The sequence below is a fragment of the Vicia villosa genome, linkage group LG6 (genome assembly GCF_029867415.1).
Source record: "Vicia villosa cultivar HV-30 ecotype Madison, WI linkage group LG6, Vvil1.0, whole genome shotgun sequence".
Classification (NCBI taxonomy): Eukaryota; Viridiplantae; Streptophyta; class Magnoliopsida; order Fabales; family Fabaceae; genus Vicia; species Vicia villosa.
Window position 1 is genome coordinate 51478670 of NC_081185.1, and position 72089 is coordinate 51550758.

At 38.3% G+C, this 72089-nt stretch overlaps 2 protein-coding genes across 2 annotated transcripts; one reads left to right on the forward strand and one right to left on the reverse strand.

Annotated features, from left to right (window-relative positions):
• Positions 1–32630: 32630 nt before the first annotated feature.
• On the forward strand, positions 32631–40147 carry LOC131609155 (probable plastid-lipid-associated protein 11, chloroplastic). Its single transcript, XM_058880814.1, has 3 exons — positions 32631–33217; positions 33291–33356; positions 39738–40147. Exons 1-3 carry the CDS (start codon positions 32724–32726, stop codon positions 39835–39837), a joined length of 660 nt encoding a protein of 219 aa, XP_058736797.1. The 5' UTR covers positions 32631–32723; the 3' UTR covers positions 39838–40147.
• A 16187-nt stretch (positions 40148–56334) lies between these two features.
• On the reverse strand, positions 56335–58794 carry LOC131613657 (uncharacterized). Its single transcript, XM_058885306.1, has 4 exons — positions 58323–58794; positions 57319–57893; positions 56848–57150; positions 56335–56655 (listed from the first exon to the last, which is right to left on the reverse strand). The coding sequence occupies exons 1-4, from the start codon at positions 58792–58794 to the stop codon at positions 56335–56337; spliced, it is 1671 nt and encodes a 556-aa protein (XP_058741289.1).
• Positions 58795–72089: the final 13295 nt, after the last annotated feature.

Here is a 72089-nt window from a genome sequence, read left to right on the forward strand (position 1 = left end):
GCAGTTATATAAACTACTTCGAAATTCAAATCCTCCCGCCTGAATCCTCTTTCGACGCGTGGCAACGTAATCAGAATCGAGAATGCCACGAAAATACGCTAAGCTTCAGTACTTTACATATTTTGTAAAAACGTTTAAGTCGCAAAAGATGATTCTTTTCGAATTTAGCTTCAGTGCTAATTGTCTCCGTTCCAACTTAAACCAACATTCTCGAACATGGCCATCAGTAGCCATTTTTGATCTCAAAGATGGTCATCAGTAACCATCTTCCTTCGAATTTCAAACCTTCGAAGGATATTCTACCCAAACGAAATCTTCAGCTAACACTAGGACGGCATCTCATCAACTGCACACATGCTTTCCCTTCAGAATGAACACGTGTTCATCATCTGGAATAGCTGGTGACAGCTGTTTTGCTTTAACAGAAATTCTGAATCAACTTAGACATATGAAACGTTAGCAATAACAGAATCAGAATATCTAAATGATCAATATATTCAGAACATCTGATAAGAAAATAAATAAGCATTTCAAATCTAATCCATATATCAGATCTTCTCATCCTTTCTTTCTGGGCATAAAGCCATACTGATATTCTTCAGAATGAACTTAAATCTATCTTCAGCAAGGGGTTTTGTGAAGATTTCAGCCCATTGATGTTCTGTATCCACAAAGTTGAAAGAAAGAAGACCCTTCTGAACATAGTCCCTAATGAAGTGATGTTTAATCTTAATATGTTTAGCTTTGGAATGTAAGATAGAATTCTTAGATAAACAAATAGAAGAAGTATTATCACTGAATATATGAATGTTACTCTCATATATCTGATAATCTTCTAGCTGACTTTTCATCCAGAGCATCTGTGTACTACATCCAGCAGTAGCAACATATTCTGCTTCTGTTGTAGAGAGGGCAATTGTGGCTTGTTTCTTGTTGTACCAAGAGATCAGATGACTTCCCAGAAACTGACAGCTTCCAGAAGTAATTTTCCCTTCAACTCTATCTCCAGCGTAATTAGCATCACAATATCCTACTAAGTTGTATTCTTCAGATATTCTGTAGACTAAACCAACATTAGTAGTACCTTTCAGATACCTCAGAATTCTCTTAACAGCAGTTAAGTGAGATTCTCTAGGATCTGATTGGAATCTAGCACACAGGCATACACTGAATAAAATATCAGGTCTAGAAGCAGTAAGATATAGAAGAGATCCAATCATACCTCTATAGAGTTTCTAATCTACATTCTTACTTACCTCATCCTTACCTAGTACACACGTTGGATGCATAGGAGTCTTTGCTTTTTTGCTTTCTGAAAGATTAAACTTCTTCTGAAGTTCTTTCACATACTTGGTCTGATGAACATAAGTTCCTTCAGAAGTTTGATTGATTTGGATCCCAAGGAAATACTTGAGTTCTCCCATCATGCTCATTTCGAACTCTGCCTGCATTGACTTAGCAAACTCCTTTCCAAGTGTAGCATTAGATGTTCCAAATATAATATCATCAACATATATTTGACAAATTAAAATATCCTTTTTAAAGGTTTTACAGAAGAGAGTTGTATCCACTTGTCCTCTAGTGAAACCATTATCCAGAAGGAAAGAACTTAATCTTTCATACCAAGCTCTGGGAACTTGCTTCAGGCCATATAATGATTTCTTTAGTTTGAAAACATGTCCTGGAGACTTAGAGTCTTCAAAACCAGGAGGTTGGTGGACATATACTTCTTCATCTATATAACCATTTAAGAAGGCACTCTTAACATCCATATGATACAGAGTGATGTTGTTCTGAGTGGAAAATGAAATTAATAAGCAAATATATTCTAACTTGGACACTGGTTCAAAGGTTTCTGTATAGTCAATACCTTCTTGCTGACTATAGCCCTGAGCAACCAGTCTGACTTTGTTTCTTACAACTTCTCCTTTTTCACTAAGCTTGTTTCTGAAGACCTACTTAGTTCCAATGATGTTAAATTCTTTTGGTCTTGGAACCATATCCCAAATATCATTCCTTGTAAACTGATTTAATTCTTCTTGTATTGCAATTATCTAGTCAGCATCTTCAAGAGGTTGATCAACAGAAGTTGGCTCGATCAGAGATACTAGACCAAATTGACATTCTACATTGTTCTTAAGGAATGCTCTTGTTCTGAAAGGATCATCTTTCTTTCCAATGATAACATCTTCTGGATGAGCAGAGTTGAGTCTAGAAGATCTTCTAGGTGTTGGCTCTTCAGATATTCTGAGATTCTCCAAAGAGCCTGCAACTTGATCTTCTGAAACTTTGTTTCTGGGTTCTTCATGATCCGAGTTAGAGATTTCTATATCTGCAAAATTCTCAAACAGCTTTGGCTTTTCAAGACCAAGCTTATCATCAAATCTGATATTGATTGATTCTTCAACTACAAGAGTTTCAGTATTGTATACTCTGTAGCCTTTTGAGCCTTCAGAATATCCAAGTAGAAAACACTTATGAGCTTTAGAATCAAACTTATGCAGATGATATTTAGTATTCAGAATATAGCATACACATCCAAATGGATGGAAGTATGAAATGTTGGGCTTTCTGTTCTTCCATAATTCATAAGGAGTCTTATTAAGAATACGTCTTATGTAGATTCTATTCTGAATATAATATGCAGTGTTAATTGCTTCTGCCAAGAAATGCTTAGCCATATTGGTTTCATTGATCATAGTTCTGGCCATTTCTTGTAGAGTCCTGTTCTTTCGTTCTACAACTCCATTTTGTTGTGGAGTTCTAGGACAAGAGAAATCATGGGCAATACCATTTTCTTTGAAATAAATTTCAAAGAATCTGTTCTCAAATTCACCACCATGATCACTTCTGACCTTTATGATTTTGCATTCCTTCTCAGATTGAATCTGAGTGCAGAAGTCAAAGAACACAGTATGTGACTCATCCTTGTGTTTCAAGAACTTTACCCATGTCCATCTGCTATAGTCGTCTACGATGACTATGTTAGAACAAGATTTGTTCTGATCAATATTCTTAGTTTTGATGATAACAATGTATATGAATTTTGTATAAGACAATGTGGTACTCTAATCCCTTACATTTTCCATTTCAGGAATTATATAAGGAGTACGCACAAATCAGCGCTAGAAGCACTGACTCAGAAGGTTTAAGTATGCAACATCAGAACATGCTCTCGCAAGACATCAGAAGATGGTCTAGCAGAATCAGAACATGGTCTATGAAGCATCAGAAGAACATGAGATCAGAAGCAAAAGCACTGAAGTTCTTATGGTATCACGCTAAAGCACTTTTAAGTCAGAAGACAAGAAGATGCTCTGCACTAAGCTGTTTGACTCTGATTATTCAAACGATGTATCTACAAAGATCAGATCAGAAGCAAGTACAAGATGACAGACTACTCTGACTGACAAAAGGAACGTTAGAACCTACAAAAGGCAAAGTTAGTAGAAGCAGTAAAAGCAAGGCTCGAGGTAGTTGACAAAAGAGTGAAACATTAAATGCAAAGCTGTGCGGAACACGCAACGCATTAAATGCTCCCAATGTTCATCTTCCCAAACGCCTATAAATAGAAGTTCTGATGAGAAGCTGAACACACAACTCTTGCGCAAAAATACAGAAACGCTGTCAAATTCAAAAGCTCTCAAACTTCATCTTCAACCTCAATTCACTTGTAATATCTTAGTGAGATTTAAGCTTAGAACTTAAGAGAAATATCACAGTTGTGATTATAGCTTTTTAAGAAGCATTTGAATACTCTTGTAAACATTTTGTTACATTGATTTGTAAAAGGTTCCTAGAGTGATCAAGTTGTGATCAGTAGACTCTAGAAGACTTAGAAGTTTCTAAGTGGTGTATTTCCTAGAGTGATCAAGGTGTGATCAGAATACTCTAGAAGACTTAGAGGGTATCTAAGTGGAAAACCATTGTAATCAAGATTGATTAGTGGATTAAATCCTCAGTTGAGGTAAATCACTCTAAGGGGGTGGACTGGAGTAGTTTCGTTAACAACGAACCAGGATAAAAATAACTGTGTTATTTGTTTTTATCTTAACAGTTTTTAAAGTGACACTTATTCAAACCCCCCCTTTCTAAGTGTTTTTCTATCCTTCAATTGGCATCAGAGCACCGGTTCTAGGTGCAAGCACTTAACCGTGTTAGAAAAAGATTCAGGGTGAGAAAAACACTAAGTCAATATGGTTGATGCTATTACTCCTACTACTACATCTACTTCAAATGATCAACACAACAATGGAAATGGAAATAGATATTCTAGACCACCAATATTTGATGGTGAAAACTTTGAATACTGGAAAGATAGATTGGAAAGTTACTTTCTTGGTCTAGATGGTGACTTATGGGACTTGCTTGTGGATGGTTACAAACATCCAGTAAATGCTAGTGGAGCAAAGATGTCAAGACAAGAAATGAGTGATGATCAAAAGAAACAATTCAAAAATCATCATAAGTCAAGGACTATTCTGCTGAATGCTATTTCTCATTCTGAATATGAGAAGATATCAAACAGGGAAACAACCCATGACATCTTTGAATCATTAAAGATGACTCACGAAGGAAATGCCCAAGTCAAAAAGACAAAAGCTCTTGCATTAATCCAGAAGTATGAAGCCTTCAAGATGGATGATGATGAAAACATTGAAACAATATTCTCAAGATTTCAAACTCTAACTGCTGGATTAAGAGTGTTTGACAAGGGATATACAAAGGCTGATCACGTCAAGAAGATCATCAGAAGCTTGCCCAGAAGATGGGGCCCAATGGTGACTGCATTCAAGATATCAAAGAATCTGAATGAAGTCTCTTTGGAAGAGTTGATCAGCGCCTTGAGGAGTCATGAAATAGAGCTGGATGCTAATGAACCTCAAAAGAAAGGTAAGTCTATTGCTTTAAAATCTTTGAATAAAAAATGCACTAACGCTTTTCAGGCTGAAGAAGAAGATTTTGAAGAATCAGAATCAGAAGAAGAAGAAGATGAACTGTTCATGATCTCCAAAAGGGTAAACCAACTCTGGAAGAGTAAGCAAAGGAAGTTCAAGAACTTCAGAAGTTCAAAAAAGCTTGAAAGAGGAGAATCTTCTGGAATCAGAAGATCTGACAAAAAGAAGGTCACGTGCTTTGAGTGCAAGGAGCCAGGTCACTACAAGAGTGAGTGTCCAAAGCTTCAGAGGGAGAAACCTAAGAAGAAGTTCCAGAAGAAGAAAGGTCTTATGGAAACTTGGGATGATTCAGATTCATCAGAATCAGAATCAGACTCTGAAGACGAGCAAGCCAATATAGCACTGATGGCTACTGTGGATGCTGAATCAGAATCTACATCAGAATCATACTCTGACTCTGAAGAGGTATTTTCTGATCTATCTAGAGATGAGCTAGCTTCTAGTTTAGCTGAAATTCTTGAAATCAAGGCTAAACTTAGTATCAAGTACAAAAAGCTGAGAAAGCTCTTTGTATCTGAAACTAAGAAGCTTGAATTAGAAAATTCTGAACTCAAAGAAAAAGTTTTAAAACTATCCAAATATGCTGAGTCATCTTCTGGTTCAGAAAAATCTATTCCAAGCTTGAACAATATTCTTAAAGAATATGACTTGAGTTTCAGGAAATTCTTATCTAGAGGTATTGGTAGAAGTCAACTTGCCTCTATGATATATGCTGTAAGTGGAAACAAGAGAGTTGGCATAGGTTATGAGGGTGAAACCCCATGCAAACTTGAACCTGTAGATGATTTGAAAATCACATACAAGCCATTGTATGATCTGTTCAAGTATGGTCACTCCCATGATATTAGGCTCACCTCACATGCTAAAAGCTTTCACATCACACACACAAAGAAGCATGTGACACAAAATAGAAAATATCATGTTGCCCAACCTAAGGAATATCATGCTGTACCTCCTATTGTTTATCATGCTAAACCCAAGTTCAATCAGAACTTGAGGAAAACTAACAAGAAAGGACCCAAGAAAATGTGGGTACCTAAGCAGAAGATAATTTCTGTTGCAGATATCCTTGGCAGCAAAAAAGATAAAGCAAAACATGTCATGGTACCTGGACTCTGGGTGCTCGCGACACATGATAGGAAAAAGGTCTATGTTCCAAGACCTGGTGCTTAAGTCCGCTGGAGAAGTCAAGTTTGGAGGAGATCAGAAGGGCAAAATCATTGGCTCAGGAACCATAAGTATTGGTAACTCTCCTTCCATAACTAATGTACTTCTCGTAGATGGATTAGCTCATAACTTATTGTCCATAAGTCAATTAAGTGACAATGGTTATGACATAATGTTCAATCAAAAGTCTTGCAAGGCTGTAAGTCAGAAGGATGGCTCAATCCTATTTACAGGCAAGAGAAAGAACAACATTTACAAGATTTATCTTCAAGATCTTAAGAATCAGAAGGTAACTTGTCTTATGTCTGTTAGCGAAGAGCAATGGGTCTGGCACAGAAGATTAGATCATGCTAGTTTGTGAAAGATTTCTCAGATTAACAAACTAAATCTGGTTAGAGGACTCCCAAATCTGAAATATAAATCAGATGCTCTTTGCGAAGCATGTCAGAAAGGGAAGTTTTCCAAACCTACATTCAAATTTAAGAATGTTGTCTCTTCCTCTAGGCCGCTAGAACTTATGCACATTGATCTGTTTGGCCCAGTCAAAATAGTATCTGTCAGAGGGAAGAAATATGAATTGGTCATCGTAGATGATTATAGCCGTTGGACATGGGTAAAGTTCTTGAAACACAAGGATGAGTCTCATACAGTGTTCTTTGACTTTTGCACTCAGATTCAATCTGAGAAAGAATGTAAAATCATAAAGGTCAGAAGTGATCATGGTGGCGAATTTGAAAACAGATTCTTTGAGATTTATTTCAAATAAAATGGTATTGCCCATGATTTCTCTTGCCCTAGAACTCCACATCAAAATGGAGTTGTAGAGCGAAAGAATAGGACTCTACAAGAAATGGCCAGAACCATGACCAATGAAACCAATATGGCTAAGCATTTCTGGGCAGAAGCAATAAACACTACATGTTATATTCATAATAGAATCTCTATCAGACCTATTCTTAACAAGACTCCTTATGAATTGTGGAAGAACAGAAAGCCCAACATTTCATATTTCCATCCATTTGGATGTGTATGTTATATTCGGAACACTAAAGATCATCTGAGTAAGTTTGATTCTAAGGCACAAAAGTGTTTCCTTCTTGGATATTCTGAACGCTCAAAAGGCTACAAAGTATACAATACTGAAACATTGATTGTTGAAGAATCAATCAATATCAGATTTGATGATAAGCTTGGTCTTGAAAAGCCAAAGCAGTTTGAGAATTTTGCAGATATTGAATTCTCTAACTCAGAAGTTGAAGAACCCATAAGTAAAGTGTCAGAAGATCAAGTTGCTGTTTCACTAGAGAATCTCAGAATTTCTGAAGAACCAACGATCAGAAGATCTTCTAGACTCAACTCTACTCACTCAGAAGATGTTATCCTTCGAAAGAAGGATGATCCTATCAGAGCAAGAGCATTCCTTAAGAACAATGCAGAATGTCAATTTGGTCTTGTATCTCTTACTGAGCCAACTTCTGTTGATCAAGATCTAGAGGATGATGACTGGATAATTGCAATGCAAGAAGAATTAAATCAGTTTACAAGGAATGATGTCTGGGATCTTGTTCCAAGACCAAAAGGGTTTAACATCATTAGAACCAAGTGGGTCTTCAGAAACAAGCTAAGCGAAAAAAGAGAAGTTGTAAGAAACAAAGCCATACTGGTGGCTCAGGGCTATAGTCAGCAAGAAGGCATAGACTATACAGAAACCTTTGCACCAGTGGCTAGGTTAGAATCTATTCGCTTATTGATTTCTTTTGCCAGTCAACATAACATCACTCTATATCAGATGGATGTTAAGAGTGCCTTCTTAAATGGTTATATAGATGAGGAAGTTTATGTCCACCAACCTCCTAGTTTTGAAGACTCTAAGTCTCCAGATGATGTTTTTAAACTAAAGAAGTCAGTATACGGACTGAAGCAAGCTCCTAGATCTTTGTATGAAAGATTAAGTTCTTTCCTTCTGGATAATGGTTTCACTAGAGGAAAAGTGGATACTACTCTCTTTTGTAAAACCTTTAAAAAGGATATTTTAATTTGCCAAATTTATGTTGATGACATTATCTTTGGAACATCTAATGCTACACTTGGAAAGGAGTTTGCTCGGTCTATGCAGGCTGAGTTTGAAATGAGCATGATGGGAGAACTCAAGTATTTCCTTGGGATCCAGATCAATCAAACTTCTGATAGAACGTATGTTCATCAAACCAAGTATGTCAAAGAACTTCTGAAGAAGTTTAATCTTTCAGAAAGCAAAGAAGCAAAAACTCCTATGCATCCAACGCGTGTCCTAGGTAAGGATGAGGTAAGTAAGAAGGTAGATCAGAAGCTCTACAGAGGTATGATTGGATCTCTTCTATATCTTACTGCTTCTAGACCTGATATTTTATTCAGTGTTTGTCTAGGTGCAAGATTCCAATCAGATCCTAGAGAATCTCACTTAACAACTGTTAAGAGAATTCTGAGGTATCTGAAAGGTACTACTAATGTTGGTTTAGTCTACATAAGGTCTGAAGAATACAACTTAGTAGGATATTGTGATGCTGATTACGCTGGAGATAGAGTTGAAAGGAAGAGTACTTTTGGAAGTCGTCAATTTCTTGGAAGTCACCTGATCTCCTGGTACAGCAAGAAGCAAGCTACTATTTCCCTCGCCACAACAGAAGCAGAATATGTTGCTGCTGCTGGGTGTAGTACACAGATGCTCTGGATGAAGAGTTAGCTAGAAGATTATCAGATATATGAGAGTAACATTCCTATCTTTTGTGATAATACTTCTGCTATTTGTTTATCTAAGAATCCAATCTTACATTCCAAAGCTAAACATATTGAGATTAAACATCATTTCATTAGAGAGTATGTTCAGAAGGGTGTTCTATCTTTAAACTTTGTTGATACAGACCATCAATGGGCTGATATCTTTACAAAACCCCTTGCTGAAGATAGGTTTAAGTTCATTCTGAAGAATATCAGTATAGATTTATGCCTAGAATGAAAGGATTAGAAGTTCTGATATATGGATTAGATTTGAAATGATCTATTTTGTTTTTCTTATAAGAAGTTCTGATGTTGATCAGTTAGATATTCTGATTCTGTTATTACTAACGTTTCATATGTCTAAGTTGATTCAGAATCTCTTTTAAAGCAAAACAGCTGTCACCAGCTTTTCCAGAAGTTGAACACTTGTTCACTTTATTTGGACAAGCACGCGTGCAGTTGAGGAGACGCTGCCCTAGGTAACTGTGCAAATCATTTCAAATATTACGTTATCTCTCCTAACGTCACTTTTCATTAAATGCATTTGATTTTGGAATCCTGTTCTTTCAGAAACATATTGCATTTCATTTCAAATCCGTGCCTATATAATCTCATCCCCATATCATTTCATCTCTTTACATTCTCTCTCTTTGTTCGTTTCTATTTTTGTGTTCATCTCTCTTGCCTTTGCATAAACCTTAGTTTCTAAAACCGAATCTCAGTGTGAATCCATGGCTTTATCCTCGAATGTTCAACGTAAGGTATCATCGCAACAACAAGTTCAACAAAAGAGATCTGCATTCATTCCTTTGAAGACTTGTTCGATTCCTGTTAATGAACTGGAGGTTCTCTGCGAAACCATGGTGGACTTTGAAATTCTTATGGCACATGATTTCAAAGCCAAAACTGCAATGTTGGTACAAGAATGGTCTAACTACTTTGAGAGGTTGATTGGACCAGTTTATCCTTTGTTGGACAAAGATTTCTGGACGCATGCTACAGTTACTCCAACTGCCATAATCTCTTTCGTGCTAGGGCATGAAGTGGTTATAACTGAGAAACTGATAAGGAAGTTGTATGGTCTTGAGGAAATAGATGGTATTACTTATGCTCTTCCTGGAAGAATTGATTGGGTTAAAGTTGATAAAGAACTGTTTACTTCTGGTATTGCATCTCCATTCAACACTGCCTGAAGCCGTCCCACAGAATATGGGCTGAGATCATTCTGGGATCTCTCTATCATAGGAAGAAATCAAGCGCTGCTACTTATGTCAATCAGGATCAGAAGTACATCATATTCTGTATTGAAAAAGGAATGAGAGTCAATTTATCACACATTCTTTTTCAACATCTGAAGACTAACATTGAAGAATCAAGAGATGAAGAACGTCAGAAGAATCCCAACCTCAAAAGGAATACTATTCCTCTTGGGAGATGATTTCAGATATTTTGATTGAAAGTGGATTGATAGAAGCTCTGAGAGCAGCTGGCTCACCTAAGTTCTTAACTGTTATCCAAGGAGTCATTCTTAATGCTCATTCTCTATAAAGGATGCAGCTGATTGAAGAAGTGACTACTCATCCAACAATGTTTCCAGATGTTCTGACGAGGAGAACTCCTGTTGTGAGTTTCTCTCACATGTTTAAAGGGGAGATAGACAAATCTGTCAAACGCTATCTGAAATCATGCGTTAAAGCTTAAACTTATGTTGATCCTACGTGGATTCAAGGAAGAACTCTTCCATCTCTGGATGAGTTAAGAAAGAAAGAAAAGAAGAAGAAAGAAAAGAAACTGAAGAGAAAGGCCACAGAAGCAGGACCTGATGCTAAGCCATCAAAGAAGCAGAAGAACCCTTTTGATTCTCTCAAAGTACATTCTGATGAATGCCTTGAAAAGCGTATTCATAAAGCTTTTCTTGCAGATTCTTCTGTCCGTCCCCCTCAGAAAAAGCCTTCTCCTTCTGTCATTCCATCTGAAGGATAGAAAAACACTTAGAAAGGGGGGGGGGGGGGGTTTGAATAAGTGTAGCTTTAAAACTTGTAAGATAAAAACAATTTGCACAATGATTTTTATCCTGGTTCGTTGTTAACTAAACTACTCCAGTCCACCCCCTTGGAGTGATTTACCTCACCTGAGGATTTAATCCACTAATCACACAAGATTACAATGGTTTTCCACTTAGATAACCTCTAAGTCTTCTAGAGTATACTGATCACAACCTGATCACTCTAGGAACAAACTGCTTAGATACCTTCTAAGACTTTCTAGAGTTTTCTGATCACAACCTGATCACTCTAGTTATTACAAATTAATGTAAACAAATTCTTATAAGAGTTACAATGCTTCTTACTAAGCTATTATCACAACTGTGATTTTTCTCTTAAGTTTTAGCTTAATCTCCCGAAAATATTACAACAGCAATGTAGTGAGGTTGAAGATGAAGTTTGAGAGCTTTTGAATTTGACAGCGTTTCTGTATGTATGCGCAAAGTGTTATATTCAGCTTCTCTTTAGAACTTCTATTTATAGGCGTTTGAGAAGATGACCGTTGGGAGCATTTAATGCTTTGCGTGATTCGTACAACATTGCATTTAATGTTTCACTCTTTTGTCAACTACCTCGAGCCTTGCTTTCGCTGTGTCTACTGACGTTGCCTTTAATAGCTTCTAACGTTCCTTTTGTCAGTCAGCATAGCCTGCCATCTTGTACTTGCTTTTGATCTGATGTTTGTGTAAACAACGTTTGATTATCATCAGAGTCAAACAGCTTGGTGCATAGCATCTTCTTGTCTTCTGACCTTGAAGTGCTTCTTAGCGTGATACCATGAGAACTTCAGTGCTTCTGCTTCTGATCTCAAGTTCTTCTGATGCTTCCATAGACCATGTTCTGATTCTGCTTGACCATCTTTGATGTCTTGCAAGACCATGTTCTGATTTTGCATGCTGAACCTTATGAGTCAGTGCTTCTTGCGCTGATTTTGTGCATACTCTTTATATGATTCCTGAAATGGAAATTGCATAGAATTAGAGTACCACATTATTTCATACAAAATTCATATACATTGTTATCATCAAAACTAAGAATATTAATCAGAACAAATATTGTTATAACACCATCTTCTTCCATAACCTTAAACAGAAATCAGCCACTCCCTTCTACACCTATTGTGAACCCTCAACCACTAAATGCTATCCCCCAAACTCCTTCTGAAAATTATCTTTCATCCACCTCCACACCAGAATCTTCATCTTCTCTAACCTCTTCCATCACCCCTGCTTTACTATCTAGAGAATCTAAACCTTACTGCCTTCTGTACCCTGACTACCGTTTCACCTTCAATCCTCCTGAACCATCGATTGGTGTTAGCTATTACATGCTAATGGATAAAGTAAGAATCAGGTTGGATACTCTGAAAGCTGCTTATGACTCCAATTTGGATCATGCTGCTTCTAGAGCTTTGTGGAGAATCTTTGAGAAGGACATTCAGAATGACATTCTGAACATCCAGAAGAGATGCTTGGCTGATGCTCCTGAATCTTCTGGTTACTGTTTGGATCAAGATGATGGTAAGTACTATCATCCCATCAGAAGCTAGATACCTCTTGAGGAGAAGAAGTTTGTTGATGAGCTTGAAGATGAACCATGCCTTGCTATGGTTGTGTGGAAGCCAAGCTATAGTGTTCTGACTGGAGACTTTCAGTCAATATTCAACTGGTTAAGGGAGAATCCCTCTGCTAAGGCACTGGATATGGTATATCCAGAAGTTGAATACCCTTCAGAACCCTCTGCTCCTACACCTCCAAGGAACTTAGCTGAAATCCTTAAGGCTCTTGAGACTTCAGAAGCTGAACTTCCTGCTCCTGATTTTGCTGATGCTGAGAATCAAGTTGCTGAGACTTATTCTGCTGAGAATCAAGATGATGTTCTCAGATTGATACTACTGCTGAGAATCAAGATGATTTTCTTATGATTGATACTACTGTTGAGAATCCTACTCCTCTTCTGGATAATAGCAATGACGCTTCTTCTGCTGGTCCTTTTGTTTTGATGAACACTATGAAGGTTCTTCAACAGAATCAAGCTGATCTTGCTTCTCTTCTGGATAAGCATGAGGATACTCACAATGAGTTCAGATCGTTTATGAAGACGCATACTGAAAGCACTGCTGAGATTCACAACCTTCTGGCCAAGATAGTTTCTAAGCTAGGCTCGTCGTAGTCAGTTGGTCTTAGTTGTTTTCTTGTTTTTTGCATCTGGTTCTTGCATCTGCCTTCTATCCCTTTGTACTTCTGATTAATTCTCCATGAATGAAATCATTATCTTCTTCACTTTATGTTGTTTTATCATCTGAATCTTTTTAAATGCTTTTTGATGTTATGACAAAAAGGGGGAGAAACATGATAATTGATTTGGTTTATTATATCAGTTGCTGGGATTAAGTCTCAACATTCCTAACATTATTTGCAAGTTCTACGTCTTTGAGAATTTTTGCAGGATTGAAGATATTCTGAAAAAGCTCAACATGAGAAGCAAATACATGGGGAAATGCAATTCTATAAAGAAGCATGTCTTGGAAAGTTGAAGCAAGCTTAGTGCTGTGAAGCTTCAAGATCAGAAGCAAGAAGAATGTTCTGATATTCTCGTGGCAGAATATGCTCTATACATTCTCTTCTCTCATATGCTCTGATACTTATTCTTTCTAAGAATCTATCAAAGTTTGCTTTGATATTTTTTTTAATAATATATCAAAGTGTGCTCTGATACATGTTCTGAATCATTCATGCTCTGATTTTTTTTGTCTAGTTTGTTCTGAAACATTTTAGGATGTAAAGATGCTTTGATAATGCTCTGATACATTCAAGAATGTTCTGATACAATCAAGCATGCTATGAATCAAGAAGAAATTCAAAGCTCTGAAGCTGTCCTATGGAAGCTAGAAGCAGAAGCTCTGAATGTTCTGAAGTTCTAGGCAAAGTGAACGTCTCTACCGAAATGGAAAATATTCAGGGAAGTCTTTTATTTATAAATTCTTCTAGTATTTATTTCAGGGGGAGATTGTTAATCTCAAGGGGAGACATATTCACACATTCTGATTATATGCTTATGCTATAACTGTGTAATTGTCTTTGGTCTAGTATAACTCGAGCCTTGCTTTCGCTGTGTCTACTGACGTTGCCTTTAATAGCTTCTAACGTTCCTTTTGTCAGTCAGCGTAGCCTGCCATCTTGTACTTGCTTCTGATCTGATGTTTGTGTAAACAACGTTTGAATATCATCAGAGTCAAACAGCTTGGTGCATAGCATCTTCTTGTCTTCTGACCTTGAAGTGCTTCTTAGCGTGATACCATGAGAACTTCAGTGCTTCTGCTTCTGATCTCAAGCTCTTCTGATGCTTCCATAGACCATGTTCTGATTCAGCTTGACCATCTTCTGATGTCTTGCCAGACCATGTTCTGATTTTGCATGCTGAACCTTCTGAGTCAGTGCTTCTTGCGCTGATTTTGTGCATACTCTTTATATGATTCCTGAAATGGAAATTGCATAGAATTAGAGTACCACATTATTTCATACAAAATTCATATACATTGTTATCATCAAAACTAAGAATATTGATCAGAACAAATCTTGTTCTAACAATCTCCCCCTTTTTGACGATGACAAAAACATATATAAATGATATGAATTTGCAATCAGAATATCAGACGGCTAAAGACAATTACACAGTTATAGCATAAGCATATAAACATAGTGTGTGAATATGTCTCCCCCTGAGATTAACAATCTCCCCCTGAGATAAATAATCTCCCACTGAAATAAATATTGGAAGAAATTTATAAATAAAGGACTTCCTCGAGTATTTTCCATTTCAGTTGAGACGATCACATATGCTTAGATCTTCAGAACATTCATAGCTTCTGCTTCTTGCTTCCATAGGACAGCTTCAGAGCTTTGAATTTCTTCTTGAATCATTGCATGCTAGATTATATCAGAACATTGCTGAATGTACCAGAGCATCATCAGAGCATCTCTTCATCCTGAAATGTTACAGAACAAACTAAACGACAAAAGTCAGAACATGAATGAATCAGAACATAAAATATGTATCAAAACATATAATATGTATCAGAGCATAAACAATAATGTTTCAGAGCATATTAAGAGCAAAAACATGCATCAGAACATATAAGGAATAAGAATGTGTTAGAGCATATTCTATTATCAGAATATCGTAACATTCTTCCTTCTTGCTTCTGATCTTGAAGCTTCACAGCACTCATCTTGCTTCAATTTCCATGAGCTTGTTTCTATATAGAATTGCTTTTCCTCATGTCTTTGCTTCTCATGTTGAGCTTTTCAGAATGTCTTCAATCCTGCAAAACACTCAAAGACATAGAACTTGCAAATTCTGTTAGAAATGTGGAGACTTACTCCCAGCAACTGATAATATAAATCAGATCATTTATCACATTTTCTCCCCCTTTTTTGTCATAACATCAAAAAACATAAAAGATTCAGATGAAAAACAAACAATATGAGAGAAAAGAAGATAATTTTCATTAATTTCCAAAAGAAGATTATCAGAAGATACAATGAAGATGCATAGAAAACGGATGCAAGAACAAAGGAAACAACTAAGACACAAAAGACTACGACGAGCCTAGCTTAGACATAATCTTGGCCAGCATGTCATGAATCCCATCATTGCTCTCAGCCTGCTTCACCATGAATGAGCGAAACTCATCGTTGATATCATCTTGCTTGTCCATGCGAGAAGCCAAATCAGCTTGATTCTTCTGAATAACCTCTAGAGTCTTCACCAGAAGAGAGGGTTCGCCAGAAGAAGCTTCACAACTTCTGTTCAGAGGGACAGCAATCTCAACTGCAACATCCATTGTGAGATCATCATCATGATTTTCCTCAGCAGGAATATTCCTAGCAGGATGAATCTCAGCAACAGCTTCTTCCCTAGAAGCATCTTCTTCATACTCAGGAGCAGGAAGATCAGAATCTCCATTCTCAAGTGCTTGAAGAATGGCAGCAAGATTCCTTGGTGGAGTAGGATCTTCAACTTCTGGAGGATAAACAACTTCTGGAATGACCATATTGGGGGACTTCTCAGAAGGATTCTCCCTTAGAAAGTCAAACAGCCACTTGAAGTCTCCAGTCAGAACTGGATACTTAGGTCTCCAAACCACAATATCCCTACAAGGATTGCCTTCCAGCTCATCTACATACATCCTCTCTTCAAGAACCCTCCTGTTTCTGATGGGATGATAGTATACACCATCATCAACTTCTAGACAATATCCAGCATAACCAGGTGCAGCAGCCACTAGTCTCTTCTGGACTTTCATAGCTTCAACCTGAAAATCCTGTCGAAAGCTTCTCCAAAGATTTCGAGTAGAAACATCATCAAGGTCATTATAGAAGGCATCTCTCAAGAGGTCCAGCCTGCAGACAAACTCATGTTTGAACAGCTCAAGGAAGATGTGAGGTTCAGGTTTAGGAGGGTTGAAGGTGAATTTGTAGTCAGGGTAAAGAAGGCAGTATGGGTTGGATTTTCTGGAAGGTAAGGGATGGGATAGAGAAGGTGTAGATGTTGTGGTTGATGATGATGGAATATCTGTGGGGAGGTTTGATGAGGATGGGATATCAGAAGGTGTTGGGGGACAGACATTTAGTGAAATAGGGTTCAAAACAGGTGTAGAAAGAGATGGTTGGGGAGGATTTGGAATGGTGAAGGTGTTGTGAGGTTTAGAAGGAGGAGGTTGGATACTGTTTGAGATGGGGAGAGAAGTTTGAGGTTCAGAAGGAGGAGGTGAGTAAATTTGCCTGGGGAAATTGGTAGTTCTTTCAGCACGGAAATAATCCCTGATGCGCTGCTCTTGATATTCCTTGGAATTTACTTTGACAGGATCAAAGGTGACCCTCTGCTTCTTGGCTTGCTTGGCTTCTTCTTCTTGAGCCTTTCTCTTCAGCCTTGCTTCTTTCTTCTTCTGATCCTTCTTCTGTAAGTCATCCAGAGAAGGAAGAACTCTTCCATGAATCCATGCAGGATCAACAGAAGATTGAGCTCTTACAAAAGCTTCCAAATAACGCTTGACAGCCTTGTTAAGTTCTTCTTTGAACAAGGTAGCAAAGCCTTCAACCGGAATTCTTCTGGTCAGAATATCCGGAAAGATTACTGGAACAGAAATTACTTTCGCAATGAGTTCCATTCTTTGTAGGTCAAAACCATTAATAACATGCCCTTGAATGACACCAAAGAACTTGGACGTTCCAATAGTCCTTAGGGAATCCAGCAAGTCACTTTCAATCAGAATGTCAGAAATCATTCTGGCAAAGGGAACAACATTTCTTGGTAGGTGAGGAAACTTCTCGCGTTCTTCATCTCTTGACTCTTCAATATAAGTCTTCAAATTCTGAAAAAGAATATTGGAGATGTTGACTTCAATGCCTCTTCCAATGCAGAAGAGAGTATATTTATGATCAGGATTAATGTATGTTGAGGAAAACGATCTCCTTCTATGATGGAGAGATCCGAGAATAATCTCAGCCCAAACATGGTAGAACGGCTTCAACACACCAGTTTGATGAGATGAAATACCAGTAGTATTAGATATTTGTCTCTCAACCTGTGCCCAACAAACTCTGCCAGGAAGAGGACCAGTACTTCCTTCTTCATCATCCAGATTGTACAGCTTCCTAATCAACTTTTCAGTTATCATAACTTCATGCCCTAACACGAAGGAGATGATTGCAGTTGGAGTAACCATTGTATGAGCCCAGAAGTCTTTCACTAAAGCAGGATAAATTGGTCCAACCAATCTATCAAAGTAGTTTGACCAGCTTGTGCCATTGTAGTAGCATTGGTGTTGAAACCATGTAATCTCAGATTTTTAAAATCTACCGAAGACTCACATAGAACTTCCATTTCTGATGAAGGAATGGAACAGGTCTTCAATGGAGCGTAACCATGCTTGCTAAAAACAAGATGAGTAGAAGACATTTCTGCTAGGCTTGAGGAACTTGAAGAAGGATTCATGGTGAAAAACTGGGTTTCGATTACGAACTAGGGTTTATGCAATGAAAAGAAAGAGAGGGATGAATGAAGAGAGAGAAAGTAAAAAGATGAAATGAAAGTGAAGATGGGTATATAAAAGGATGGATTTTAAAAAAAATGCAATATGTTTTAAACAAAATGATTACAGAAAAACATGACATCAATTTGCATTTAATGAGATATGACGTTAGGAGAGATAAAGTGAGAAATTGACATGATTAGCAAAGTTACCTAGGGCGGCGTCTCCTCAACTGTACGCATGCTTGTCCAAAAATAGTGAACACGTGTTCATTTTTCTGGAAAACTTGATGACAACTGTTTTACTTTAAAAGAGATTCTGAATCAACTTAGATAATGAAACGTTAGTAATAACAGAATCAGAACTTCTAATTGATCACTATCAGAACTTCTTATAAAAACATAATCCCAATGCATTTCAGAACTTAACCATACGTAAGAACTTCTCATCTCCTCATTTTGGGCATAAATCCATACTGATATTCTTCAGAATGAACTTAAACCTATCTTCAGCAAGGGGTTTTGTAAAGATATCAGCCCATTGATGGTTTGTATCCACAAAGTTTAAAGAAAGAACACCCTTCTGAACATAGTCCCTAATGAAATGATGTTTAATCTCAATATGTTTAGCTTTGGAATGTAAAATAGGATTCTTAGATAAACATATGGCAGAAGTATTATCACAGAAGATAGGAATGTTACTCTCATATATTTGATAATCTTCTAGCTGACTCTTCATCCAGAGCATTTGTGTGCTACAACCAGCAGCAACAACATATTCTGCTTCTATAGTTGATAGGGCAATGTTAGCTTGCTTCTTGCTGTACCAGGAGATTAGGTGACTTCCAAGAAATTGACAACTTCCAGAAGTATTCTTCCTTTCAATTCTATCTCCAGCATAGTCAGCATCACAAAATCCTACTAAGTTGTATTCTTTAGATCTTCTGTAGACTAAACCAACATTAGTAGTACCTTTCAGATACCTCAGAATTCTCTTAACTGCAGTTAAGTGAGATTCTCTAGGATCAGATTGGAATCTAGCGCACAAACAAACACTGAATAAAATGTCAGGTCTAGAAGCAGTTAAATATAGAAGAGATCCAATCATACCTTTGTACAACTTCTGATCTACCTTCTTACTTACCTCATCCTTACCTAGAACACACGTTGGATGCATAGGAGTTTTGGCTTCTTTGCTTTCAGAAAGATTAAACTTCTTCAGAAGTTCTTTCACATACTTCGTTTGATGAACATATGTTCCATCAGAAGTTTGATTGATTTGAATTCCAAGGAAATACTTGAGTTCTCCCATCATACTCATTTCAAACCATTGTAATCTGTTGCGATTAGTGGATTAAATCCTCAGGTGAGGTAAATCACTCCGTGGGGGTGGACTGGAGTAGTTTAGTTAACAACGAACCAGGATAAAAATAACTGTGCATATTGTTTTTATCGTTCAAGTTTTTAGACTACACTTATTCAAACCCCCCCTTTCTAAGTGTTTTTCTATCCTTCAATTGGCATCAGAGCGCCGGTTCTAAGGTGCAAGCACTTAACCGTGTTTAGAAAAGATTCAGGAAGAGAAAAACGCTTCAGTAAAAGATGGCTGGTGAAATTCCAACAAATCCAACTCCATCTACATCTGGCTCTGCTGAGCAATACAATGGTAACAATGGTTATACTAGACCACCAATATTCGATGGTGAAAACTTTGAATATTGGAAAGATAAACTGGAAAGTTACTTTCTTGGTCTGGATGCTGATCTATGGGATCTTCTGTTGGATGGTTACAAACATCCTGTTAAAGCTACTGGTGTAAGGCTCACGAGAAGCGAAATGAATGATGATCAAAAGAAAGATTTCAAGAATCATCACAAATGCAGGACTATTTTGCTGAATGCTATCTCTCATGCTGAGTATGAGAAGATATCTAACAGGGAAACGGCCCATGACATATATGAGTCCTTGAGGATGACTCATGAAGGAAATGCTCAAGTCAAGGAGACCAAAGCTCTTGCATTAATCCAGAAGTATGAAGCCTTCAAGATGGAGGATGATGAAGACATTGAAAAGATGTTTTCAAGATTTCAAACTCTGACTGCTGGATTGAGAGTTCTCGACAAAGGCTACACCAAGGCTGATCATGTAAAGAAGATCATCAGAAGCTTGCCCAGAAGATGGGGCCCAATGGTGACTGCATTCAAGATTGCGAAGAATCTGAATGAAGTTTCTTTGGAAGAGCTTATCAGTGCCTTGAGAAGCCATGAAATTGAGCTGGACGCAAACGAGCCTCAGAAGAAAGGTAAGTCTATTGCATTAAAATCTAACATTAAAAAATGCACTAACGCTTTTCAGGTTAGAGAAGAAGATCCTGAAGAATCAGAATCAGAAGAAGAAGATGAACTGTCCATGATCTCCAGAAGGGTAAACCAACTCTGGAAGAGCAATCAAAGGAAGTTCAGAAGCTTCAGAAGTTCAAAGAGATTTGAACGTGGAGAATCTTCTGGTGACAGAAGATCTGACAAGAAGAAGGCTGTCTGCTATGAGTGCAATGAGCCTGGACATTACAAGAATGAGTGTCCGAAACTTCAGAAGGAGAATCCCAAGAAGAAGTTTCATAAGAAGAAAGGTCTTATGGCAACATGGGATGATTCTGAATCAGAATCAGGATCAGATTCTGAAGGAGAGCAGGCAAACTTTGCGCTGATGGCGACAGAAGATGATGGATCAGAATCTACATCAGAATCAGATTCTGAAGAGGTATTTTCTGAACTATCTAGAGAAGAGTTAGTTTCCAGTCTAACAGAGCTTCTTGAATTAAAAGCTCATCTTAGTATCAAATACAAAAAGCTGAAAAAGCAATTTGAATTTGAAACTAAGAAGCTTGAGTTGGAAAATTCTGAATTAAAAGAAAAAGTTTTAAAATTATCCAATAATGTTGGATCTCCTTCTGATTCAGAAAAATCCACTCCCAGTCTGAATCATATTCTGAAAGAATATGATTTAAGTTTCAGGAAGTTCTTATCTAGAAGTATTGGCAGAAGTCAGCTAGCTTCTATGATATATGCTGTGTCTGGAAACAAGAGAGTTGGCATTGGTTATGAGGGTGAAATCCCATACAAGCTTGAATCTGTGGATGATATGAAAATATCATACAAGCCTCTGTATAACCAATTTAAATTTGGCCACTGCCATGATATTAAGCACACATCACATGCACAAAGTTTTCACATAACACACACCAAGAAGCATGTGACACAACCTAAGAAATATCATGGAACTCAGAATAAGAAATATCATGCTGTTCCTCCTGTTAAATATTTTGCTAAACCCAAGTTCAATCAGAACTTGAGGAGAACTAACAAGAAAGGACCCAAGAAATTGTGGGTACCTAAGGAAAAGATTATTCCTATTGCAGATATCCTTGGCGGCAAAGAGGACAGAAAGCAAAATGTCATGGTACCTGGACTCTGGGTGCTCGCGACACATGATGGGAAGAAGGTCTACATTCCAAGACCTGGTGCTTAAACCAGGTGGAGAAGTCAAGTTTGGAGGAGATCAGAAGGGCAAAATCATTGGCTCTGGAACCATAAGTCTTGGTAACTCTCCTTCCATAACTAATGTACTTCTTGTTGAAGGATTAACGCATAACTTATTGTCCATAAGTCAATTAAGTGACAATGGTTATGATATAATCTTCAATCAAAAGTCTTGCAAGGCTGTAAGTCAGAAGGATGGCTCAATCCTATTTACAGGCAAGAGGAAGAACAACATTTATAAGATTGATCTTTCTGATCTTGAGAAGCAGAAGGTGACTTGTCTTATGTCTGTTTCTGAAGAGCAATGGGTCTGGCACAGAAGATTAGGTCATGCAAGTTTGAGAAAGATTTCTTAGATTAACAAACTAAATCTGGTCAGAGGACTCCCAAATCTGAAATACAAATCAGATGCTCTTTGTGAAGCATGTCAGAAGGGCAAGTTCTCCAGACCTGCATTCAAGTCTAAGAATGTTGTTTCTACCTCAAGGCCGTTAGAACTCTTGCACATTGATCTGTTTGGCCCAGTCAAAACAGCATCTGTCAGAGGGAAGAAATATGGATTAGTCATCGTTGATGATTATAGCCGCTGGACATGGGTAAAGTTCTTGAAACACAAGGCTGAGTCTCATTCAGTGTTCTTTGATTTCTGCACTCAGATTCAATCTGAGAAAGAGTGTAAAATCATAAAGGTCAGAAGTGATCATGGTGGCGAATTTGAGAACAGATTCTTTGAGGAGTTCTTCAAAGAAAATGGTATTGCCCATGATTTCTCTTGCCCTAGAACTCCACAACAAAATGGAGTTGTAGAGCGAAAGAATAGGACTCTACAAGAAATGGCCAGAACCATGATCAATGAAACCAATATGGCTAAGCATTTCTGGGCAGAAGCAATAAACACTGCATGTTATATTCAGAATAGAATCTCTATAAGACCTATTCTAAATAAGACTCCTTATGAATTGTGGAAGAACAGAAAGCCCAAAATTTCATATTTCCATCCTTTTGGATGTGTATGTTTTATTCTAAACACTAAAGATCAACTTGGTAAGTTTGATTCTAAGGCACAAATGTGTTTCCTTGGATATTCTGAACGCTCAAAAGGCTACAGGGTATACAATACTGAAACATTGGTTGTAGAAGAATCAATCAATATCAGGTTTGATGATAAGCTTGGTCTTGAAAAACCAAAGCAGTTTGAGAATTTTGCAGATTTTGATATTGATATATCAGAAGTTGAAGAACCAAGAAGCAAAGCTGCAGAAGCTGGCAGTCTCAGAAGCAATGAATCAGAAGATCAAGTTGCTGCATCTTTAGAGAATCTGAGGATTTCTGAAGAACCAACTATCAGAAGATCACCTAGACTTGCTTCAGCTCATTCAGAAGATGTGATCCTTGGGAAGAAAGATGATCCCTTCAGAACAAGGGCATTCCTTAAGAACAATGCAGAATGTCAATTAGGTCTTGTTTCTTTGATCGAGCCAACTTCTGTTGATCAAGCTCTAGAAGATCCAGACTGGATAATTGCCATGCAAGAAGAACTAAATCAGTTTACAAGGAATGATGTATGGGACTTGGTTCCTAGACCAAAAGGATTTAACATCATCGGTACTAAGTGGGTTTTCAGAAACAAGCTAAGTGAGAAAGGTGAAGTGGTAAGAAACAAAGCCAGACTGGTTGCTCAAGGTTATAGTCAGCAAGAAGGGATTGATTATACAGAAACCTTTGCACCAGTGGCCAGGTTAGAATCTATTCGTCTATTAATTTCTTTTGCCACTCAACACAACATCACTCTTTATCAGATGGATGTTAAGAGTGCCTTCTTAAATGGTTACATAGATGAAGAAGTTTATGTCCATCAACCTCCTGGTTTTGAAGACTCCATGTCTCCAAATCATGTTTTTAAATTAAAGAAATCATTATACGGATTGAAACAAGCTTCTAGAGCTTGGTATGAACGTTTGAGTTCTTTCCTTCTGGAAAATGGTTTCACTAGAGGAAAAGTAGACACTACTCTCTTTTGTAAAACATTTAAAAAGGATATTTTAATTTGTCAAATATATGTTGATGATATTATCTTTGGAACATCTAATGCTACACTTGGAAAGGAGTTTGCTAAGTCTATGCAGGCTGAATTTGAAATGAGCATGATGGGAGAACTCAAGTATTTCCTTGGGATTCAAATCAACCAAACTTCCGATGGAACCTATGTTCATCAAACGAAGTATGTGAAAGAACTTCTGAAGAAGTTTAATCTTTCTGAAAGCAAAGAAGCCAAAACTCCTATGCATCCAACATGTGTACTGGGTAAGGATGAGGTAAGTAAGAAGGTAGATCAGAAGTTGTACAGAGGTATGATTGGATCTCTTCTATATCTAACTGCTTCTAGACCTGACATTCTCTTTAGTGTTTGCTTGTGTGCTCGATTCCAATCAGGTCCGAGAGAATCTCATTTAACTGCGGTTAAGAGAATTCTAAGGTATCTGAAAGGTACTACTAATGTTGGTTTAGTTTACAGAAGATCAAAAGATTACAACTTAGTAGGATTCTGTGATGCTGACTATGCTGGAGATAGAATAGAAAGGAAGAGCACTTCTGGAAGTTGTCAATTTCTTGGAAGTCATCTGATCTCATGGTACAGCAAGAAGCAAGCCACTATTGCCCTCTCAACAACAGAAGCAGAATATGTTGCTGCTGCTGGTTGTAGCACACAAATGCTCTGGATGAGAAGTCAGCTGGAAGATTATCAGATATATGAGAGTAACATTCCTATTTTCTGTGATAATACTTCTGCTATATGTTTATCTAAGAATCCTATTTTACATTCAAAAGCTAAACATATTGAGATTAAACATCATTTCATAAGGGACTATGTTCAGAAGGGTGTTATATCCTTAAACTTTGTGGATACAGACCATCAATGGGCTGATATCTTTACAAAACCCCTTGCTGAAGATAGGTTTAAGTTCATTCTGAAGAATATCAGTATGGATTTATGCCCAGAATGAGAAGATGAGAAGATCTTATGTATGAGTATCTTCTGAAATGAAATTGGATTTTTGTTTATAAGAAGTTCTGATTGAAATCAATTAGAAATTGTGATTCAGTTATTACTAACGTTTCATTGTCTAAGTTGATTCAGAATCTCTTTAAAAGCAAAATAGCTGTAACTGGCTATCCAGATGGTAAACACGTGTTCACTATTTCTGGACAAGCGTGCGTGCGGTTGAGGGGACGTCTCCTTAGGTAACTGTGCAAATCACGTCTTTTGTCATTATTATCTCTCCTCACGTCACGTAACATTAAATGCTATTCATCATTTACTCTCTTTCAGTTTTCTTTTTATATTCTTCAAACGTTTCTTTTCCCTCTTATATTTCTCTCACTTTGCATTCAGTTTTTTTTTCGTTCTCTCTCTTTGCATTCATATCATAAACCCTAGCAGTTTCCAATATCTGCAACTTCATCATGAATCCATCGTCAAGCTCTGGAAATCAAGATAATGAGCGAAAACAAAAGAGAAAGGCAACTGCTGAACAAGAAACCAAACCAAAAAGAGTAAGGATCACCTATGACCCTCTCAAAGTGAACCCGTTTGAAGCTATGATGTCTGGAAACTACTCTAGACGTGTGTATCAACCCCTCGACGGTACCCCTCAATCACCTCCCTCTTCACAGACCTCCACCACCTCTTCCTCCTCATTCATCCTCTCGGAACCACCTTCTTCACCATCTGATATCTCCTCTCCTTCAACCCATCCATCAGATATTTCTTCATCTCTCTCACACCCTTTTCCCACCAGAACACCTAACCCCTACAGTGTTGTTTTTCCCGACTCCAGGTTCACTGTCAACCCTCCAACCCCTACCACTCAATCATTTTTGGAGCTTTTACATTCTGATGTAAATGGCTGGTTGGAGATTCTGGGTGCTGCTCACCTTAACCATCTGGATGAGTATGCTACAAGCAACCTTTGGGATACCTTTCGTCAGGATTTTCTGGTTAGGGCTACAGACACTCAGAGAAGGATCATGTCTGAAGCTCCTGGTGTTCGTGGTCTTCGGTTGGAAGTTGGTGAAAGCAGCTATCACCATCTCATCACGAACAGAAGAGTTCTTGAGGAGAAGATACCTGCAGATGAGTTGGAAGAAGAAAATCTCTGCAGAGACATCGTGGTGTGGAGACCATGGTTTCCTGTGCTGACTGGAGATTTTCAGTGGCTGTTTAACTGGTTCAGAATGAACCCTTCTGAAAAAGCACCTCACATGGTCTTTCCAGTAGTGGTTTATCCTGCTGAAGTTGCTGGTCCTACTCCTCCAACAAACCTAGCAGCTATTCTTCAAGCGTTGGAAGTTGGAACTTCTGAGCTGCCTGAACCAGAATATGCTAAGGCTACTTCTGAGTCAGACTCAGATGAGGAGATGGAAGATGCACAAGCTGAAGACCTTCCAGAAGATCACCCTGCTGAGATTGCTGTCCCTTTTGGCAGAAATTCTGGTGCCTCTTCTTCTGGTGAAACCTCAGCTCTGATGGAGACCTTGGAAGCTCTTCATCAGAATCAAGCTATGCTGGCTTCTCGTTTGGACGCGCAAGAAGCAGCCAATGCTGAGTTTTGCTCCTTCATGGCAAGGCAAGCTACAAGCACTGACGGGATTCATGATGTTCTGGCGCGGATTTTGCGTAGGCTAGGATCTTAGTCCTTTGATCTTTGTAGTTTTCTTTCCTTGTTGCATCTGTTTTCCTGCATTCCTCCTTTTGTAATCTTTCTCGTTGAAATCAATGAAAAGTTATCTTTTTTCTTTCCTTTTGTCTCTTGCTTTACATCTGAATCTTTTATGCTTTTTGATGTTATGACAAAAAGGGGGAGAAAATATATGATAAATGATCTGATTAATATTATCAGTTACCGAGTAAAAAGACCCCACATTTACTAACAGAAGCTGCAAGCTTCATATGTTTCTAAGTTGTGTTGTTGCAGGAATCGAAGATTCAAGATCAACATGAGAAGCAACGAGATGAGCAATGAGATGATGAAGCAACTCTTTAGAGAATCAAGCTCGTGGATTCTTGAAGCAAGCTGAGTGCTAGGAAGCTTCAGAATCAGAAGCAAGAAGCAAGAATGATCAAAAAATTCTGATAGTAGAATATGATCCAAATCATTGTCTATTTGCTCTAATACATTGTCTATTGGATCTGATATATTCTATATGGCTTATATGGCTCTGATACATATTTTGTGTTCTGATACACATTTTATGTTCTAACTCATTCATGCTGACTTTTGTCATTTAGTTTTGTTCTGTAACATTTCAGGATGTAGAGATGCTCTGATGATGCTCTGGTACATTCAACAATGTTCTGATACAATCTAGCATGAAGTGATGTAAGAAGAAATTCAAAACTCTGAAGCTATCCGAGGGAAGCAGAAATCAGAAGCTGTGAATGTTCTAAAAGATCCAGAAAACTCAAGTTCTGAAGCAGTCCTAAATGGAAGCATGAATCAGAAGCTGTGAATGTTCTGAAGATCAAAGAAATTCAAGTTCTGAAGCTGTCCTAAATGGAAGCAGGAATCAGAAGCTGTGAATGTTCTGAAGATCAAAGAAATTCAAGTTCTGAAGCTGTCCTAAATGGAAGCAGGAATCAGAAGCTGTGAGTGTTCTAGGGATCTAAAGAAATTCAAGTTCTGAAGCTGTCCAATGGAAGCAGAAGTCAGAAGCTATGAATTATCAGAAGCAAGAAGCTTATGTGATCGTCTCTATCGAAATAATCAGGGAAGTCTTTTATTATTAAAGTTCTTCGAGTATTTATTTCAGGGGGAGATTATTCATCTCAGGAGGAGATTGTTAATCTCAGGGGGAGACATATTCAAATGCTTATGCTATAGCTGTGTAATTTGTCTTTAGCCGTCTGCTCTTTCTGATCGCAAATTCATATCATTTATATATGTTTTTTTGTCATCATCAAAAAGGGGGAGATTGTTAGAACAAGATTTGTTCTGATCAATATTCTTAGTTTTGATGATAACAAGGATATGAATTTTGTGTGAGATAATGTGGTACTCTAATACATTGCAATTTCCCTTTCAGGAAATATATAAAGAGTATGCACAAATCAGCGCTCAGAAGCTTTGTCTCAGAAGGTTCAGCATGCAACATCAGAACATGGTCTGGCAAGACATCAGAAGATGGTCAAGGCAGAATCAGAACATGGGTCTATGGAAGCATCATAAGAACTTGAGGTCAGAAGCAGAAGCACTGAAGTTCTCATGGTATCACGCTCAGAAGCACTTCAAGGTCAGAAGACAAGAAGATGCTACGCACCAAGCTGTTTGACTCTGATGATATTCAAATATTATATTCAAACATCAGATCAGAAGAAAGTACAGGTGGCAGGCTACGTTGACTGACAAAAGGAACGTTGGAAGCTATTAAAGGCAACGTCAGTAGACACAGCGTGAACAAGGCTCGAGGTAGTTGACAAAAGCGTGAAACATTAAATGCAAAGCTGTACGGAACACGCAAAGCATTAAATGCGCTCAACGGTCATCTTCTCCAACGCCTATAAATATGAAGTTTTGATGAGAAGCAAGGTTAACGATTTGCTAACAATTAACTTGCTGAAACGCTGATCAAACTCAAAGCTCAGAAACTTCATCTTCATCAAAGCTCACTACATTGCTGTTGTAATATATTAGTGAGATTAAGCTTAAACGTTAAGAGAAATATCACTGTTGTGATTATAGCTTTTCAGAAGCAATTGTAATACTCTTAGAATTGATTACATTAATTTGTAAGTAACTAGAGTGATCAAGTGTTGATCAGGATACTCTAGGAAGTCTTAACTTGTGTCTAAGCATTTGTTCCTGGAGTGATCAGGTTGTGATCAGGATACTCTGGAAGACTTAGTCGCGGACTAAGTGGAAAACCATTGTAATCTGTTGCGATTAGTGGATTAAATCCTCAGGTGAGGTAAATCACTCCGTGGGGGTAGACTGGAGTAGTTTAGTTAACAACGAACCAGGATAAAAATAACTGTGCATATTGTTTTTATCGTTCAAGTTTTTAGACTACACTTATTCAAACCCCCCCCTTTCTAAGTGTTTTTCTATCCTTCAGAAGTTTCTAAGTGATGTATTTCCTAGAGTGATCAAGGTGTGATCAGAATACTCTAGAAGACTTAGAAAGATCAATCTTATAAATTTTGTTCTTTCTCTTGCCTGTAAATAAGATTGAGCCATCCTTCTGACTATTAGCTTTACAAGACTTTTGATTGAAGATAATGTCATAACCATTGTCACTTAATTGACTTATGGACAATAAGTTATGAGCTAATCCATCTACTAAAAGAACATTAGTTATAGAGGGAGAGTTACCAATGCATATGGTTCCAGAACCAATGATTTTGCCCTTCTGGTTCCCTCCAAACTTAACTTCTCCAGCAGATTTAAGCTCCAGGTCTTGAAACATAGACCTTCTTCCCGTCATGTGTCGTGAGCACCCAGAGTCCAGGTACCATGACATTTTTTTCCTTTGTCATTTGAGCCTTGAAGGAGATCTGCAACAGGAATTATCTTTTCCTTAGGTACCCACATTCTTTTGGGTCATTTTGTGTTAGTCCTTCTCAAGTTCTGATTGAACTGAGATTTAGCATGAGGTTTAACATAAGATTTTCTATATTGTGTAGCAACCTGTTTCTTGGTATGTGTGTTATGTGGAAACTCTTAGCATGTGATGTGTGCATAATATCATGAGAATGGCCATACTTGAATTGATTATACAAAGGTTTGTATGTGATAATCATCTCATCAACAAGTTCAAGTTTATATGAGGTTTCACCCTCATAGCCTATACCAATTCTCTTGTTTCCACTTACACCATATATCATAGAGGCTAGCTGACTTCTGCCTATACCTCTAGATAGAAACTTTCTGAAACTCAAGTCATATTCCTTAAGAATATTGTTCACACTTGGAATAGACTTTTCTGAACTTCAAGATGATTCAACATCTTTAGATAGTTTTAAAACTTTTTCTTTCCGTTCAGAATTTTCTATTTCAAGTTTCTTAGTTTCAGATGCAAAATAGCTTTTTCAGCTTTTTGTATTTGATACTATGTTTAGCCTTGATTTCCAGAAGTTCAATTAAGTTGGAAACTAACTCATCTCTAGAAAGTTCAGAAAATACCTCTTTAGAATCTGAGTCTGATGTAGATTCTGATTCATCATCAACAGTGGCCATCAGTGCTATGTTTGCCTGCTCATCTTCAGAGTCTGACTCTTGATCAGAAGAATCTGAGTCATCCCAAGTAGCCATCAAGCCTTTCTTCTTTTCAAATCTTTTCTTGGGCTTTTCCCTCTGAAGCTTTGGACATTCATTCTTGTAGTGTCCAAGCTCTTTACATTCACAGCATGTCACCTTCTTCTTGTCAGATCTTCTGTGTCCAGAAGATTCTCCTTTTTCAGGCCTTTTGAAGTTCTTGAAGTTCTTGAACTTTCTCTGCTTGCTTTTCTAGAGTTGATTTACTCTTCTGGATATTAGAGACAATTCATCTTCTTCTTCTGATTCTGACTCTTTAGAATCTTCTTCTTCATCCTGAAAAGCGTTAGTGCATTTTTTATTACTAGATTTTAATGCAATGGACTTACCTTTCTTCTGAGGTTCATTTGCATCCAGCTCAATCTCACGACTCCTTAGGGCACTGATCAGCTCCTCAAGAGATACCTCATTCAGATTCTTGGCAATCTTGAATGCAGTCACCATGGGTCCCCATCTTCTGGGTAAGCTTCTGATGATCTTCTTTACATGATCAGCTTTGGTGTAGCCTTTATCTAGCACTCTCAATCCAGCAGTCAGAGTCTAGAATCTTGAAAACATTGCTTCAGTGTTTTCATCTTCCTCCATCTTGAATGCTTCATACTTCTGGATTAGAGCTAAGGCCTTTGTCTCCTTTACTTGAGCATTACCCTCATGATTCATCTTTAAGGATTCAAAGATATCATGAGCTGTTTCTCTGTTTGTTATCTTCTCATACTCAGCATGAGAGATAACATTTAGCAATATGGTTCTAGACTTGTGATGATTCTTGAAGTCTTTCTTTTGAGCATCACTCATGGCTTGTCTAGAAATCTTGACACTTTGAGCATTCACAGGATGTGTGTAACCATCCAGCACTAGATCCCATAAGTCACTATCTTGACAAAGAAAGTAACTTTCGAGTCTATCTTTCCAATACTAAAAGTTTTCACCATCAAAAACTGGTGGTCTATTATAGCCATTGAAACTATTGCTTCCATTACCATTGTTGTTTTGTTAAGGAGTAGGAGTAGATGAAGTTGTTTCAACCATTTTAACTTTGTGTTTTTCTCCCTGAATCTTTTGTCTAACACGGTTAAGTGCTTGCACCTAGAACCGGCGCTCTGATGCCAATTGAAGGATAGAAAAACACTTAGAAAGGGGGGGATTGAATAAGTGTATCTCAAAAACTTGGAAGATAAAAACAATCAACACAATGATTTTTATCCTGGTTCATTGTTAACCAAACTACTCCAGTCAACCCCTTTAGAGTGATTTACCTCAACTGAGGATTTAATCCACTAATCCAACTGATTACAATGGTTTTCCATTTAGATAACCTCTAAGTCTTCTAGAGTCTATAGATCACAACTTGATCACTATAGGAATCCTTTTACAATTAATGTAAAAATAAAGTTTACAAGAGTTTGAATGCTTCTAATAAAGCTGTAATCATAACTGTGATATTTCTCTTAAGTTCTAAGCTTAACACTCACTAAATATTACAAAGAGTTTGTGAGGTTGAAGATGAAGTTCGTAAGCTTTTGAATTTGACAGCGTTTCTGTATATTTTTCTCAAGTATTGTATTCAGCTTCTGGACAAAACTTCTATTTATAGGCGCTGAGAGGAAATGACCGTTGGGATGCATTTAATGCTTTGCGTGAATAGTACAACGCTGCATTTAATGTTTCACACTTTTGTCAACTACCTCGAGCCTTGCTTTTGCTGCTTTTACTAACTTTGCCTTTTGTAGCTTCTAACGTTCCTTTTGTCAGTCAGAGATTAGACGTTATAGCCTTTCATCTTGTACTTTCTTCTGGACTCAGATTTGTAGATAACAACGTTTGAATATCAGAGCCATCAGCTTTGGTGCAGAGCATCTTTTGTCTTCTGACTTTGAAGATCTTGAGCGTGATACCATCAGAACTTCAGAGCTTGTTCTTCTGAATTCCATTTTTCTGATGCTTTCCAGTTCATGTTCTGATTCTGCATGACCATCTTCTAATGTCTTGCCAGATCATGTTCTGATGAAGCCATCCAGAACTTTCTGAGTCAGTTGCTTCTGAGCGCTGATTTGTGCATACTCTTTATATATTTCCTGAGATGGAAAATGCAAAAGGATTAGAGTACCACATTGTCTTATACAAAATTCATACATAATGTTATCATCAAAACTAAGAATATTGATCAAAACATTTCTTGTTCTAACATTAATCCAAGCATGAAAGTGTGACCTAGGGTAATAAAACTAATATCTAACCGGGTCTAAATTAAAAATAATTTGAGTAGTAAAACCAAAATAAGTTAGGTAATAAAAGTAAAAAAGCCACGTTAGATATTAAAGATCCATCAACATTGCCACGTAGTCCAAGTTAACGTTTTTTTCCATAAAATTTAACGCAAATAACTATTTTGTGTAATAGAATAATTTTTAAGGGACCTATATGTAACTTTTTTTAGTTAAGGGATCAAAGTAAAACACTAATATTAAGTTAAGAGACCAAATGATCCATTAAGCTATTAATGAGTAAACTTGGAAAATTATAATATTTTAAAATTTTTTAGGTGCTATTGATTTTTTTTTAGAGACCACATCATGTGATTCAACTGGTTTAATCTTTATATAGTTTTGTTATAGTGGCATGTTTATTTAATTGATTTTTTTTATTTTATCTAGTTTCAACACGTGGTTCGACCAATAATCTAATAGTTGGATCAATAAACCAATGATCTAATACATTTATTGGTTTAATGTCCAAACCGATTTTTAAAGTAGTTAAGAGACGTGCACCGCACGTGGTTCCCACAATGTATTTTTCGAAGTTCCCAACCGTCAATTCTCTCTAAGCTCACTCACTCCACACACTCAAAAGTTCAAAATTCACACAAACTTTTAACACCATGGAACTCAATCACCACCACCACACATTCCCATGGCCACCACCTCCACCACCTCCCTTTTCCTTCACACCCCATTCAACCCTCAAAACTCCAACAAAACATTCCCCAAACACCGCTACTCTCACCCAAACTCCAACTCCTCCTCCGTCACAGCCCAATCAAAACCCGCCAAAGAACACCTCCTCTCCCTCATCTCCGACCAGGACCGCGGCCTCAAGACCCAAAACAACCCCACCAAACGAGCCTCCATAATCACCGCAATCGACGAATTGGCCGCCCTCGGCGCCGGCTCTGTAACCACCGGCGACTCCCTCTCTAGCACGTGGCGGTTACTCTGGACGACGGAGAAGGAGCAGCTCTTCATCATTGAGAAGGCTTACTTGTTCGGAACCAAAACTGGCGATGTGTTGCAAGTCATAGATGTTGAGAAATTGACTCTCAATAATGTAATAACGTTTCCTCCTGATGGAGTTTTCTTTGTAAGATCAAATATTGAAGTTGCTTCGTCACAAAGAGTGAACTTCAGGTGAATGAATAATTGAAACTAAACAATTTAATTACTGTAATTAAACTGATTATTAATTTTGATTTTTGTTCAGATTTACTAGTGCAGTGTTGCGGGGGCAGAACTGGGAAATACCTTTGCCACCATTTGGACAGGGTTGGTAAGTACTTTGAATTTATAATGCATCACAATCACATTCCATTTTGTATAAATACTTTTGATAGGTAGATAGAGTCGTCCCGAGTTTTTGGAGGTTATGTATAGGTTAGACACGGTAAATTTCTGGAAGCTCTGAATAGGTTAGACACGGTTCGGCCATGACAAAACAATTAGAAGCTCTATTAACTATGTTTTAGAAGAGATAAAGATTTTATGAGGTCCTATCGAAACACAGTTTAACCGTGACAAATTTTAGTTCTTGTACTGTAGTTCGTCTTGCACGTATTCAAAGACATGCCTGGCGGTAGAATATTTAGAACTCCCTCTGATCATTATTATAAGAAAAAGTTTGTTTTTTAGATACATGGAATAATGTATCAGATTTTTATATAGTCCAAATATATTGATTATTCAATGTATCTAAGTGAATCTAAAAAGTGAATAAGGATTAGAGGGAGTATTACAGTTTAGAAAAAATCTCTATGGTATTAGTGGTTTAAACTTTAAATGATCTCTCGCACAATTGTGTTATTTGTTGGAGAAGTGAAACAATTATGATTCTTAGTATTTTTTTGATTTTTTCTTACTATATACATGTATCTCTGGATTCAAACAATTTAGTTTATAGGAGTCAAGCTCATTGTGAGGAGGTTTCTTATGTATCTATAAATATCTATGTACTAGTGATTTGTAAACATGCCGAGAAGCCAAGAATTCCAAAAAAAAATAAGTTTCTAAAGAAAGTTGAGTACACAACCTTGTAAATTCACTCCATAGCTGATTGGCTATAGAAAAATCAATGATCTGGTCCAGTTCGAGTCTTTGATCAGTAACATTGTTAAATTTGTTAAACTAAGCCCAAATGATTGTTTGAGGACATATAAAAGTTTGCAAAAGTGACAATTTAGCTCCTGAAACAGAGCAACAAATCCAAGAATGACTCCAATATAAGCTTCTTCATTGAGATTACTCTAGGAGGAAAGATTGTAGGGTGGCTTGATTTTAAGTCATAATGAGATTTCTCAATAGGCCAAATGCAAGGTAGGAACACCATTCAACCATAGGATGCTTTTCTCAGTAATCTTTGTTTGAATTTGGAGAGCCCCCTCCCGAAATACTACCCCCGCCTCCATTGGTAGTGCATCCCCGACCAGTGACCACTATTCGTCTCATCCCTTCATCAGATAAATATCAGTTATGTAACTTTGTTATTTCCAACAGCAGAGAATCCTATAACTCGACAGTCGAAAGCTTGATAGAATCCTCTAACCTCGTGAGCTTCGTCCATTAAATCCTCTCCTTTCGTCATCTCCAGTGGTGTGATTGAATGTTCAATAGAATCTAGCAGGTAGGAACAATTGATAGCACTTGGAGGAAATGATAATTTGAAATAAGATTATATGTATTGAAAAAAATAGTAGAAGAGCCTCAGCTCTCATAAAAAGGAAACCAGAGCTATGTTCCTCAGAGAACATGGTTCTCTATATCTCTAGCTACTGACAGTAAAGATCCAATAATGGTAGCCATTGTTGAAAAATCAAACTCTAGACTGAAAAATATCTCTCAAAATGTTGAGAATGATTCTTATTCAAAGAAATTATAACAAACTGCTACCACGTTTTACAAGCTTAGCAACGTGGAAGTGGCTAAAATAAAAGAACAACTCAATAACTGATGCAAGACTATCTCTCCTAAATATTAGGATTATTGACTCAGCAAAATGAAACAACAAACTTGACTAAAACTACTGACCACTAATTATGCTCCACTTACTTATCATTTCCTCCCCTAAACTGACATTGCTAATAACAATCAGTTTACATCTGCTGTTGGTCGGACTCCAAGTAACCCACGAAGCCTTTCAAATACTTCTAGTTTTAGTGGCTTGGTTATGATGTCTGCTAATTGGTCATCTGTTCTGCAGTGCTTCAGCTCCAGCATACCATCTTTAGTTAGATCACACAAAAAGTGAAATCTCACATCGATATGTTTGCTTCTTCGGTGCATTACAGGATTTTTGGATAACTTAATTGTGGAACTATTATCACAAAATACTGTAATACACTTACAATGAGAATGACCAAATGCCTTGACATGCACAAGCAGCAGCTGCAATAAACTCTGATTCAGTTGTAGACAATGATACAACAGGTTGCTTTCTTGAACTCCAACATACAACTCCATTAGACAGCAAAAACGCATACCCGGATGTACTTCTTCTGTCGTCTATATCACCTGCGTAATCACTGTCGGTGTAGGCCAGCAACTCATCCTTGACTCCTCTCTTGTAGAACACCCCCATTTCTATGGTTCCTTTTAAATAATGAAGCACCCTTTTTGCGGCTAACATGTGTGCTTCCTTAGGCTTAGCCATGTACCTACTTATGAGACATACGACATACATCATATCCGGCCGGGTACAGGTTAAGTACATGAGACTTCCAACCATTTGTTTAAACAATGTTGCATCCACATCTGCACCTCCGCTGTTCTTTGTTAACTTAGTACCTGGAACAATAGGATTCTTCACTGAATTGCAATTTTTCATTCCAAACCTATCAAGGACTTCATGAGCATACTTCCTTTGGCACATATGAATACCTTCGGAACTTTGTTGTATTTCAACACCTAGAAAGTATTTTAATTTTCCAAGGTTTGTCATGTCAAACTCTAATTTCATAGAGCTTTTGAACTTCTCACAAAGGCCAATATCATTCCCTGTAAATATTAAGTCATCAACATAGATACTAACAACAAGAATTTTACCTCCTTCAATCTTGACAAATAAAGTAGGCTCATTGTTGCATCTTTCAAACCCTTCTTTAATAAAGTATCCTTCAATCCTGCTATACCAGGCCCTAGGTGCCTGTTTTAATCCGTATAAAGCCTTCTTAAGCTTGTAGACTTTGTCTTCCTTTCCTTCTTTCACATATCCCAGTGGTTGTTCTACAAATACAGCCTTATTTAGTTTACCGTGCAAGAATGCACTCTTCACATCCAACTGAAACAATGTCCATCCTTTTTGTGCCGCCAAAGCCAAAACAATGCGAATGGTATCCCATCGTGCCACCGGAGCAAATACTTCATCATAGTCTACTCCATATATCTGGGCGTAGCCTTTCACCACCAAGCGTGCTTTGCATTTATCAATCTCCCCACTTTCATTCAATTTGGTTTATACACCCATTTGACACCAAGTCTTTTTGCTCCATGTGGCAAGCTCACTAACTCCCAAGTATCATTTTTCTCTATGGCTTCAATCTCTAAATCCATTGCATTGCTCCATTTATCACTCTTTGCAGCCTCTTCATAATAGATTGGTTCTTCTTGTGACATAAAGAAAACCAAGTCTTGCACATTTTCCTCCTCCTTAGACAATCCTTCTCCACTAACATAATCTTGCATCCATATTGGTGCTCTCCTAACTCTTTCTCCATCTGAACACAAATTATTTCCTTCATGTGAGCTTGGTTCACTTCCTTCATTTGAGTCACTTGAGGCAGATGCTTCTTCTTGTTGTTCTTCATCACCTTCAATTTCACCAATGTCACTAGATTCATGATCAATATCTCCCAAATCAACCTTTACCTCTTCATTACTCCTCCCCCAATTCCAGCTCTCATTTTCTTCAAATACCACATCTCTACTTGTCACCACAACCTTAGCAATGGGATCAAAAAGACGGTAAGCCTTAGACTCATTACTTACCCCTAGAAGCACACATTTGTAGCTTTTGTCATCCAACTTCAATCTTTTTCTATCTGGTATATGCACATGACCAATGCACCCAAAAATTATGAAATGCTCGATATTAGGCTTGATTCCACTCCAACATTCTTCAGGAGTTTTATCTTTCACAGCTGAAGGCTTCTATTTAACACATGCACAGTCCATTGAGCAGCTTCAGCCCAAAAAATTCTTTGGCATTTGTTTCTCTGTAAGCAAACATCGGACCATATTCATGATGGTTCGATTTTTCCGCTCCGCAACTTCATTTTGTTGGGGCGTGTAAGCTGCTGTAAGCTGCCTTTTAATACCATGAGCCCTGCAGAAATCATTAAACTCGTGTGAATTAAATTCACCGCCTCGATCAGTTCTTAAACAACATATACCACTTCCCGTCTCCTTTTCAACAAGGTTCTTAAAAATCTTGAATGTTGAAAATGTTTCACTTTTTCCAGCTAAGAAATAAATCCAATTTTTTCTGCTGAAATCATCAATAAAGTTTAAAATGTACCTCTTGTTGCTATTTGACATTGGTGTTATAGGGCCACAAATATCAGAGTGTATCAATTGAAGTCTTTGAGATGCTCTCCATTGGCTGATCTTTGGTATTGCTTCTCAATGTTGCTTTCCCACATTGCAAATAGTGCACACCTTATTTGTAGCTTTGAGTTGAGGCAATCCTTTAACAAGTTGCTTGGACTGCAACATTCTAAGACTTTGATGGTTTAGATGTCCATATCATTTGTGCCAAAGATCCGTGATGTCCTCAGAAGTTGCTTGAAAGCAGGTTATAGCCTGTGGTATAGAAGCGGATAGTGCAAATATTCGATTTGTTGAAATTTGAGTGTGCATTATAACCCCCCTTTTAGAATGATAAACTTTGCAAGCTCCATCTTGTATCAAAATAGCCAACCCCCTTTCTTGTAGTTGGCCAATGCTTAACAAGTTATTCTTGAGTTCAGGAATAAAAAATACATTTGTTATTACCTGAGTTACTCCTTCAAACTCAAGCTTGATATCTCCTTTTCCCATCACCGACATTTTTGAATCATTTCCAAGCTTCACCGAGTGTCTGAATTTCTCATCCAAATTCACAAACCATTGCTTGTCACCTGTCATGTGGTTAGAGCAGCCCGAGTCAAGAAACCAAATTCCTTCCCTCTTTGCTTTGTTCAATTCTACATAGGACATCAAAAGAATCTCCTCTTCTTCATCTACCTCCGCATAATTTGCAGCATTCCATCCGGCAGGGCATTCATACTGATAATGCCCTAACTTATGACATCTATAACATTCAACAACAACTTTGTTGAATCCTTGCCTACCTCTTCCTCGGCTTCTTCCTCTGAATGCTACTCGTCCCCTTCCTCTACCACCGAACTTGTCGTCATAGGAGACTTTAAGTGCTTGTTCTTCACCTCTATGCCCTTTCATCCTTTGTTCATGTACCAATAAACTGCTCTGTAATTCATCGATTGTCAAAGTGTCTAAATCATTTGATTCTTCCACTGAACAAACAACATAATCAAATTTAGCAGTCATATATCGTAAGATCTTCTTGACAACAACTATTTGGTCCATCTTTTCACCGTGCATCTTCATTTTGTTAGCAATTGTTAAAGTACGAGAAAAGTACTCATCAACTCCTCCTTCCTTCATCAGCAACATCTCAAACTCCTTTCTTAGTGCTTGTAGTTGGGCTCTTTTGACTTTGGTTGTTCCTTGGTATTTTTGTTTCATAGAATCCCAAATCTGTTTTGCAGTATTTTTCACAAGAATAGTCTCCAATATTGTTCGGTCTATAGCCTGAAACAAATAATTCTTGACTTTCAAATCTTTTAATTTTTGCTCCTCGATTTGCTTGCTTTGGGCCTCTGTCGGTACTGTTCCACTTGGAAGTGAAGCCATGCCGGTCTCCACTAAGCCCCAATACTCTTTCGAACGTAGAAAGCTTTCCATTAACATGGACCAATGGTCATAGTGACCATCAAATTTTAGAATTGCAGGTTGAACAAAACTACCTTCAGTAGTCATCTCTCTTTTTGTTTTTCTCTTTTCTTCTCACACAATCAGGCCCCTAGTAAGGAGCTCTGATACCAGATGTTGAAAAATCAAACTCTAGACAGAAAAATATCTCTCAATGTTGAGAATGATTCTTATTCAAAGAAACTATAACAAAGACATAAATAGCTACTACAAAGAAAACAAACTGCTACCACGTTTTACAAGCCTAGCAACGTGGAAGTGGCTAAAATAAAGGAACAACTCAATAACTGATGCAAGACTATCTCTCCTAAATATTAGGATTATTGACTCGGCAAAATGAAACAATAAACTTGACTAAAACTAGTCTTATGACCACTAATTAGTCTCCACTTACTTAACAGCCCTTGCCACACTCCCTGTATACTACCAACATTTTAAAAACCGGACGATAGCCCTTGCCACACTCCCTGTATACTACCAACATTTTAAAAACCGGACGATAGTTGAACTGGGAACCGTCAGTTTGCAGGTTATTGTAGTCTGCTTAATCAGTTTTTAGTTTTTACATTTTTTATTTTTACCTTCTTAAAAACTGGACGATAGTTGAACCAGGAACCGGGCCTGTCACATTTTGTTTATGTGATGCTATAATTGCATCCTGTTTTTGTAGGTTTGATACTGTATACCTCGACGAAGACCTTCGAGTTGTAAAGGATATCAGGGGAGACTATTTAGTTGTTGACCGGGCTTCTTATAGCTGGAAAGAATGACTAGAATCTTCACTGTCACTGTTTGTTCATCTTCATTAACGAAAGTTTCCCACTCATCTGCCTGTATGGTATCAATTCTGTCTTTGCATTTAATTAGTATCTAGCTTTGTCTTTGTATGTCTTTTGGCTGTGTGTACAAATTCATTAGTATTATGGTTGTTCATTTAGAGAATGCTACACTTATTCATTTAACATCTGCAAATATAGATTAAATCTATTCTGCTTCTTATATAGTTCCTGTTGTATCTTGAACTCTTTGAACCATCAGAAGGAAAGCTATAATCGATGAAATGTGAAAACTTGTTCGACATTCCTGCAGAGTTAGACATAATGCTATATTTATTTTATTTAGACATTTTTGAAGGATTCATTTTTTTAGTTTAAAGTTTATTAATTGTTCGAACAAAGAATGACGTTTCTAGGTTCTTGATAGGTCTCTGCGTTTATAACAGACGATTCCATAAATATGAAGCACTGATACAAATTAGGACATTAGACCTAACACTTGATACAAATATCTAGGTAATAATTTGAAATAAACAATCACACGTGTTAATTTTATATACAGGCCTGTTTTTAATCTGAAATGTTTGTGCTAGAGTTTTGCGATTATACGGTTGTTTGCTAGTTTAAAAGGTGATGACAAAACAAAGAGTTAAAGAGATATTAAAAGGCTGAAAGTAAAATAGGATGGCAAACTTGATTCAAACTAGAACATACAGAACTTACTATCTGATCAAAGGTGTGGCTGGTACGTATTGGTGTTTGACATTGTCACCGATATATGTAATTTCGTTCAATTTATGCATTCTCTCAAATTATTAATGGTGTCTACGTGTTATTGTCAATGTGTTGGCAAATAATCGATCAACCATGTGTTTATCATTGTTCACAAATCTATTGATGCACATTAATAGATTTTTTTACGGACACAGTAATTGTATTTACAACAAATATCCAAAAAAGTGTATCTGACATGTGTCGGTGTTTGACATTGTCTCCAATATATGTAATTACGATCAATTTGTTCACTCTCTCAAATTATTATTGGCGTCGACGTGTTAGTGTCCATGCCATTAGCAAATAATCGATCAACCATGTCTTTATCCTTGTTCACAAATCAATTGACGCACATTAATAGATTTTTCTTTTAGGCACAACAATAATTGTATTTACAACAAATATCCTGAGCACAAGATGTAGAAGAGCATGTAGGTAAGACCTAATTAATTACTATAAAATCAATTTGTAAGGTGATATGTGTCATTTTATATAAACTCTTTTCAAGCTCTATCTCTTGTCAATATAAGATTTTGAGATTTTTGCAATACACCCCCTCATGTCCAACACTATTGAGTTTACTGTTTGAATATTAATGGTTGACGGCCCATAGTCTGATCAATAAACTCTAAAATTTAGAGTTTGACATAATTCAATTTTATAAAACCGATTTGTAAGATTATGAGTGCCATTTTATATAAAAAAAAATTTCAAACTCTATATCTAGACAACATATGCTCAATATGTACCAAAGAATACCCAACATGATAAGTCGGGGCAACATGATTTAGAGTCTCCACAGATTCAGATTAATGCACCAATGAAGGATACAATGGTGGTTCATGACAATGTAGGGAGAGACCAGGTGCTGCAAGTTGAAAATTTGGTTGACAGCATTAATAAGGTGCAAGTTGAACTTTTGAATGACAACATTAATAAGGTGCAAAATGACAATATGATAATGTGGATGACTCTCCATCTCAGGACACAGTTCCTTGGGTGAAGTATTTGGTAGCATATGATAAATTGCATGCAGTGGCTAGAATGCGGGACGTGTACCGACATGATGCTCGACTGAGTGTGCAGAATGAGCAGCATGTTGATACCCAAAATGTGATCGTGTCGGATTCTCAATTTGAGGTTGTGCCAGACACTCTATGCCCTGCAGGTCCAACAGTTGATATTGAAGACACTCAATAGGTACCATTTCCTTTTGGTGGTTCAAGCCGATTTACATGTCATTACTAAGGCCTGAGCAGATGATAGTGAAGGTTTCTCACCATATATATCAAAACTGTTGGTGCACAATGAATAAAGATGGTGACAAAGAGAATAATAGAATAACGGCGTAAAAGAGATGAGAGAATCAATGTTGTATTCTACTATTAATGATAGCTATTACAAGGCTATTTATAAGAAAAGAAAATCTTGCCACATAAGCCCTAAAACAGTAAACTTAGTGAACAAGTCTAAGGTACAAACAGTACAATACTACAAAAATACTAAAGTACCCTTACTACTAAACAGCTAAGCTAATGGGACCCAGATAACATCTTCTGGTCAATACTATCTTCTGAGTAACCATTAGAAGATCAGTCCATCTTCTGAATATTGAATTACTCTTCAATACCATCCCTTAATTCATATTCTTCAATCAAAACTGACAACGCCAATTCCATCCCTCAAGAGCAGAAATTGATCCGTCTTGATCGCCTTCGTCAGAACATCTGCCACTTGCTTCTGAGTGCTACAGTGCACAACTTCTAATGTTCCATTCTGGACTTGGCTTCTCAAGAAATGATACTTAGTCTCAATATGCTTGCTTCTTCCGTGTAACACCAGATTCTTGGCAAGATTGATTGCAGACTTGTTATCAATCATCAACTTCAGAGGCTTCTTCACCCTAATCTTCAGGTATTCTAATAGATTCAGAAGCCACACAGCTTGACATGCAGCTACAGCGCCTGCGATGTACTCAGCTTCACAGGTTGATAGAGCAACAACAGGTTGCTTCTTGGAACTCCAAGAGATAGGGCCTCCCAGAAACATGAACAAATATCCAGAAGTACTCCTTCTATCAACTCTGTCTCCACACCAATCAGAATCAGAATAACTCAATAACTCTGATTCTTCCTTTCTCCCAGAAGGAAACAATATGCCAAACTTCAGAGTTCCCTTGACATATCTCAAGACTCTGACAGCAGCTTGGTAATGGGACCACTTAGGTTTACTCATGAACCTACTAACCAATCCAACTGCATAGCATATATCAGGCCTGGTATTACACAAATACCTTAGAGAACCAACCAGCTGTTTGAATACCGTAGCATCAACATCTTCACCTTCAGAATCAGAGTCCAACTTCTGATTCACTTCTGACGGTGTAACAGCAGCTTTGCAATTCTCCAACTTGAATTTATTCAGAAGTTCTAACTCATACTTCAACTGATGCAGAATGATACCATCTTCTGAGTACAGAATCTCCATCCCTAGAAAATATGACATTTTCCCAAGGTCTGTAATCTCAAACTCATTCATCAGCACCTTCTTGAACTTCATCAGATCTTCTGGACAACTCCCCGTAAGCAATATGTCATCAACATAAAGACACAACAGAATCATATTGCTTCCAGAATGTTGCACATAAACTCCATATTCCATCTCACACTTCGGAAACCCTTGCTTCTTGAAAAATGAATCAATTTTCAAATTCCAAGCTCTGGGCGCTTACTTCAATCCATACAGAGCTTTGTGTAATTTGTACACCATCCCTTCCTTATTCTTTTTCACAAAGCCAGGGGGTTGTGACACGTATACCTCCTCTTGTAATGGACTGTTCAGAAATGCAGACTTTACATCCAGATGCATCAAGGACCAACCTCTGTTCGCAGCTAACGCAATCACCAGTCTGATTGTTTCATGTCTAGCTACAGGAGCAAACACCTCAAAGTAATCTAGTCCAGGTTTCTGAAGAAAATCTCTAGCCACTAGCCTTGCTTTGTGTTTACCAACTGATCCATCTGGCTTCAGCTTTACTTTGAAAACCCATCTGACGCTGATGGCTTTCTTCTTCTTTGGAAGTTCCGTCAGCTTCCAAGTTTTGTTTCTTTCTATAGCCTCAAGTTCTTCTTTCATGGCATTCAGCCAGACCTTCTTCTTGAGCGCTTCTTCTATACTCACTGGTTCAGAATCTACTAACATGGCGCACTGAATGACCTCTCCTTTTGAGTCAACTTCTGTGTCTTGCAACATGTCAAAATCTGCAAACCTTCTTGGTATAGTTCTGACTCTTTGTGGTCGCTGAGCTACTTCAGAGTCAGCTACTCCAGAGTCACCACCTCCATGATCATCTCCAGAAGCTTGTCCTCCAGACCCTATGTCTTCAGAGTTTTCCCTTCCAGAATCATGACTACCACCAGACTCTGGATCATCATCAGAATCTGGATCAGAATCAGATTCTCCATCTGACTCATCTTCAGAAGATGCTTCATCTTCTGACTCGTCTTCAGAAGATTCTTCATCTTCTGACTCTAACTTTTCTTCAAAAGTTATCTCTACATCAGAAGTTGGTTGAGACTTTCTCCAATCCCAAACTTCTGATTCCTTCACAATGACGTCTCTGCTGACTTCAACTTTGTTAGTCTCTGGACAATAGAGCTTGTATGCACATGTACTGTGGTACCCCACCAATAACATCACTTTGCTTCTATCATCCAGCTTCTTCCTTCTAGCTTCTGGAATGTGTTTGTAACACACAGAACCAAAAACCTTCAGATGACTAACACTTTGTTTCTCTTTAGTCCACTTCTCTAAAGGAACAATTTCCTTCAGCCTCTTCGTTGGACACCTGTTGAGCACATATGCTGCAGTAGCAACAGCTTCTCCCCATAGATTATGAGGAAGCTTCTTCTCTTTAAGCATACTTCTCGTCATATCAAGCAAAGTACGGTTTCTACGTTCAGCAAGATCATTGTGTTGAGGAGTATAAGGAGCAGTAACTTCATGCTCAATTCCATTATCATCACATAACTTCTGGAATTCTGTAGAGTTATACTCGCCTCCACCATCCGTTCTGAGAATCTTTATCTTCTGACCACTCTGCTTCTCAGCCTTCACCTTGAACTTCTGGAATTCTGTAAACACATCATTCTTAAACTTAATGAGAGTTACCCACGTCATTCTTGTGAACTCATCCACAAAAGACACAAAATACCTATTTCCTCCAAGTGAAGGTTCTGGAAATGGTCCACACACATCAGAGTGCACTACTCCCAGAGCATGCTTTGCTCTTGGAGCAACTTCTGATACAAATGGCAATCTGGGTTGTTTGCCTTTCATGCATACCTCACATGACTTCTCAGGCTTTACAATCTTAGGAATGCCACATACGAGCTTCTTAGAACTTAGATGCCCCAGACTTCTATAGTTCAAGTGCCCCAACCTCTTGTGCCACAACTTACTATCACCTTCTGAGCCTTCAGCACTCAGACACTCTGTTTCAGCTGTTTCTACATTCACCTTGAATGTTTTGTTGATTCCCTGTTCAGATTGCATAATCAACTTCTGATTGGAATCATACAACTTCAAGAGGTTGTTTTTCATAACAACTGAGAAACCTTTCTCAATGAGCTGACCCACACTCATCAGATTGCTTCTGATTCCAGGAACATACCAAACATCCTTGATCAGAACAGTCTTTCCATTCTTCACTTTGGCTTTGACATTTCCCATACCTTCTGCATATAGGTACTTATCATTAGCACATCTGATCTTTGTCCTCCTTTCAGAGTCAAAGTCTATCAGCCATTGTTTGTTTCCAGTCAAGTGATTTGAACACCCAGTGTCCATATACCACCATTCTGACGAACATCTTTTGTCCGACTCTGAAGCCATCAATAGCACAGGTTCATCACCTGATCCTCCTCTGGCTATATTTGCTTCTTCTGATCTCCTTCCTTTGTTTGCCAAACAGTCTCTAGCAAAATGGCCAAACTGTTTGCAACAGTAACATTGAACTTTCTTCTTATCCTTTCCCTTCTGATATCTCTTCTCATCAGAAGTTGAGGCTTCCTTATGGAATCTATCACCACGTCTATGCTTCCGGTCCTTCTTGACAAAAGAAGCCTTCAGAGCTTGCTCAACTTCTCTCTCAGAAGTTCTCTCAGTCAGACGCAACTCTTATGCTTCTAAACTGCTTTGCAACTCTTCTATTCTCATGGTTTCCAGATCTTTAGAATGTTCAATGGATACAACAATATAATCAAATTGAGGAGTAAGTGACCTCAATATCTTCTCTATGATTACTTGTTCAGAAAGAGTTTCTCCACAAGCCTTCATCTCATTAGTGATCACAATCACTCTAGAGATATACTCAGAGACTTTCTCATTGTTCTTCATGTTGAGATTCTCATATTGCTTTCTCAGGGATTGAAGCTTCACCTTCTTCACTGATACGTCACCACCGTAACACCTGACCAGTATATCCCACGCCTCCTTTGACGTCATAGAATCATCAATCTTCTCAAACACATTCACATCCACACACTGATGGATGAAGAACAACGCCTTTTGGTCTCTCTTCTTCGTCTCTCTCTGCGCTTCTCTTTGTTCTTCCGTTGCATCCGCTGCAACCGGAATATATCCTCCAGTGACAAGATCTAGAACATCTTGAGCACCAAATAATACACGCATTTGAATCATCCATCTATTCTAGTTTTTACCATCAAGAACTGGAAGTTTGGTATTCAAGTTGCTTCCACTCATCTTTAAACTTGTGCAGACAAAAACAGATTTCACTCACACTCACACAGTGTTTCCCAACCCACAAACAATCAAGAAAAATGTGATTCAACACAACTTTGTTTCCCAGAAACAAAATCAATCACACAGTCACACAAACTCACGTTCACTCGTGTTTTCCTGTGTTTGGAACCGGAGCTCTAGATACCAATTGTTGGTGCACAATGAATAAAGATGGTGACAAAGAGAATAATAGAATAACGGTGCAAAAGAGATGAGAGAATAAATGTTGTATTCTACTATTAATGATAGCTATTACAAGGCTATTTATAAGAAAAGAAAATCTTGCCACATAAGCCCTAAAACAGTAAACTTAGTGAACAAGTCTAAGGTACAAACAGTACAGTACTACAAAAATACTAAAGTACCCTTACTACTAAACAGCTAAGCTAATGAGACCCAGATAACATCTTCTGGTCAATACTATCTTCTGAGTAACCATCAGAAGATCAGTCCATCTTCTGAATATTGAATTACTCTTCAATAAAAACAATAGAAAAAGAAGTCGCAAAGTGTGCAGGTACTTACGCCACCCGATCGAAGGGTGCTCCTCCTCCTCCTTCGATATGAAAGGGGGATTGAAGAATTTCACAGAAGAGCATAAACCAGAGTTTATTATTATAGCGGAACCAATGATTGTGATTGATATAATTATGTTACGATATTGGCGGAGCTTGAATATGGAAAGTAATGCTGTTAATAGCTGGGAGACACAGAATCCAAATTTATAGGTGCTTTGGAAAAAAGATTCTAGCCAATGTATTGTGTTGGAAATGGTTTCAGGACAGACCCTAATATTTATTGCATGCACTTATGCATGTACGTCTTATATATTGCGGATAGATCTTTGGTCGGAATTATCGAATTTGTGGTAGGCACACATTGGTTTATGGTTATTCATCGGAGATTTCAATATTGTTCTTGGCGCACACGAGAAATGGGGGAAGAGACATCTTCCTCATGCGACGATATTTTGTTATAGAGAAACGAAAACAATCTTGTTCGTATTAACATATTTGTAACCATGCATGCTTACTACACTGGAAGTCTGTCCAGTGTTCCATTCTATACAAAACTTGTCCAAATCATAATCCATAATAGCAAATCAGGAGCTATATGATTCTCATGCAATAGGGTCATTTAAAATTTTCTCATTCTGGACATCCCATTTGAACTGCAGACGAATTGTTCGAGATGATTGTGATGAAAAATTAACACACAAGAACAGACTAATACGCAGCGGATATAAATTTTTCAAATTTGTAAGAATCTATAAGCATCAATAGTAAATATATGGCAGAAAATCGAACAAATAAAGAAACAAAAGAACAACAATATTTTAGGGTGGATGATATTTGACGGTTTAATGTCATTTCTGGTATACATAATCATGCGTTGGACACCAAGCTACAAGGTCATTCAATTGTATGTCGGCTTAAGCCGCAGGAGAAGGAAACCACACCGCATTTTCAAACCACCTCGTACACCGCCTGTTAAAAAACTGTTAAACGCTAGGCTTGAGGATCTAGAGGGGGGGGGGTGAATAGATGCCTCAGAACTTTTCGGATTTGTTTCAAATTTAGGCGAAAGCGTTTCAGGATCGACTCGCGTCTATTCCGAACCACTATCGAAAGGATCGGATATATGAAGAAACCACAAAATAGTTAAGCGTTAATGATGAAAAGATCACTTTGAGAATCAATCAATTAAGCCAATTTGAATCGTTTAATTAATTGCTTGATTGACTTTGTTTGCAATGACTTGATAATGATTGAAGCAATATATCGAACACTTGGTAATAATGTCCAAATTGATTATGATTCAATGTGTGGTGACTTGTGATGTTTGTGCAGAATCTTATCACACAAGTTTAACACTTGAACCTTTGATCAATTTGCAATTATGACCAGAATTAAGCGAAACGTAAACGAAAAGATAAAAGCGATAAGAACACGATATTTGTTCAGGCAGTTCGTCGATCGTCCTCGCTACGACTACATCTGCCCCCAATTCCAAACGGGAATTGGGATGTCTTTCATTATGTTTGAAAACAGTTTATACAAAGAAGATAACAAAGCGATAACGATAAACCCAATATGTTGATCCTTTGAATCTTCTTCCCCTTGATCTTGAGCCAGATCAAGTATCTTCCAAGAGCTTCACTTTGATTTCCTTTCTGCAGTGTTTTGAATTGATCGAAACCTTGCTCTTCAATCTTCACACTCAGGTGAATCTTTGATGAAGTCTCTTGATAAAAACCCCCAAAATTCACCAATCTTGGAGGACAAAATCCACAGATTTTATTCACCAAAAACCCCACAAATCTTCACCCACTAGGAATCTTCAATTCCGTTCCATGGATGTTATCGCTCTTGATCGCAAACCCTCAACGCAAAAATGATTGTGTGTAGTTGTGTTGGAGTTGAGAGGAAGAACAAAGATGAGAAGCCTTTGTGTCTCTTTCAGTTGTTGGTGTTCATCAGAAAATAATTAACATAAGATGATATATAAGAAGCTGGTATGTTGGTGCTGAGCAAAAATTCAATTTGGCACTTTTTGAGGAGACAGGTTGACCTACTTCATTGATTAGGTCGACCTAAATGGAGTATATTAAGCAAGTTTGAATTTGTTGCCAGTTGGGTTGACCTGTTGGGAGTCTAGGTCGACCTAAAATCAGTTATAATCCATTCTTGAGACTTTTCTTCAGTTTAGGTCGACCTGGGAACGTGAATGAGTCGACCTAACAGAGACATGCTACTTTTGCTTCAGTTTGAGTCGACCTAATAGTGAGCTAGGTCGACCTAACAGAGACATTGTGTTTTTGCTTCAGTTTGAGTCGACCTAATAGTGATCTAGGTCGACCTAACAGATGCAAAGATGGCCAAAGCATGCTTTTCCTTGAGTTAGTCACTTGTGCTTTTGAATATGTTTTCCATGAGTCAAAAACTCTCCTTGGTGAGTGTAATCTTGTACTTACAAAATTCAAACATGTTTTAAAGGTACACACCAAACTGAAATTCAAGTGAAAATATAATGTCATGACAGAAATGAGATGCAATGTTAATGAAATAAGCTAATGCAATGGTCGCTAACATCTGCCTCGTCTTTCTCTTCCTCTTTGGAAACCTTGAGGACGATCCTCTTCAACTTGTTCCATCAGTTCATAGACGGATGTGTTGAGAAAGTTGAACCGTTGGCTCAAACTGGCGTGCCGATTGTTTGCTGTTTCTTCAAACTGATTCTGTCTTTCAATCATATTGAATGCAAAGGTCTCCAAATCATTTTTGTGCTCTTGAGCCAAGCGATGAAGATTTTCATACTGGAGTTGTTGAGTATTATGACGATCCTCTTGGAGCTGTTGCATATTCTGAAATTGAAGCTGTTGTGCTTCAAAGTTTTGTTGTTGACGAAGCTGCATGTTCTCTAACATGGAAATGATGTTGGATTGATCCGGCTGAGGCGGGGCCGTGTATCCCCAAGGGATTTCCTCTCCTTGAGGAGGAACATATTGCCAATTTAAGTCCGTATCATGAGGAACATCTTCCATTGGGTGATCATCATCATTTGGCATGTCATGATCATGTCCTTCTTCTTCATTACCACCAAGATGACCAAATTTTGCAGGATCATCATAATTGTAAATAACTTTTCCGATTCCTTTTTGGATGAGATAGTAGGTTTGCCTATCAGGATCCCAGTGATATCCCATGAGAGTTAAGGTTGTCTGAGAGAAATCTTGAGGCTGTTTGACTCTAATGTAAGGCAGTCCATCAAGCTTCATACCGAAATGATTCACGATTGTTTGGATAATTGATCCATAGCATAGAGCAGTAGTTTTCTGCTTTACCTCATAGAATTTGTTCGCGAGAAAGTGTGGCCAGTTCACACGGATTCTGTTTTGAAGTAGATACATTAACAGAATTTCATTGCGTTCAATTCTAGAGTATACGCCTGCTCGTGGTCGAATGATCCTTGAGATGATCCAATTCAAGAGCCTAGGATCTCTTTTCAAGTGCCCTGCTGTTATCGTTTCATTTGGTTTTTCCATAACGAAGGGGTCTTTGAGAATTGATCTCATGTAGGCCAAGTGGTCATAGTTGGCCGGAACTTCACCGTCTTCGACGCAGAGTTCATCTCCTACAATTGTAAGACCAAATATACTGACCCAAACTCTTTTGTCAACCACGTGCGCTCTAGAACCCATTTTGAATCTGAAACAACCACCTTCCCCCTTTTGTAACCCCGCATAAAACGCTCTGACAGTATTCTCACAGTAAGGAGTGTCACATTCCAATAGTGGATGGACATTTTGATGCCTAATCAGAGTAGTAACTTCGGGTATATGCATACGGTCTGCTACCTTAGGATTATACACATATTGTTTGATAATTTTTCTTTTCATCTGCCAGCTTTCAAAATTGTCTCTACAGTCAGGATGGACAAGAGCTAGAGCACTTACCGGTTGAGAGGATGATTCGGAGGCAACTTCCTTCCCTTTTCTGGACTTTGGGGCCATGATTTGAGATGATTTGAATGAGATTGATGAGAATTGGATGAAATTGATCTTGGAAAATTAAGGTTGGCCGTAGATAAAGTGTTTGAGAGTGAATGAGAATGAACATGGATGCATATGTATGTATGGGGATGGGTCGGGTCGACCTAAAGGCCCAATTTTTGACATTTATGTCTCAGTAGGTCGACCTTGAGACAACTGGAAAACTCATCGAAACAAAAACAATGAAGTCGCCATCGAACATCTATTTATCCTACAATAAGGAATGGAAAATATCGAAGAAAACCAAATAACAAGCAATGGTCTCAGAGAAAGGGTAAGGGTGTCTGTTACGTGAGGGGAAGGTATTAGCACCCCTCACGTTTGTGGTACTCCACAGGATCTATTCTTGCTAGTTTCTTAATCTAAGGGTGTGTGTGTGTGTGTGTGTGTGTGTGTGTGTGTGTATCATGCTATGTGCTAAGGGAAACATGCAATGGAAGATATACAAATAAGAGGAAACATGCAAATAGTAGGCAAACAAGATAACAAGAAAATCGAACAAAACAACAAAAAAAGAAAAGTTCGCTCGTTAGGGTGTTCGTACCCTGTGCCTACGTACCTCCAATGTGCGATGGAGAAATCAGAGCGCCGTAGTTCGGCCCAAAAGTTTCTGTTTCTATCTCGATTCGCGTCTCCTAGAGAAACGGAACCGAGAACCCTAAGGGAGCATGCAAACAAGGAGCGTCACAAAGATCCTAGCAAACATGGCATGTGAACAGGCATCACAGATAAGAACAGGCGAACAGGCATCGCAAAGAAAAAACAGACATGTAACAGGCATACACGAATGTGAGTGTGTGAACAGGCATCACAAGTGATAACGCGAACAGGCATCGCAAACAACATGTAACAGGCATACATGTGCAGGTGTGAACAAGCATCACAAAGATATCATACGAACAGGCATCGCAGATAAGAAGATAGTGAACAAGCATCACAAAGATATCATACTAATAGGCATAGCAGATAAGGAGATAGTGAACAAGCATCACAAAGATATCATACTAACAGGCATAGAAGATAAGAAGATAGTGAACAAGCATCACAACCACATGGCATACAATCGAGCTCCGCTCGAGAAATAAACAAACTACCGAAGTAGTAAACAACGCAAATGCAACACACAAACGAGCTCAGCTCATAAAACAAGCAAACTACCGAAGTAGTGACCTAGGGACAGGGGAAGTGCTTTAGCTAACAGGGAAAGCCACCCGAAGCCGCTATCAACGGGGAAAGCCACCCGAGATAGATACACTACAGACTCTTAGCTAACGGGGAAAGCCACCCGAAGCTACTATCAACGGGGAAAGCCACCCGAGATAAACACGCCATAGACTGTTAGCTAACGGGGAAAGCCACCCGAAGCTACTGTCAACGGGGAAAGCCACCCGAGACAGGCACAACACAGATTGTTAGCTAACGGGGAAAGCCACCCGAAGCTATTGTCAACGGGGAAAGCCACCCGAGACAGGCGGAAAGTCAAAAGAAAGTAGCAAGGAATAGTAAACAAACAAAAACAGAGCCTCTTTCGAGGGCTTGGCCAGATGAATGTCTACCCTACTTCTCATGTTAAGAATGATGATGCATGCCTACCCTACTTCTCATGGCAAGGTATGGTGCGCGACAGAGTAAAAAGGACAAAGGGGATACCGAGCGGATAGCAAATCCGCAGTGAGCTAGCAACGCAAGCAGAACTAAGAAACTTCACGTAATCTAACATCCAGCAAAGCCAGGAGTCCAGCATAAGCGTCAAAGCGGTGCAGTGTGAAAATAAATCACAACCGCTATGAGGTGCGTATCAAACACAACCACACAAGCAACCTGCCGGAAATACAATCCAGACAATTGTTGAATAGTATATTCAAGGCAAATATTTTTAAATCGTATCCACAGAGATTGGGTGATATTACCGCCGTTCTATAGTTACTATTATTTTAAGTTCGAGAGATAACAAAGGTGTTTTGTTGTGAAAAGCTATTTGTTCTAATTAAGACAATTATAAGACAATAGAATAAAACTTGTTTCAATAATAAAAGATTGACAAGATTGGTTTTGGTTTCACTATTCCTATATTCTATGTGACTTTAACAACTAATGCATAACTTCAATAGCAATGAAAATGTTCTAGTATCCTCTCAACAATGTTTATGTCTAAACAAGGTTGTGAAAGTTAATGTATTAATCTTTAGATGATCTCTCACTCTAACTATCAATACATTAAGCTTGATTGATTGATACAAATAGAAAAGTGGCAAATAAATCTATCTCTAGCATTTATCCACTACTTGATAAAATGTTGTAGAACAAGACTTGAAATATATTTCTCAATCATAAATCAAATCTAAATATGAAATGTAAAACAACAACATTCATCCATTTCAATACTAATGAAGTTCATACAAAAGTGTTAGAGGAAAAACATAGTTAACAAGAATAGCTACTACCTCCAATCTTGCCAAAGTGGGATTTAGCTACTCATCACCATGGTTGACAACAAGAACAATGAAGAAGAAGCTATGAGCATCAATCTCTCACAAAGGTGTCAACTTTTCTCTCCAAAACCCTAATCTCAATGTGTGGTGTGTAATAGAATAGAATGCTCTATTTCCCCTTTTTATCTCCCTAAAATAACCCCTAATTCGTACTAACTTTTAATCTTCAAAAGATAAACCCTTTCTCATGACAAGTGGCAACCAAATAAAAGAACAAATTCTGCAGCGCACTGTTTGCGGGGCAAACAATGTTTTCGGGGCAAACAGGGAATCTTTTGCCACATCAGTTTCACTTCAAAATTGGACTTGTTCAGCATCAATCAGTTGGCGGGGCAAACAGGCTTCATCAGCACTTCTTTTGCTATTCCAAGTCTTCAAGTAATTCCTCTTTGCTTCCATGAGCTTCAAACCTAATTAAAGCACTACAAAACTAACAAACATGTGAAATAACAATTCAAATGAACTAAAACTTAACAAAATTGCAAAATTATTAAATTGTACGAATAAAAGTGTGATTATTGAATGAAAAGTGGTTAAAGGGACCAGAAACAATATATGAGAATTAGTACTATTTGGTCCCTAACAACTCTCCCCAACTTACCATTTTGTTTGTCCCTAAACAAAAATTCACAAGAGTAGCAAGAGCAACGCACAAGAGAATGATGACAAGGTAACCGAACACTCAAATGGCTCAAAAGTATAAGTCTTTCCAAAGTACACTCACCACAATGCTAAAACAAAGCATGAGAAAGAATGATGGCAAAGTGCAAATTATTATCAAGAAATTCCAAAAGAGACATGTCAAAATTGAATCAAACCTACACACACATCAAAGTAATGATGAATACAAGAGGGTTCACTTTCACTCATCCGGGCATTTAAATCAACAACAACTCAAATCATGCTTTCACCACAACAAGTTCAATATTATGTGCAAAGTGAGAATCAAGAGGGCTTTCATAGGTTGTAATGTGGCTTGGGTTACAAAGAAAGGGTTTTATTAAAGGTAAATTAAACAAAAATGCCTATCCTAAGGGAGCATTCCTATCAATTCACTTAACAACAACACTCGTTTGAATCCCCTTTTCTTTCTTTTCTTTTTTTTTTCTTTTTTTTTTTTTTATTATTCTTCAACAACACATAATGGGAACGATTTTTTTTCTTTTTCTTGCCCCATAATTTCAAAATGTGTTGTTCTTTTCTTATTACCACAAAACTCCTAAGTACCACTTTTCATTTGTTTTTCAATCAACTCTCCCCAACTTTAGGATTCAAACCATATTAGATACAACAATGCTCCCTACATAGACATAGGCACAAGACAAAATTGCAACCATTGCGGTTGAAGGTTTCAATGAAAAAAGAGATTAGGATTCACATACAAAACATATTTAGTAATCACATGAATCCTAATATAAGCTCAAAGGGGTTGACTAAGAATCACTCCTCACAAGGTTAATTGATTTAACTTTTTGGTCAAGTGGTTTTTCTCAAATTCAAGCATGCCTCTATCACTTTCACACTTTTCAAAAACAAGAAATATGCATGGTTTAGCATCATAAAAATGAGTTGAAATAAATTCCGGTATCCCGCATTTAGTGTACAATGGAAAGTTTCCTCACTTAGCTAAGTTCTAAATTTTGATTCAAAAATGACATGTGACTCAAGGAATTTATGCTAAGCAGTTTGCACACACCATCAACTAACCATGTTAAGTCTAGTGAGCGATAAAGTGTACCTTAATTTTTCTTGATACCGCTTCTCATCATTGCCACTCGAAGTGTTCACAACATCAACTCTTGTCCGTGCCAATTGATTCCTCAAGCTTCCTTTGTACAAGAACAATTAACAAAACAGAAATTGGAAAAGTTGGGCTAATCACTTTCCACCAAAACACACAATTAAACTACAATACTAACAAATGCAATTTTAAAGATGTTCAAATGGTGAAACGAGAGCCACCATAAAGTACATAATTAAAAACCAAAAAGTGAAACCATAAATAAATAAAACAAAACAGAATTAAGACTAAAATAAAAATAAAAATAAACTAAAAAAAAATCCTACAACACCACTTCAATCCTCTTCTTCATCACCACCACCAACTGTCCCGATCACATCCTCCATTGTATCGTCCTCATTTTCGGTATCGTTGCCTCCTGCACCCCCCCATGAAAAGTGGCCTGCCCACAGGCCAATTTGGGTATGCATCATACTCTGCTTCCAAGGAATGTGGGTGAAGATAGGGTATTAGAATGGGAGATGAGTTTAGTGAGGACGAGAGCGGTAGAGTGAGAGGAGAGAAGTAAAAAAAAAGATAAAAAAAAAAAAAAGTTAAATTAAAAGCTAATTTTTTTTTTTTTTTTTTTTTTTTGAAAGTGGAATTTTTTTTTGTACTGAAGTGTTTGCGGGGCAAACACCTGTTCGCGGGGCAAACAGATGAAATTTTCTTTGCAAAATTGGCTTACTTTCTGTTTTTGGTCCGTTCGCGGGGCAAACAATGATTGCGGGGCAATCACTGATGAAAATTTCTTTTTCAAAATTGGCTTACCTGTTTGCGGGGCAAACAGGTGAAATTTTCTTTGCAAAATTGGCTTGTTCTCTGTTTGTGCTCTGTTTGCGGGGCAAACAATGTTTGCGGGGCAAACAGACTTGAATTTTTGAAAAATGCCAATTTTTACACTTAACTTCCACTTCCTTTCAAAAATAGTTACTAAATAACTCTGAAAACAAAAATCAAAAAGCATAATAGAATTTACTTACGACGTTGGGTTGCCTCCCAACAAGCGCTTTGTTTAACGTCGTTCGAGTTCGACGGTTCGATGGTGCACCAAGGCTTGACGAGCGAAATGACACACCACCGTGGCTTGCTTATCCATCGTGGTAGCCTTTGAGTCTTTGTTCCTTTACAGTCCAGCTTTCTTGTGTTTTAGGGTCCTCTACCACAATGGCTCCATAATTTCGCACCTCTTTCACAACAAATGGCCCCGACCACTTTGACTTTAACTTACTAGAAAACACCTTGAGTCTTGAATTGCACACAAGCACCATTTGTCCAACTTCAAAGTTTTTGTGATGAGTCTTTCCCTCATGATTTGCCTTGTCCTTGTCCTTGTGAAATTGATTCTCCACCTCAATGATTTCTCCTTTTTCATCATCGATTCGAAAGTTGTCATGTTCATCCTTAGGAGGCTTCATAGACTCAAAAAGAGTAAAAATTACCTCTTTATCTTGCACCCTCACTTTCATAATCCCATCATCAATATCAATCATCATTCGGGTGGTCTTCATGAATGGTCTTCCAAGTATTAATGGCACATCACGATCCTCCTCCATGTCGACTACCACAAAATCAACCGGGAACAAAAATTTGTCCACCTTTACCAGCATGTCTTGTACAACTCCATATGGTGAAATGATAGACTTATCGGCTAGTTGTAAAGTTATCCTGGTGTGTTTCATCTCAATGTTCCCCAATTTCTTGACAACGGATAAAGGTATTAAATTGATGCTAGACCCCAAATCAACCAAACCATTACTAATGTAGTTACCTCCAATGGTGATCGGTAAAATGACTCGTCCCGGATCGGCTTCCTTTCTTGGGGGAGTTTTTTGAATAATTGCACTACAATGAGCATCAAGCACAACCGTCTCTTCATCCGTGTACTTCTTTTTCTTTGTGAGCATCTTCTTCATGAATTTTGCATACTTGGGCATTTGCTCCAATGCTTCGGAAAATGGAATATTTATGTGAAGTTGTTTAAATATATCCATAAATCGAGCGTAGCGCCTTGCGTCTTCCTTCCTTGACTGCACATGTGGGTAAGGTAGATGTTGGAGAGGAATTGTGCTCACATTCTCATTTCTCTTTTTATTCCTCTTCACTTTTTTGTCATTTTTCTCTCTTTCTTCTTTTTCTTTCCGCTCTTTTTCAACTAATTCTTCCTCTATTTTCTCCTCACTCTTTTCTCCCTCTTTTTCAACTATCACATCCTTTTCTTCATCTTCAACTATTATTTCCTCCTCATCTTCCACTATAACCTCTTCATTTACGCCACTATTCACCTCCTTCCCACTTCTTGTAAAAATGGCTTTGCAATGCTCCTTTGGATTGGTTTGGGTGTTGGCGGAAAAGGATGCTCCCGGTTGTTGCTCGGACAATTGCTTTGCAAGTTGACCCACTTGATTTTCTAAATTCTTTATGGCCGCTTCATTACTCCTTTGATTATCCATGGATGCTTGCATGAATTGTGTAAGAGTATCTTCCAACTTTGAGCTTCCGCCTTGAGATTGTTGACCTTGGCCTTGTGGGTTTGAACTTTGATAAGGACTTTGATGTTGATAGTGTTGATTGCCGAATCTTGAAGGTTGGAATCCTTGGTTGTTTCTTTGGTAAGGATTGTTGTGAGGTGGAGGTTGCCTTTGATAACCTTGATTTTGATTGTTGACATAATTCACTTCTTCACCCTTGGGAGGAGGACAAAACCCCGTAGGATGGTCACCTTGACAAAGTTCACAACTTGCTACGTGAGAAGTCATTTGCATCCCATGAATTTCCTTCATTTGTTGTGGGAGCTTCGACATTTGCTTGGTGAGTAACTCAACTTGTTGAGAGAGAATCTTGTTTTGAGCAAGGATGGCATCATTGGTGTTTAATTCGAGAACACCCGGCTTCCTTTGTGATGGACTCCTATCATGTTGAGTTTGGAGATCATTGAGTGCCATACGATCGATTATCATTATTGCATCCTCCGCGCTTTTTGACATTAGAGAGCCACCCGCGGTAGCATCCAAAAGTGTTTTGTGCACCGGTTGAAGTCCATTGCGGAAGATGTGAATTTGTGTGAGATCATCAAAACCATGACCCTTGCATTTTCTAAGCATGGATTTGAATCTTTCCCAAGCATCATTTAAGGATTCGTTGCTTCCTTGATTGAAAACCGCAATTGCCGTTTTGGCCTCCATGAATCGGGATTGAGGAAAATATCGTTCTAAAATTTTTTCTTCCAATAGATTCCAATCCGTCATCACATTTGGTAATTGATCAAGATACCATTCTTTGGCTTTCCCAAGTAGTGAGTGTGGAAATAGTCTCTTGAACAATGATTCTTCATTGGCCGCATCGACTCCCGTTGAACCCGCAATCTCATAAAATTTGGTGAGATGTGCGAAAGGATCCTCATGATCCATTCCGGTGAATGGAATTGCATAAACAAGTTGGAGGATTCCGATCTTCATCTCCGTATTTGCTCCACCTTGAGCATTGCGTGCAAATTGGGCGGTACGTCTTGGACTATTGGCGGACATTTCGGTTGGAACAACACCCGCCATGTCTCCTTCAAAAGTCTCTACAACTACTTCGTCAATGTGATTGTTAGAAGAAGTAGATGCCTCTTCTCTTTGTCGCTTCTCTTGGGCTAACTTCCTTCTTCTTTGTGTCTTGCTATTGAGCTTTCGGAGTGTTCTTTCAATTTCGGGATCAAAATGAAATTGCTCTTCGGAAGCTTTTTCTCGCATACACAAAAATCTACAAAACTAGCAAACCAAGTGAAACGAAAAAGCAATATTAATAAAATAACAAAACTTAAAACAATGAACTATTGCAATGCTTGCAATATCAAACGCCAATCCCCGGCAACGGCGCCAATTTGTTGAATAGTATATTCAAGGCAAATATTTTTAAATCGTATCCACAGAGATTGGGTGATATTACCGCCGTTCTATAGTTACTATTATTTTAAGTTCGAGAGATAACAAAGGTGTTTTGTTGTGAAAAGCTATTTGTTCTAATTAAGACAATTATAAGACAATAGAATAAAACTTGTTTCAATAATAAAAGATTGACAAGATTGGTTTTGGTTTCACTATTCCTATATTCTATGTGACTTTAACAACTAATGCATAACTTCAATAGCAATGAAAATGTTCTAGTATCCTCTCAACAATGTTTATGTCTAAACAAGGTTGTGAAAGTTAATGTATTAATCTTTAGATGATCTCTCACTCTAACTATCAATACATTAAGCTTGATTGATTGATACAAATAGAAAAGTGGCAAATAAATCTATCTCTAGCATTTATCCACTACTTGATAAAATGTTGTAGAACAAGACTTGAAATATATTTCTCAATCATAAATCAAATCTAAATATGAAATGTAAAACAACAACATTCATCCATTTCAATACTAATGAAGTTCATACAAAAGTGTTAGAGGAAAAACATAGTTAACAAGAATAGCTACTACCTCCAATCTTGCCAAAGTGGGATTTAGCTACTCATCACCATGGTTGACAACAAGAACAATGAAGAAGAAGCTATGAGCATCAATCTCTCACAAAGGTGTCAACTTTTCTCTCCAAAACCCTAATCTCAATGTGTGGTGTGTAATAGAATAGAATGCTCTATTTCCCCTTTTTATCTCCCTAAAATAACCCCTAATTCGTACTAACTTTTAATCTTCAAAAGATAAACCCTTTCTCATGACAAGTGGCAACCAAATAAAAGAACAAATTCTGCAGCGCACTGTTTGCGGGGCAAACAATGTTTTCGGGGCAAACAGGGAATCTTTTGCCACATCAGTTTCACTTCAAAATTGGACTTGTTCAGCATCAATCAGTTGGCGGGGCAAACAGGCTTCATCAGCACTTCTTTTGCTATTCCAAGTCTTCAAGTAATTCCTCTTTGCTTCCATGAGCTTCAAACCTAATTAAAGCACTACAAAACTAACAAACATGTGAAATAACAATTCAAATGAACTAAAACTTAACAAAATTGCAAAATTATTAAATTGTACGAATAAAAGTGTGATTATTGAATGAAAAGTGGTTAAAGGGACCAGAAACAATATATGAGAATTAGTACTATTTGGTCCCTAACAACAATACAGGAATACATCTCAATGGATGAGAGATCAGGAATAAGTTTGTGTCCCACTCGAACTCTCTCAAAGTACCTTGCACAAGCTAGCACACTTATTAGAAATAACAAAGGAAATGCAAACAAAGTCGCTTAATTAGATTATTAAACTAAATAGAGGTAAAATTCTAATTAAACTCTAAGAACAAAATCTAACAAGAACATTATTTTTCATGGTGTTTTTATCTAAAACAATAGAACAAAATATGTACAAAATATTAAATTCTAACAAGCAAAAGGTATCACATGTTTTTATTATTTCTCTTATCATGCAAAAAAAACTAACAACGAAATTATTGTTTTTAAACATCTTATATCATGGAAATTCTAACAAAAAGCTATTGTTTCATGTTATTATTATCTAGAAAATAATAGGAGGAAACTATGTACAAAAATCTAATTCTAAACACCTAAAAAAACTTGAATCAGGGGGGCTTGAAAGCTGAAAATAGTGGTGCAGTAAAGAAACAGGCGCAGGCCTAGGAATATGGCCCAAACAGAGTGTTTTTGTTATAATTTTCAGCCAAAAAAAGATGGAACATGGGCCATGGGGGGTGTATAGCAAGCAATTCCGTGTGCGAGGCCCAAGAGGATTCATAACCAGCTTTTGTTTGATCCACATTGCAAATTGGCATCAGATTTTTATTTGATTTAATCACAATTAACCAATCAGATTTTCACTTAATTCTCCACTAATCACAGTTATTTTCAGTTAATTTCAATTAAGAGAAAAGATTAATACAAAGGGGATTAGGGTTACATGAATGTGGCCATTGAACTCTCAGAAACGGAATCCTCCTTCCCTCTTCTCAGAACGGCGACGGCGGTGCCATCTCCGGTCGAAATTTCGGCCGTGATTCTCTGAATTTTCCCTTCTCCCTGCTCACGCAAACACGACGGCAACGAAGAACTTTCTTTCTCCTCATCTTCGACGACTCCAACGGCGCGGCGGAGATTTTCTTCTCCGATCAAATTTCGGAGCGCCGCTATGAACAAGAGACTCCCCTTGGCTCTAAGCTCTCATGCTCCTTGATTCTCAATCTCCTTCTCACTTCTCTTTCGAGTTTTGAATCATCGCTATTGAAAGATGATTGACGAGTGATAAAGATATGAGTTCTTGGATCGTGACCTTGAAGAATTTCAGAGAAAGTAGTTGAAGATGGTAGCGGGATCGTGCGATGATGAGGTGATGAAGATCGAAGTTCAGCGCTGTAGTTTATCGGACGCAATTCATTGTTGCTTACAGATATGGAACGATGATAACGTTGTGGAGCGTGTTGAAGATTTAGGATGGAGTGTTTGGCAGATCGTTGTTGTAGATGAAGCTGATGCGATGATGATGATTAATGGAGCGATGTGAAGATGAAGAAGATTGAATATTCATTAGAATTGCAGTTGCGATGAAGCTGATATGAAGACCGAGTTAACAAGGTTCTTGCTGATTGAAGCGTGAGGAATATTTATGAATTTTCAGAGTGAAGGTTTATGAATCTCCAGAGATCGAAGATTGAATGGAGATTAGGGATTTTCTGTTATTATGATGAAGATTGGTTATGAAGATTCTGCGAAATTGAAGGTTCTGAGGAAGATGATGATTGAAGACGGTAAAGGTCCTGGTTGTTACGTTGTAGGTTGAAGAGAGGATGAAGATGAAGACTCGAGGAAAAGTTTGTTACGTTTTTTGCTTCTCCTTTTGTTATCGATTCCGTTATGAACTTTTACTGAGAATCTCTTTTTCTGAGTTTTTTTGTGTATGAATTGCAGAGAGAATCGATATTTTCTGACAGAATCTTCAAGAGGTTGAAGAGGTGATGAAGATTGGAGAAGAGAGTGAAGATTCAACGAGAGTTTGTTATGGATTCCGTTTCTTTTTCTTTTTGGTTTCGGTTCTCTCTGAATCTGTTATACTCTTTTTTGTTATTGCTTTTTCTTCTCCCTGAACTGTTACCGAACCGGTTCGGTTTTGTTTTGCAGCAAGTCGGTTTTTGCTTCGTCCAAGTTTCAATTGTGCAGGTCTTCTAGCGGCAAGGGCATGTTGGTTTGTAATAATGAAGTGGGAATTTGGCAAAGTTTAGAAGGAGAGCAGCATGAAGTTTTAGAATCAAAGAAGGAGTTTTAGAATTTGATTTGTATGGGATTTATCTTGTGAATGTATGGACCTTGTGTATAGTTTTGTAATGGATATTTGAATTATCTTTTTGTGTAATGATTTTTTGTAAAAAAATCTTCTCCTTTTGAATGATTTGAATGATAATTGGGATACCGACTTTCACCTCTTAAATCCCAACTAAAACTCGAACTTTCGCCTCTTGAGTTCCAACTAAAACTCGAACCATTAACAAATCTCAAGAATTCATACACAAATGGTTAAGATCCTTGGTTCATTTAGTGAGCCTCCAACCCCTTTAAATTTTTAATGGCAAACCTTGAATTAACCTTTACTTCTCAAAATCCCACGTAGTTTGTCGTCGAATTAACAAGTACATGATGAGAACCAAAAATTGTGTTGGCCAAAACAAGTGAACAAGTCAATCTCCTATGCCATTGCGCTTGTATTTGAAAACACCACAATAAACATGCATTGAATAATCCTTGAGGAAGAAAGTATTTGAGGTGCAAGAGATATCTCACATATAAACCAATTAACCTCAACTGAACCTCCACAAATCCAGGCACTCAGATGAGAAATCCTTTATCATTTTCTTTGATTTTTGAGAGACGAAATAAACGTCATCTATAACTTAAAGCAAGAATAAAGAGGGCAAATTTTGGGGTGCAACAGCTGCCCCTATTCAAACTTCTTGAACCTGACGAGTGAGAAACGAGAGTTTCGAACCGTTTGGGTAGAAGGAGATTGAATACCAGAATGAACTCGAAAATTTGCGCTCTTGATCAATAGAAGATTCCATCTTGCACTAAGAAGGAATGTACCACCCCGCAAGCAGGGAGAAAAAACTTCAATTGACTTGGATAGTTAAATATGCTCCCTCTTGTGATAAGAAGGAACGGGCACCCACAGGCAGGGGAAACACTTCAAATGATCTGGTTATCAAGAGAAGGAACATCTCGACTGATCTGAGTATCAGACGTAGCAGATGTCTCCGAACTTGCATCGGGATAGATGTCTTAAGTCGATCTGGGAATTGAGGGAGATACATCGGTTGAATCGGACATCAACGGGTAATAGGTATCTCTGATATGGGAATCATGATCTCGGAATCTGGGCAGACATCTCTTCTGATGCAATTAAATCATCAGGTAGATATTCCTACTAATCTGGGAATTAGCGGCTAGCTCCTTCATAAGACCACGGGGATCCGGAGGCGGCTCCTTCAACTGAACTGGATATCAGGATAGGAACAATATCTCTTCCGAACTGTGTACGCCGGGGAAAGAATGCCTTTAAACTGATCTGGACATGATGCCAGAAAATAAGTAGGACAATCTTCATCTGAAAGACAAAGTCGATCAGGTAGACATCTCCATCTGATCTAATGATATCAGTGGCTTGCTCCTTCGGAAGATCGACAGAGATCCGGAGGCGGTTCCTTCAACTAATCTGAATATGAATATTAGGATAGGAACAGATATCTCTTCCGAACTGTGTACGCCAGGTAAAGAAAGCGTCTTCAACTGATGGTTAGGCATCAAGACTGGGCAGGCGAGTTTCTTCTTCTGAACGAACTAAATCGTCAGGGAGTAGATATTTCCAACTGATCTGATGTATCAGAGGGCTTGCTCCTTCGGAAGATCTATAGAGATCCGGAGGCGGTTCCTTCAACTGAGCTGGATATCAGGATAGGAACAAATATCTTCCACCGATCTGGGGGCATCGGGAATAGGAATGTCTTTGAACTTATCTGAGCTATGCCAGAAAATAAGTAGAACAATCCTCTTCTGATTCAAAACATCAAGATAAGTGCCTGTAATGACTAGGCGAATATTGCTCTCTAGGGAGCATTTGAATCTGGATAACTTTCCTGCAGAAAGAAACAAATATGATATGATTTATGCATGATGCATGTATGAATGTATATGGAATAACGCTCCCGAGAGGGAAGGCACTATACACTTAGAGAATGCAATGCAAATGATGCATGATTCGGACGTTGCTTAGGGAGACAACAGAGGAGCACTGAATTGCTGAAGAAATCCTGGAGAGAGTATGGAACTCTGCGGGGAGGACAAGATGAGTGACCAAGGGTCACAACCGCGAGCTGACTAATATGGATCAGAAATCTGCTGGAGATGATCAAATCTAGACGCGAGCTCTGGATGGGGAAATAAATCCCACATGGGAATAAGAACATCCCAATTGATTGCTTGGGGAATACCCTGGAAACTTCATTGGAGAAGCAAATTCTCGACATACTGGGGATATGGAGATGTGAGCAAGTCATGAAGACAACTCTGATGGGGAGTGACAAACTTGCTGGTGCATGAAGAATTCCGCTGGGGAAATCCTTGACATAAACAGATTCTGCTGAGGATGCATGTGAATATCTGCTGAGGAAAGACTCGGTGGGGAAGATGAATACTTCTGCATTGTGGTCCACTGGGGAGATGAGAGATCCTCTGGGGATAAGGAACTTAGCATAAGAATCTTTTGTTAAGATCACTCCACTGGGGAATAAGATGACTCTCTTGGGGAAAACAATTCCATCTGTTGGAGAGAGATGCTCTACTGGGGAAAATGAGGAACTCTGGCAAGGAACCTCATTTAGAGTTTTCTGGGGAATCAGATACCATTCAATCGTGATTCAAATGGGGATAAGACACTCCACTGGGGAATGAGGCTTCTGAAGCACGAAGATTGCATTGAGATGTGCTTTGCTGAGGAGATGAGAATCTTCGAACAAAGAAAACCTCATCTGAATGTACTCAGCTGGGGAATAAGAATCTCTCACTTAGCTAGATCTGCCAATGCACTGACATGATGCACTCAAAAGGATGTACCCACAATGGGCAAATGCAAAAGCAAATAGATTGTCCCACATATTGGCTTTGAAACTTTCCAAACAAGCAATGGATTCAATGAGCTGATAGGCAAGCTATGATTAGAACACCAAACAAGTATCAGTCGGAGTATCAAACAGGCATTGATTCTCCAAAAGAATACCACCAGGAAGTGGGCTTAATGGGTCAAGCAAGTATTGACTTCAAAGGGACCAAACATGCATTGGATTTCACAGTGTTCTGAATATTCGCCTTGATTGTAAGAATGCCAACAAGTATTGGACTTTCAGCTTCTAACTGCTGAGGATGAAGACCCTGACGGTTCTCAAGTTCATAAGTTGTTTAGCTCACACCTGAACTTTAAACTGAACAACTCCTGATGAGGATAGAATGCCAATGCATAGTCTCTTGCCTCATCCTGTAGGGACTTTGAAGAGATTCATCTCGTAAGGACCTTTTGAGATTTGTGCTATCATAGCCAAACTTGCCCCAGTATCATGAATTTTGGAACCATGCCCTTGCCTGACTTGTATTGGAGGTAGCTTCGACTGCGCTTGGGTGAATGCCCATGATTGCTTAGCACTTTGAGAGATTCTTCGAATCTTGACCTGATTGCCTCAGATGGATAGAAGACTTACTTGATAGAGTATTCAGATGCTTCTGTGCTCCTGAAGGTGATCAGGCTTTGAGATATTCTTGCTTCAACTCAACGGAGTTTGGAAGACAACCTGTCCTTCGGGAGGAATACACTTTTCATCTGAAGTTCATGATGGAAACCTTCTTGATGTTAAGCACTTGTTCATATGCAAAGAATGTTTATTATGAGAAATATAATTCTAATGCAAAGAGTATGTTTGTCTCGAAGTTTAAAGAAACTTTATGAAAGGATGTCGTAACATCGATTTTTTTGCGAAAGAAAGATGGTGCGATACCAACTCAAGTGTTTAGCGGATCTCCTAGGAGTTAGCTTACCGTATTCTCATGTATAGTATGCTTTCGAATGAAACCTGCTTCAATTAGGACTTTTCAGGGTTGTAACGTGGCCAGGTTCACGGTTTTTAGAAAAAAGGATTTTTAGGCTCAAATTATTTAGTGCCCACCCCCTTCGTGATGTTCTCCAGTCCTAAGTTCAGTTAACCCGATGCGAGCATTCATCTTTCAAGAGGAGTTTGATATGATTGAGGAATCAATGAGGCGTTCGGACACGGCAGTCACTTTACCTTTCGTTTTTTGGTGGCTGATCACACGACTTTGTTCTTTGCTAAGGATTCTTATTTTGTAATCCTTGCTTTGCTTTTGCTTTGCTTCTTCTTTTTTTTTGTTTCCCTAATTTTTGCCTGGACAAATTCTTTTGAATTTTGATATGGAAGTCCAGCGGGATGCCCTAACTTTTGCCTAAGTCACTTGTTTTCAAGTTATTGACTTAGCGGGCTTTCTTTCTTTTCTTTTCTTTTTTTGAACAAGTCGTGCGATTATGAGTCTCTTTGACTTGTTGAAATGGTAGTGATTATGACTGCCTGAGTCTTTGATTGATGAGAATTACCATTGTGGTATTATCATCCTTTGACCTCCTAATGTGAGGGATAAACCACAACGGCTTTGATGTTGGTCTCGACCTCCTGCTGTGAGGGATAAATTTGATGCCTCGACCTCCTGAGATGAGGGATAACTATTGTGGATTTGAATTTCCTCAACCTTTTGAAAGATAGCCATTATCGTATCTTTGGATGCGTGCTCCTGATGAATTTTGAATGCTCGATCAGGTTAACTGAATACTACCCTGCCCCAGGGTTAAAATAAGGGTTTTTTTCTGCATAGAAAAGAAAACTCCTACTTCGAAGGCTCAGAGGGGTTATCGAGGGTCTATCTCCCTTATATCTCCGGTGTTTGGGGATTTGAAACAATGCCTGTACATCATCAACAAGGTTCTACTCAAAAGCAATACCATTTGAGATTATTGGTATTATGTTCATCATTCTCCCTACGGAGTTATCATGCTTTATTAACCAGAGTTGAGTATCACAAAAAACATAGAGAAACATATAAGAGCAAAAGCGAATGGATTTTTTCAAGACAAACATATCCCATGCATTATGATTATAGTTCAAAAACAAACAAGTTTTACATACAAATAGTATTGCATAAAACAAGGAAGTTTAAACATGAACATGCACGATGAATTAGGAATTGCCAATGTTGAGGAGATCCTCTCCGTATGGACTTATTGCTTCAGAAGATCCGTTGCGTCAAAGGAGAACTTCAATTCTAGCCTTCAGGTGCAAATGTGATAGCTTTTGAGTCAATCAGGTCTTGTACCTTGTCTCTGAATGGCTGACAACCTTCAATCAGATAACCAAATGCCCCTAGAGTGGAAAACACACCAAGCGTTGCATATGTTCATGTAGAACCCTTCAGATTACTTCCTGAAAGAATATTTCGGCAAGGTCGTATGGAAATTGTAAGTGTTCAGCTTTTAGGGATTTGAGTTGTGCCAGTGGTGCACCAACTCAAGATACAAGGCGTCTTGCTTATCCCTCGGTCGGGAGCCCTAAACAATATCGACTGGAGTTTGTGAATGCTTTAGGGATTTGAGCTGCCAATGATGCGAACTCAAGAACACAGAGTCTTGCTTATCCCTCGGTCGGGAGCCCCAAATATAGCTGCTGAAACAGAAAACACCATTATGAATGGAGGAAACTTGTATTGCTATCGGTGAACAACAATAACCTCTGACGCTTGGCTATCAAAGTCAATACTTGGAACACACAACAGTTGTTGGAAAGGAAGCCTTTGGCAGTACATATTGCAAGCGATTCTCATGAGTTACTTCCTCGAGGAAGACCAACATTCTACTTGCAGTAGATGAAATGAGATTGACCAGTAGAAACCATTATGAATAAACTTGAACATCCCTGCATCGAGTAAGTCCTGGACTCTTTGTACCTCAACACCTCGTAAGGCTTGACATTATGATCAGGTGCCCCGAGAATGGAAAACACCGAGTATTGTCATTAAAATCAGGAGAGTTATCTGTGGTGAGAAACACCCAAAGCACGAACTTTAACCAACTGAAATTCCAACAAACAAGGAAGTAACTCAGATAAAAGGCATTATGATTCTCATCAACTTTTTTCTCTTACTCTTTCCGTCTCTGTTGACAAGCAAAGACTATTGACAAGGAAACTCCAGGAAGAGGTGACTCAGGATGTGATGCAGATCCTTGAGAATGATAGACGTCTTTGTAGAACACTTTTGATTACTGTCTGGCAGAAGATTCTGGCGAAGTCACACGGAATTTGTAAGTGCTTTAGGGATTCGAGCATTGCAAATGGTGCAATGCTCAAGATAGACAATGTCTTGCTTATCCCTCGTGCGGGAGCCCCAAGCAATTTCAAAGACTTGTAGATATTGACATCACGAACAAGCGCCCCAGAATAGGACTCACACGTAGTGTCATCATCATCAAGCAGAGAATCTGTAGAAATCCATATAATACGGAGCTTAACCAATTGCAAATAAAGCAAGTGTGGAAACCACTGAGCATAAGACAAGTCTTCAAAAAGAACCCCAACTGAGCTTTCCTCTTGGTCGTCCCACAAAGTTCCATGACTGATCTTTGAACACACAATAAGAACCACTCAAGTATCTGAGCCTAGTGAGATTACCAAGTCTGAATAAGAGATCCTCGAGCTTGAACACCTTATATGCATGGAATGTATGAGATGCATGATATGAATGCCATGCCATGTTCATTCAATTTCCAAGGAATTCTCGTGTTTTGATTTTTTAGCAAGCAAGAGATGGAAAAGCTCGGCACGAGACTTAAAGATATGATTCCTTGGAAATGAAAGGAACATGTATGCTAGTTATTTTTTGTACATCATTTTTTCCAAAAAGTAAACATGCAATGATGCAAAATGATGGGAACCAATGTCTCCACAATACTGAATATAGTTGCACTGCCGCAAAATCACACTGCACAGGTTCAAAGGTTTAGCGTAGTTTCAGATCAACAAGAACCAATTAACTTCCGATAAAACCACTCATGCTATACCACGTCTGAATAGAACCAAAAGTAACAGGATCAAAGATCCGCCGTCGTTTCAGAATACCAAAATATTGGGCACAAAGAGAACAAACCAAATAAAGGTCCGACCTCAACTTTGGAGAAGCAAATGGTATGTAGGAGCCAAGGTTTCCTGTCCCATCCCAAACCTCACAGGTAGGAATCCTAAACACACGCAGGATGTCCCTAATGGTCGCCAGGAATTTCGAACAAACAATGAGAGCGCCTGCCTACGACAATAAGCATGACGGACAAGGATCGCCTCACCGAGTCCTCTCCTGGTTGTGGTATGCTATGCTAACTCTACGTGCCAGGCGCCACGAGAGCCAACATAACTATGCACGCTAATCTAAGTGTATACTTGGTCTGGGTAATGGACCTTTTACCTCACAGTAACATCCCGCCCGCCAAGAAAAACAACCAGCCAGCACAGCAGTATATCTAGAATATGGAAAGCGGTAAACACATAGATGCAAATGCATGCAAGCAGTATATACAAGGATGCTAGCAGTAAACACACAAACAACCACAGAAAAGAAAGCGGTAAACACATAGATGCAAATGCATGCAAGCAGTATATACAATGATGCTAGCAATAAACACACAAACAACCACAGAAAAGAAATCAAGCGAGAACTAGGAACGACACTCGGATAGTCCCCAGTGAAGTCGCCAGCTGAGGCAACTGGAAAACTCATCGAAACAAAAACAATGAAGTCGCCATCGAACATCTATTTATCCTACAATAAGGAATGGAAAATATCGAAGAAAACCAAATAACAAGCAATGGTCTCAGAGAAAGGGTAAGGGTGTCTGTTACGTGAGGGGAAGGTATTAGCACCCCTCACGTCTGTGGTACTCCACAGGATCCATTCTTGCTAGTTTCTTAATCTAAGGGTGTGTGTGTGTGTGTGTATCATGCTATGTGCTAAGGGAAACATGCAATGGAAGATATACAAATAAGAGGAAACATGCAAATAGTAGGCAAACAAGATAACAAGAAAATCGAACAAAACAACAAAAAAAGAAAAGTTCGCTCGCTAGGGTGTTCGTACCCTGTGCCTACGTACCTCCAATGTGCGATGGAGAAATCAGAGCACCGTAGTCCGGCCCAAAAGTTTCTGTTTCTATCTCGATTCGCGTCTCATAGAGAAACGGAACCGAGAACCCTAAGGGAGCATGCAAACAAGGAGCGTCACAAAGATCCTAGCAAACATGGCATGTGAACAGGCATCACAGATAAGAACAGGCGAACAGGCATCGCAAAGAAAAAACAGACATGTAACAGGCATACACGAATGTGAGTGTGTGAACAGGCATCACAAGTGATAACGCGAACAGGCATCGCAAACAACATGTAACAGGCATACATGTGCAGGTGTGAACAAGCATCACAAAGATATCATACGAACAGGCATCGCAGATAAGAAGATAGTGAACAAGCATCACAAAGATATCATACTAACAGGCATAGCAGATAAGGAGATAGTGAACAAGCATCACAAAGATATCATACTAACAGGCATAGCAGATAAGAAGATAGTGAACAAGCATCACAACCACATGGCATACAATCGAGCTCCGCTCGAGAAATAAACAAACTACCGAAGTAGTAAACAATGCAAATGCAACACACAAACGAGCTCAGCTCGTAAAACAAGCAAACTACCGAAGTAGTGACCTGGGGACAGGGGAAGTGCTTTAGCTAACAGGGAAAGCCACCCGAAGCCGCTATCAACGGGGAAAGCCACCCGAGATAGATACACTACAGACTCTTAGCTAACGGGGAAAGCCACCCGAAGCTACTATCAACGGGGAAAGCCACCCGAGATAAACACGCCACAGACTGTTAGCTAACGGGGAAAGCCACCCGAAGCTACTGTCAACGGGGAAAGCCACCCGAGACAGGCACAACACAGATTGTTAGCTAACGGGGAAAGCCACCCGAAGCTATTTGTTAGAACAAGATTTGTTCTTATCAATTATCTTAGTTTTGATGATAACAATAATATGAATTTTGCTTAAGATAATATGGTACTCTAATCCAATGCAATTTCCCTTTCAGGAAATATATATAAAGAGTACGCATAATTCAGCGCTCAGAAGATGTGTCTTAAATGGTTCAGCATGCAACATCAGAACATGGTCTGGCAAGACATCAGAAGATGGTCGAAGCAGAATCAGAACATGGGTCTATGGAAGCATCAGAAGAACATGAGATCAGAAGCACTGAAGATCAGAAGATGGTATCACGCTCAGAAGCACTTCAAGGTCAGAAGATCAGAAGATGCTATGCACCAAGCTGTTTGACTCTGATGATATTCAAACGTCGTATTCACAAACATCAGATCAGAAGGAAGTACACGTGGCAGACTACGCTGACTGACAAAAGGAACGTTAAAGCTACTAAAGGCTACGTCAGTAGACACAGCGTGAACAAGGCTCGAGGTAGTTGACAAAAGCGTATAACATTAAATGCGATGCTGTACGGAACACGCAAAGCATTAAATGCATTCAACGGTCATCTTCTCAACGCCTATAAATATGAAGTTCTGATGAGAAGCAAGGTTAACGATTCTGCACCAAAACAACTTATATCAAACTTGCTGAAACGCTGTTCAAATCAAAACTCAGAATCTTCATCTTCATCAAAGCTCACTACATTGCTGTTGTAATATTTTAGTGA

What these genes read in the sequence shown, in the direction of transcription:
- LOC131609155 (XM_058880814.1), top strand. Translation starts at nt 32,724, where the DNA reads ATGGCCACCACCTCCACCACCTCCCTTTTCCTTCACACCCCATTCAAC. An exon ending in TCACAAAGAGTGAACTTCAG is followed by an intron (nt 33,218 to 33,290) that starts GTGAATGAATAA and finishes ATTTTTGTTCAG; the next exon opens with ATTTACTAGTGCAGTGTTGC. An exon ending in CCACCATTTGGACAGGGTTG is followed by an intron (nt 33,357 to 39,737) that starts GTAAGTACTTTG and finishes CTGTTTTTGTAG; the next exon opens with GTTTGATACTGTATACCTCG.
- LOC131613657 (XM_058885306.1), bottom strand. Translation starts at nt 58,794, where the DNA reads ATGGCGGGTGTTGTTCCAACCGAAATGTCCGCCAATAGTCCAAGACGT. An exon ending in ATAAAAAGAGAAATGAGAAT is followed by an intron (nt 57,151 to 57,318) that starts GTGAGCACAATT and finishes TTCATGAAGAAG; the next exon opens with ATGCTCACAAAGAAAAAGAA. An exon ending in GAGTTGTACAAGACATGCTG is followed by an intron (nt 56,656 to 56,847) that starts GTAAAGGTGGAC and finishes GAGTCTATGAAG; the next exon opens with CCTCCTAAGGATGAACATGA.